Below are 70,037 nucleotides of genomic sequence, written 5' to 3'. Positions count from 1 at the left end.
GTTATCCTAGTATTTCGCAAATTGTGATGATGCAAATATGCTCGCATCGCCCTCTCTGCCATAAGCCCCAATGTCAACAGCAATAAAACAGTAATTAGAATCGCAAACGGCAAACATCACCATGCTATGAAACCCTTTGTAGTTATACTAGTTGGAGCCACCGTTGTTAGGGCATTGCATGGCGAAGTGTTTTCCATCTCCAGCCCCAACACAATTTGGGAAGTTCCAAATTTTGGAAAAGTCATTTGATATTTGTTTCGACATATTTGTATCTGGCAATTGCAAATAGGTAGGAGCAAGGATCTCGTACATTATTCTACATGTTTCGTTCATTATTTCAAAAACGGTAGAATGTCCTATCCGGAAGGAATATGAAAGAGATCGCATACAGTCTCCTGATGCTAGGAATCTCAGAGTCAATGCCAATCGTTGCTCTATTTTATTAATTGAATATTTACTTAACATTTGAAGTTTAATGATTTCTAAAATTCTAATTTTACAGACTGGGATAGAACGTCTCATGTTGGTGTCTTTTTTGAACAATGAAGGGCCTACCATGCACAGCAATTTGTTAAACAAGGTTGGTGACAAACGAGTAATGTTCCTGAAGGTGAAGCCGTCTACCAAACTCTTCTCTGCAAGTAGAATAGTAGTATACAAAGAATATTTCTCTCATTCAGGTTCTTAATTATGAAACCTTGTCCATAATCTACCTATAAATTAGTAATAAGAGGCTTTCAGAATGTTTGTAGTGATGTTTGAACTGGTAATCAATAGTAAACCTACAAACAGGTCGAAGATTATTTGCTAACAACCTCCTACGACGACGTTTTAAAAATAAGTACAACAAACAAGCAGCCTTGTCCTTCCAACGCTACATTTCCAAGGTGTTTTGACGAAGAATTTGTTCCTTTTTTTGATCGTCATTATCGAAATAATAAGAAACTTCTTCATCGGATGAATCACGCATCATGTCATTGTTCACTGATATCTGTTGAAGTTGATGTTGATATTTATTAACAAGTACTCAAATTTACAAACACTACATCTATGAGTAGAAAGTGAAAGTTTGAATTAACGTTAAATACCGACTTACGTAAGTGCAGAGTACTGTAGTGTGAACAGACTACAAAGATTTTAACGTAAATTTTGGTTCGTAAAAAACGAAATGAAATTTACGTAGGAAAAATATAAACGAAGAACGTAATACGTTATACGCAATACGCAGAAAAGAGCTGTCATGTGAACGATACTTAAAGAAGAAGTAGAGAGCTTATGGAAAAGACTTTGTCCCCACTAGTAAGATCCTGCCATTCTTTTTCTTTTAAGTCATAATTTTAGTTTAATTTTGTTTATTATTATTTTTTGTATATATTTTTCTGTTCCAATATGTAAAACCTTTGTTTTTATTTTGTTTATTGTATTCTCTTTCCCAAATGTCAATTGCTTTTGTTTATTTTTGTTTATTTGTACTAACACACCACAAGATCCTTCCCATTTGTTTATTTTAGTTTGTCATTGTTGTGACGAGACCGACATTGCCAAATTTCCTTTTCTTTTCCTTAATACCGTCTGCATCCGAGGAAAACAAATATGTTCCTATTTTGTTTTGTTTAAATTTTATCTTATGGCATGAATATTAAGAGATAACAAAAGGTAATTTTATTTTTTAAAAAAGTGGTTAAGGTGATGGACTGCTAATCCATTGTGCATTGCACGCGTGGGTTCGAATCCCGTCTTCGTCGGGAAACTAAAATTAGAGGTCAATTTCGATGCCAAAGATATTTGTCTTAGAAAAGTGTACGTGCTTGAGAAAACATTGACTGCTGCTCTCAATCCCACATAACACAAGGCAGTCCGTCGGATGTCCGACAGATGTCGGGATCGGATGTTGAGTACATCTTTTTGATATCCTCCGGACAGCCCGATATCCGATTTGGATGTCCTACGGATGTATTTTTTTTTGGTTTTGACCGCCCTAAACAGCGCCGTCAGACATTCTAAGGATATCCGAACGGGCTTTCATTTGGCTATAAATATGACATGTATTGGACATCTATTCATGAAACCCGCAGCACAGTCGAATCTTATTCCACTGTGCCAATCTACAAATATATTATGTATCATTTTCGAACAATACAATCGAATTGTTGTAAAACACTTGAGCTTTTTCGATAACAAATCACATACAGGATTTTTAAAAAGTCAAGATGATGTCGAACTTAGGTTAAACCAGAGGTGTATAAATTGAAATTAAACAATTTATGCTAAATATTTTTTGAATTTTAAACTTCAGCATGATTTATTAAGTTTAAAGTAGTTTTTTATTATTTGAAATTATAATCCTATCATAAGTATACTTGCTTTTCATATTATTAGATGCCGAATAATATTTATTTTCTGTGAGTTAATTTTCAATGGCTTGGTTCCCATAAGCTAAACGGAAAGCTTGTGCAAACAAACTCACGACTTTCATATATTTTATTCATTTTTTGTAATAAATTTTAAAATAAACCATCCGGCAAATAGATCATTACTCCTTTATTTTTTAAATTTTTCATTTTAAATGCTGGACTTCAAATAAAAATACGTTCAAGGGAAAAATTTGAACACGGTTAAGTTTTCCCCCTCTCAAGAAATTTTGACAATTAATAATGAAACTTAGTGATCGGCCCCAAATTAGTTCTAATCGAGTTAACCGCCCCGCACCGATAAAGTGCATTCGGGTTTGAAATGAGGTGCCATTTTTTCAACCGGGGCGGTGCGGGAAAAAATTTGAGGTTAACCCGTTGCCCCGAAGCAATAAAAAAAAATGCCGTTCTTTCGGTTTCAGAGTAAAAATCGGGGCAAGCGGGTAGAACGAGCTATAATCGGGGTTGTTATCGGATAGATCGGGTCAATCGATAATGTTTTTTGCATCGATGAATCGATTGATTGCAATCCAATTGATTGCAAACCCCAATTGAATTCGGGGAGAAGAATTTTCCACCCTGAGCCACGCCTCCTTGGCCCGAAATGAGAAACCCGATTTGCAAAAAAGCGCCCCGATTGGCTCGAGGCCGATCCTTAAATGAAACAATTGAAAATCTTTTTGGCTGTTGGAAGGAGGTCCGTACAATATAATTTTCGCACATCCATTGCACTTCCAAGGTGACTAGCCGACGGACATCCCTGGAACTACCCATTGAGTACATAGATATCTAACGGATGTTCGGCCATGATTCGGACATCCGACGGCTGAAATGAGCTATATGGGATTAAGAAAGCAGCATTTGTTATAAGTAACTCTATGGTGTTTGATCATTTATTAACATTGGTTATGTGGTGTAATGGTAAGCACTTCAGACTGTGACTCGGACAATCTGAGTTCAAATCTTAATAGAATCTTTATTATCGCACCGTGGTAGTTCTTGTTTTACATGCAAAAAACATGGAAACCAACCAGTTCTTACAGGATTGACTTTTAGTAGAAAAAATTTAGATATATTACTTAATACTGGCCAGAGTAAGGTTCGAACTCATGACCTCGAGATTCTGAGACTCATGGGCTTCCTACTGTGCTATCGAGACTTATATATGTAATCAATCGAGTGGTTAAATTAATGGACTGCTAATCCATCATACATTGCACGCGTGGGTTCAAATCCCGTCTTTGTCTGGAAACGAAAACTAGAGGTTAATTTCGATGCTAATGATGTTTGTCTTGGTCAAGTGTACATGCTTGAGAAAACAGTGATTGCTGCATTCAATTAAGAAAGCATCATTTGTTATAAGTGTAACAGAATTCCCCTTCTACAAGCATGGCTTCTTCACTTTATCTCCCCCACATCCCGCTTCACACAGTCTTCATTTGAACGCACCATAATACTACAAGCAGCAACATAACGGAAATATTTTTCATCGACTTCCCAAAAGACACCTGCATCACCAAAAGACATATTCTTACCGCAGCCGACTAACACGGAAGCACCCTAGTCTAGCCGGAAACTTCTAGAACATCTTCTTACCTGTTCCAACGCCTAGAATATTCCTGCACCTGCACCGCACGCGCCAGAACATTCAACCCTTTTTTAGATTAAGATCACAATATATAAATAACCGTAGATATAGAGATATTTTTACTAATTATTCACTTAAACCCTAGTTAAGTGACCTGTGCGAACTGTCACCACAGTTCGGGGGTGGCTTTAACACAGGACTATTAAACACTAATTTATTCCTCAAACTCACGCTTTTTCCCGTAAATCTCACGACTTTAAACTATAATTCTTCCAACCCCTCCGTGACTCATCCTAGCGTATGGGTACCCTTTAACCTCCCTAAAATTCGACTTAAGTGAGTTGACAGAACTGTCAACTCGAGTTGGGGGTACTTTTGCACGGAGCCTTCTTTCCTTATTGTTTCTCTTATTCGGGTCACGGCCGCATCTTTCCATATAAAAGGCCGTGACTTTCCTCTCATAGTTAGTTCTGTTAGTTCTGTTTAGTTCATTAGTTCCGTTAGTTCCTCTTGAGCACCTTGCAGCTCCTGCCGAGCTCTGAGACTCAGTTTAAGGTACCAGTCAGTTCAGTTAAGTTAATTCTGTGAACTGGACCCTTCCCTCATCATTACTCAACTGTTCGAATTTGTATGTCACACCCCTATTTACTTATGTCTGTAAACGAGACTTAGTAGCCAATACACTTTAATTGTGGATCAGCCGTTTCCTTCTTATTTATTTAAACCAACTTTTAATTTAATTATTCCGTAAAGGGAAGAATGAGTAAATCCATGGTCCCTTTACTTCTGGTGCTTATCTGGTGCTTCTGAACTTATCCACAATGTCATTGTATACGGGTGCTAAGCCTAAAATTTTAAGTAATTCAATAAAGAGTACTGTCCGTCACGGATCTGAGCCCTTTTTGCCCACCTCTGATAATCTTGCTTCTGTATCTGTCTCAAATGTAAATCTTGATTTATCTGAACCATCTCCTCACCAAAAGATATTTACTCGTTAAACTGTTAGCCTTAAAACAGCTAAGTTATTACAGCTTGGGTTAAAAAATTCTAAAACTATTAGGAAACCAAAATCTTTTAATTGGCAAGTCGGAATATTGAGACAGCCGATATGTCGACAGCCCCTCAAACGCTATTTTTGTCAGCAGATAGGACATAGAGCAAATGAATGCATCCATAGACAAATACAGAAAAAGCCTAATATTCCTGGTCCATCTGATGGACAGGGACACGCTTAGGTACCAACTACAGCTTTGGGTCAGTTGGTAGGCAAACCTCTTTTTATGGAAAAACCCGGCAGATTTTCACATTACAATTTTTCAAAATAGTTCAGCATCCCGTATTTCCCTTTTTATTGATAAGATTAAATTTGATGCGCTGTTTGATACAGGCGCGGCAAGAAGCCTTTTACCTGAAAAAGTTTATAGATTATTACCGTAGGAAATGCAACTGGCCAGTGCTGAGACCGACACAGATTTATTTGACGTACAGAATAGAAAATTACAGACCCTATGGAAGGTAAAGCTACCTGTCCAATATGGAGAATATATAATTGAAGCGTTGACGCTTCTTTTAAACACGAGATCGTACTATGTGGACGAACTAAGACTATTTTTTTGGCGAGAGACAAAGCATGAAGAGCACCTCTTTATTCAAGCAATAATTTAATGACCTCAGTAAAAAAGGTGACGACGTTCCCATTGACTTGCATGGTCATTAGAGCCAGAATGAGTAGGTCACAATATCAATTGCTTTCTGGCTTTCCGTTTCTGTTTACTCCTAGCAAAGAGCTACCGGAGGGAATTACAGTAGATCAATTTTTAGGCGAGACCAACGATAAAGGGGAATACAATTTGCTTTTTCGTAAAATCCCAAGTAAACTCATTAATTTACCGCGTGGAATTTTATTGGGCAATGTCGAAACAGCTTGTCAGTTAATTGGAAAAATTGACGTAAAAGATGAAAATGACACATTGCCAAATGAAGAACAAGTGGAAATCGACACTTACATTTCTAACGTAGAACTTCAATATAAAATACCTTTAATTAAACTATTAAACGATTTCAAAGACATTTTCGCTACAACAGATTCTCAATTAGGATATACCGGTTTAATTAAGTATAGTATAGACACCCAAGGAAGAGGCCCTATTAGACTTAGACCCTATCGAGCAGCAAGGAAGCATCAGGAAGAGTTAAGACGATGTAACGAAAACTGGCCTAAATATCTAGGCCAAACACCATGTGGTCATAATACAAAAACACGTGTACGGGGTATAAAAACCACGTGCGCAGAGTACCAAATGCGGGGGGTGACACGTGCGCGGTGTGCCACACGCAAGGGATGACACGTGCGCGAGGTGACACGTGCGCGGAATACCATGTGCACGGGGTTAATGACACGTGCTGCAACATGACACCTCCCTAAGAGCGCGAACCCTTCATAAATAAACCTTTGTCTCACCGTCTGACAGTTAAATGTTTTAGTTACTTGTTTAACCTTGCCTAATATTATTATTTCTGCTAATTATCTAGTTTAGGGGTGGCTTTTCTACAGGGCCATTAACAAACCTCAAATTCACTTACTTCCCCATAAATTTCCTATGCAGCTATAATTCACCCTCCCCCGAATTTCTATTTTACTCTCGTTAACTCTAGTTTAAATCCCTTTTAAACGACCTGTCAAGAACTGTCAACTTGACTTGGGGTGGGTTAACACGGCCCACATCTTCCTCTTGATTATGTAAAAGTAGGTCACGGGCCGGCTCGTTCGGCATATAAAGGCCATGATTTTCACCCCGAGCAGTCAGTCTCCTTTCGAGATCCCGACCACTCTTTGAGCCTCCTACCGCCAGCCGTGCCGCCGTACTCATCCTATCGGTATGTTATTTTTATTCTAATAATTATTAGTCTTATTATTCGTCTTGATTGTAGCCCTAAATACACGGCATTCTGATAAAACGCCTGGTTCATTTAACCCTATATTTCGTAGAGTAAGATGACGCAATTGGGCATTACTCTACATCTGGTGGCAGCGGTTATTGAACTTAATCAGAATGTCTACGTATATGGGTGCTAGGAGCAAGATCTATAGTAAATTATCTGAAAATACTGCTCATAGTGAAAGTGAAACACCTCTTTTACAACAACCTATTGTTAACACTGACCACGCTCCCCTTGTGACCCCCGCTACGTCGCAGTGCAAGCGACCCGTTAGTTACAAATCACTTACAATTACCGACATCTCGGAAGAACATTTAGCGTCGTTAAACAAGAGAAAACCATTCCGTTGGCAGCATATTAAAGCTACAGTGTCTAACAGCCCATCCATTCTCGCCAAAACTATCGACTGGATTCGAAGATCACCGTCATCATCTGATTATTCCGACACGGAAAGTGAGTCAGCACTGACATCAAGGGGAAATAAAACTTCTCCTACCAAACCCTTACCTTTATGCATAACTGCCGCACCTGGCGCTGCCGCCGCCTCCTACCATAGTGACGTAAAAGTCTCTCCCAATATAATTTTAGACTCTGCCAAAAGTAATCACGCTCCTCCTTCATCAAATGACCAGACAATCAGAGATCAACACGATCATAGAAGAACTTTTTCACTCGAACATTCACCGATTGGAACCGCCATTAATGGATCAAGAGCGAACCAGGACACCATCGGTCGAGATCTTACACCTAGCTCGTCAAGAATTACGATCTAGCCTACAGAAGCTACAGGAAAAACGCTCATCTCGACCCCTAGAAAAGGATTCTATCAAGTTTCAAGTGGAGCTGATCATCATCTCCCCGTTATTGACCGAAATTTTACCCCGCCCTCAAGGTGTTCTCCGATACAACCTGCTGGAAAAATGGAACTTTCTGCTACAATCGCCGAAATATCATCCACGCCATTTGACACCACGTTCCCGCCAGTTGATCCAAGATCTTATAGGTCCTTTATTCGTTCATGCCGAGATAATTATAAAGGGTCTGATCTCAACACTTTCTTTCTTGGCAGAAGCAACGTCAGTGCATGACATTAATCTTAAATCACCCCCCTTGCAGCAACCCCCCAATTCTCGTCACAAACCATCGCAGGAAAATACACTTCACGGCGCCCTCTTACTTCAGTACATGGAACTAGCAAAAAGTGTCCATCTGATTCACGGAAAAGTTTTTTTAGCCCACTTTTATCAGCTGACGACATTTCTATATCAGTTAGAGACAGTGATTGGACTACGGGAAGAAACTATACAACTAGCCGTACATCTATCAGTGATATTGGAGACGACAAGCTATAAACCGAGGGATATTCGAGTGAAAACCCAACCGACCAACCTTCGTCTGAAAGCTCTAGTGGAGAAGAATTACCAGCACACTTCGATATCGACGTCGATATCAACACCCCGGGCCCGACCAGCGATTGTGAATCAAGCTTCGGAACGCGCAGAAAACGATACCGACAACAATCTTCCCGAGCTACCGGCAAGAAGCTGCCCAACACCATCCATCAACATCCGGTCAACAGCGCCAACATCATTAGCCACACCAATCACGGAAATAATTGCACTCGCCTCCGCCCTACAGCACCTTCAAGCGGCACTTCAGCAAGTAATCAAAACAAACATCAACCAGTAAAAACATCACAAAAAATGAACAATAATCAGCAATCTCATCAAAGCAATAACCTACCGCTGGGCGACCTTCAAGATTACCAAAAAGGCCAACAAGCACTCTCAATACTGCTCCAAATACCGAATTTTTCAGGTGGACTAACCACAACATTCGACAGATGGATAAAATTATTCGACAACGTCGTCGCCATGTAAAATTGGACCGACGATGATAAAATAAATATACTGATAACAAAAATGGCTGGAGCAGCAAATGAAATTTTACAAAATTTATTGGACAGTGATTCACGTGATTACACGGAAATCAAAGCACTCCTGCTTGAACGCTTCCATGGAAACGAAACAATGGACTTTTTTCAGACGAAATTCGAAGGAAACGAAAGACAACCAGGGTAATCTATCTTAGATTATGCTTTCCGTCTAAAAACCCTTTTCGAAAAAGCATATCCCAAAATTGAACACGAAAACTCGAGTGACGCCGTGAGACTACAGATACTCCGCCAAAAGTTTCTACAAGGACTAGACCCGGCCCTTCGAAATAAAATCAGGTACAAGCCATTTACGACCTACGAAACCATGGTAGCTGATACAAACAAATATGCCCTCAGGATGGAGAACGAAAAGGAAGAAATACATAAAAGAGAATTTGTTAATGCAGTCAACGGCCATAGTGGACCATCGGAAATTCAAAAATTACAGGTCCTGATACAAGCACAAAATGAAAAAATATGTGCCCTCACCATGAAAAAAACCGATAATCCTGGTTTTCACCTTCACACCGAAGTACGACAGCTCTCTCATAATGTAGCACGATTGATGGAACAATTCAACAATCGAACAAATAACAGTAATTTTAGGACTGGAAGTCAAGAATACTACGAACAGCCATCCAACAATTTATTCAGGGATGGGCAAGAAAGATAGAGCTATGACAGACCCTTCCAGAAATATGATCGCCCCCCAACCACAGCCACGTGCCATTTTTGCGACATCAAAGGTCACCTCATGAAGGATTGTCGTAAATTTCAGCAGCGCCCAGAGGGAAACAAAACATCCACGATCACGTGCCAATTTGCGGGAACTATGGACACAGCCAAGAAGAATGCAGAAAACGCCAAAGAAAAATATATGAGGAAGAAAAACCACCAATCTGCTACACCTGTCGAGCCATAGGACACCGATCAACAAACTGCCCAACCAAAATCCAGCCAAGGCCAAATCTACCCGGCCAGGGTCAGGAAAACGCCTAAGTACCAACTGTAACGTTGGGTGAGTTGGTAGGAAGCCTAACGAAAATGTTAAAACCCGGCAAATCGCACAAATCACATTATTACAAAAAAAATCCGCTACTCGAGTATCACTCTCCATTGAAAAAATTCAATTTCAAGCCCTGTTTGACACAGGCGCCGCAAGAAGCCTCCTACATGAGAAAATTAACAGATCATTGCCATCAGAAATGCAAATGGTACGTAAAATGCAGTAGTACGGAAACCGATGTGGATCTATTCGACGTGCACAACAAAAAGCTACAAACCCTAGGTAAAATCATACTACCAGTTCAATATGGTACTTACAGTCTGCAGCAAGAATTCATCATTACAAGTGGCATATCCGAAGAATGCATTCTAGGAGTCGACGCCGCATTTCAACACGAGTTCGTACTTTGTGGACGAACTAAAACAATTTTTTTAGCAAGAGACAAGTCTGGAAAAACACCTACTTATAATAGTGTAACAATGTGTTGTATTGACGGTTCACAAGACTAAGACTGCCACGCGATACTAGTGTTGGCGACTATCTAAATTTTTTAACGATATATCGATATTTTTAGATAAATGTTAGATAGTCGATATTTTTAGATATATTGTTGTATCGATACTTTCCAAGTAGTTTTTCCGATACTCAATAGATGGCGTATTGTCAAAAACAATAAATTAAGAATAGATCCTTTCCCATCGCTAGATTTGAACTCTGAACCTTTGTCATGCTTTGCTGTCTTCATCCACAGAGCTATTGAGACGATAAATAAATGTGTCATGCAAAGAACAATTATTTTGTTACCGAATATCGATATAAATTGCACAATACAAATCTGAACTGATCATCGTCTGCTTTTCTTAAGACTAAACAGTATGTTACAAAGCTAGTTTTATCTATATTTTTATCGAATTTTACATCCAATTTTTTGTATTTTTCATGCTAAACGAAAAAATTAAGACGATTTCTAATTGCAAAATAGTCCAAACACAAAGAACACAAAAAATAAATGTTAATACCCCATACGAAATAAAAGATGTGGATGGAGTGAGATTTGAACTTCGATATTCTGAATCCCAAATACTGTATGATACCACAGAGCTATAGTTGCCTGAAATGTTATTTAGTTTATGCTACATTTAAAGTAAACTATATGAACGACAATCGATATAATTTTCCAAATAGAAAATCAAATAGAAAATAGTAAAAGTCAAACCTTCAAATTATCAACGATTACCACTGTAAAATCACCATTTTCCCAGACTAATGTGCAATAAAAATGTTATGTTGGTTATTGGGATCGAACACGGATTCTTGTTGTCATGAGCTTCTTCTCATACCACTATGCCAATCAAGTTGGTAACTGTTATGTAAGTTAAAAAGAATTGACTGTTGTTGGTTAGTATCGATACAAAATGCAGACGAAAATCTAAAATTATCGTCGTCTGCAACACTATATTTGGCTGGATAGTAAATTTGTTTACTATTGATATCAGGGTTGCCACAGCAATGACTAATTCTTTTAAAATTAAATTAATTACTAATTCAAATTACAATAAGAAACATTAGAATTAAAAAAATATAGGTCTGTTATGCAATTGCTTTAGAAAATCCCGTCAAAAATCATTTAAGCAAGCTTTTCCCAACAATATAATCGTTGAAAAACATTCTTCGTTGAGGTTTGAACCCAATACCTCTGCATCGGTAGCCTTGTATTATACCACTGTGCCAATACTCTGAATGTTTTGTACAGCACAACAATGACCTTGTTGTTGTTGGGTAGTATCGATAGAAATTGCAGACGAAAATCTAAAATTATCGTCGTCTGTAACACTATATTTGGCTGGATAGCAAATTTGTTTAATATTGATAGATATCAGGGTTGCCACCGCAATTACTAATTCTTTTTAAATTAAATTAATTACTAATTCAAATTACAATAAGAAACATTATAATTCAAAAAGTATAGGTCTGTTGCGCAACCGATTTCTAAAATCCCATCAAAAAATATTTAAGCAAGCTTTCCCTAACAATAAAAACGCTGAAAAACATACTTTGTTCAGGTTTGAACCCAATACCTCTAAATCGCTAGCCTTGTATTATACCACTGTGCCAATACTCTGTAGACATTTCTCAGCACAATAATGATTTTATTGTTGTTGGGTTGTATCGATACAAATTGCAGACGAAAATCTTAAATTATCGTGGTCTGCAACACTATATTTGGCTAGATAGCAAATTTGTTTAATATTGATATCAGGGTTGCCACCACAATTACTAATTCTTTTAAAATTAAATTAATTACTAATTCAAAGTACAATAAGAAACATTAGAATAAAAAAAATATAGTTCTGTTATGCAACCGATTTAGAAAATCCGTCAAAAATAATTTAGGCTAGCTTTTCCCTACAATAAAACCGCTGAAAAATTTTCTTCGGTTAGGTTTGAACCCACTGCCTTAGTATCACTAGACTTGTATTATACCACTGCACCAATAGTCTATAGAGAAATTTCAGCATAAAAAAGATTAATTGCTGTTGGGTAGTATCGATACAAATTGTAAACAAAAATCTAATCTTTCCGTCGTCTGCTAGCTTTCAAATGCGTTAAAAATGTATTTTCAAGAGCCAATCATCAAGATAAAATATACAGTCGCTTCTGTATTTGAACTCCGAACTTTTTATTCACAGACCAACTCGTTAACCTTAGCGCTACTACATAATACATCATTACAAATTCTCGCCGTGATAAATCACGATTGTTGACGACTTTCGATGCAAATTAGAAAAAACTGCTATTTTTTTGTTTTACTGTTTGACGCTTGTTAGTAGTACCGTGATTACCACAACTCACAATCCCTTCTGCATATAATTTTTAAATATTATGTTAACCGTGTTTTATATATTGATACAATCATGTACGCAGTATATTTTTTGGCCAGTAGATGGGGATAATTAGATACTTTATCGATAATCGTATCGTTATCTAAAAGTGGGCGTAGATAATTTGTATCTAACCAAATTAGATAATCGACAACACTACGCGATCCACGACTACGGGGGACTATATATGGGGGGGAAACACTGACGTCACACGTCCGGTAGTATCGAATACTAACCGGATCACATAACGTGGCCATTGACCACGTGACATCCCCACCTCTAGCTGCGTTCATCCCCGAATGCATTACTAAAAAAACAAACAACACAAAAAAAAGATATAAACCGAAAGAAAAGCGGGAACATTGTTACATGATACAGGTTACATGATACCCCCAAAAAAAAAAACATCATCTTTATGCTAGATGCTCAATCGACGATTCCACGATTCCACGACGATTCCACGATTCCGTAGGCGTTCCCGAAGGTCGGCCCTATTAACCTCTCCTTTTCTCCCGCGGCACCACTGGATGCTGAACACAGCCACACTGGCCATAAGCAACGCTGCTCCCACATCCCATAGCTCGAATGGGTATGTATGATGTTCCGCCGCTTGTTTTTCCCTGTCCGAGTCGTCTACTGAGTCGTCTACCGACCGCAGTTGAGTAGGTGGGAAAAGTTCCCCCATCCGCGGTCCCAGTAGTCCTAGCAGAAGGAGAAGAGCCCCACACTGCCACCTGCGGCATTTGTCCGTATCGTACCGGTGGCATCCGGACTCGTGTCGATCGACGCACCTGATCGTCCATCCTTTCATTTCGAGCTTCTTGCACCTCCTCGTCCAGGGGTATAGTTTCTCTAGTTTCAGCCTCTCGGTCACGGATGTCCTTTCCCCCGGCCTCTATTGTCTGCTCTGCTGCCGTACACAGTCCTAGTTGGTATCCGGGCCACGAAAAATAGTCGCCATATTCCACTAACACTTCTCGGATCTTTTCTCTGTCTGTCGGCATTAATCCTTCTCCAATCCTGCTTTCAAATTCGTGCTCCCGACGCGCTTTCTTCTCTGCCCCTGCTGCACGCCAGTAGCGACGGCTACTGGCGTGTCTCCCTCCTTGATTTCGGTCACTGCCTCGATTATTCCTAACACCGTCTCCTCTTCGATCCATTGTTTGTGGTCCGATAAGTGGGTTATCGCCATCTGTCCGATTGTTCCCACGCCACTAACTAGGACCTTACCCGTCGACACCCTTTTCGTCCTCTGCAATGCTTGGGATGGTTCCACCAGTGCACCTTCGCCAAACCCTTTCAAATCTAGTGGTTGAGTTGCAACCACTTTCCTCGATCGGGGTGGGACCCAGAATCCAATCTGGGCTACTAGTTTCGGTGCTTCTTCCGTCATCTCTTCCACCAGTGCTCCGATGGCAATGTCTCCAATGAAGATCTCCGGTAGCGCCCCAATCTTCATACGCGTTCCAAGTTTTTCCAACATGTCCTTCCCCAGAAGTAAGTCGATGTCGCCGTCCAGAACCAAAGCCTCCCTCTCGACGGTCATCATCCCATCTGATACTGACAGCATTGCGGCTCCTCCCGGTTGAATCTCCTTGCCGTCAACTGATACTAGACGATTTGCGCGCAATGGTGTCACTGTTATCCCTAGTTCTCTCACTAATTTGGGCGAACACACGGACACTCCAGCCCCTGTATCTATCACGGCAGCCACCCGTTTTCCCCAGCACCACACATTCAGTACTACCATCCTCTGGATGTCGATTTTCAGAATTGGCCATGCTAGCACCTCCGGGTCTACATGCTGTGTCCCTACTAGACCAATTACTTGCCTACCCTCTCCAGCGAATCGCACCTGCTGTTGCTGTTGTTGTTGTGGTGCCCCTCCTTCTCGCTGGGAGCTCGGGCAGTCACGACGTATGTGTCCTATCCCTTCACACCCGTAGCATACGACCTGTCCGTCCGGCGTCCGACCCCTCAGGCCTCTCTGACCGTTTCTTCTTGTTGGACCCTCTCTCCCGATGTGTCCCGCCGTCTTACATCTGCTGCAGATAGGTTCCCCATCCGAAGTCCATTTCAGTATCGATCGGTTATCCGACCGATACTGTTGACTCTCCGCTCTTTCTCCTTGCTGTGCGGCTGCCCCTGATGCGTTCCTTGATGCAACGGCTCCCATCAGTCCCTCTAGCAATTTTTCTATTCGATCCATTCTCTCGTGTTTGTTTTCCGACCACGCCCATCGCCCATTCCTCGTGTCTTTCTCGGGAAGTCATTTCCTGATACCGCTTAATTTCTTGAAGGAATTCGTCACATGAGTTGGGTTTCAAACTCCAGAGTTTCTCTAGTAAACTTGGCTTGAGTCCTCTCCATAGGTGCGCCAATTTCGTAGCTTCGGAAATATTCGGGTCTACTCTGCGGCATAAATCCAGGATGTCGTAAAAATATTCGATCGTGGATTCCTCGATCCCTTGTTTGCGTTCTCTCAGTTTCGCTTCATTGAATTGATTCTGATTGACTGGCTTGAATTGCTCCAACAGCTGTGTTTTAACTCCTGGTACAATTGGTGGTCCTGCAACATCCTCCCATTCGGCTGCTAGTTGTCCCGCGGCCTCTTTGTATGAGTACCACTTCTGCGCTGCCCCGGACAGCGACAGCGCCACGTGGTCGCGAAGTTCGTCATCTCCCCATCGATTATATCTCCCGATTCTTTCGTATCGATGCATTCACTGCACGACGTCTTCCCCGTCCTTCCCCCCAAAGGTGGGTGGGGATTGGAATTTTATCTGCGCGGCCATCGCGTGCCTTGCGCCCACTTGCTGTTGAGCTGCTCTGAATCCCCGGATGTAGCTACTGATATTCGATGATTTTCTTCTTAAATCCGTGAAATCCCACTCCGGCTGCTCTTCTCCGTGTTCTCCCGATCTTTCTTCCTCTTCAGCATCCTCCCACCGCTCAGTTTCCTCCTCACTGAGCGTGTGAGATGATACTCCTGCCGACCGGATACCGGTTGCTGCTCCTGTTGGGGTTCGTTAGCCCTGTCCTCTATTTCTCCTCGCTCTTCCGTTCCGCTTTCCCTCAAGGGTCGACTGCGCGTCCTCGCCCGCCCCTGGGATGCACTCCCGATCTCGGATATCCCCCAACTACCCCGTGCCACGAACCGTCCCCGAGCGTCTCGGATTCTCTCCCCGCTCCTTACGTCCTCCTCTCCTATCATCTACTTCCCGCAATCCTCGCAACGCTTGTTTCTTGCCGAACTCCCCGGCTCACGGTTCACTTCTCCGCTTCTTGCCGAAAACTTCAGCTCACGGTTCACTTCTCCGCTTCTTGCCGAAAACTTCGGCTGACGGTTCACTGCCCGATTCTTGCTGAACGCTTCGGCTCAAGGCTCACTGCCCCGATTCTTGCCGAACACTTCGGCTCACGGTCACTTCTCCGCTTCTTGCCGGAAAATTCGGCTCACGGTTCACTGCCCCGATTCTTGCCGAACACTTCGGCTCACGGTCCCTTCTCCGCTTCTTGCCGAACTCTTCGGCTCACGGTTCACTGCCCCGATTCTTGCCGACCACTTCGGCTCACGGTTTCCGCTATCCACGTTCCCTCGATGTACCCGTCTGCACCGTCTTAACCCTTTTTACCGTTTTCCCCCACGTCGTCCCTCCTTCGTTATGCTTCCCCCGATTGACCTACGGTCGGAGCCGTGACCCCGTACCCCAACAATTAAAGGTGCTAGGACCAGTTGGGTCGTCGACTCTCAGGGGTCTCTGACAGCCACCGCCTCCGCTGCACAGAACCGAACAGAAACACAACCACGAAAGAGACTTACCGAAGGTTCTGCATCTCCACAATTTAACAATGTGTTGTATTGACGGTTCACAAGACTAAGACTGCCACGCGATACACGACTACGGGGGACTATATATGGGGGAAACACGGACTTCATACGTCCGGTAGTATTGAATACTAACCGGATCACATAACGTGGTCATTGACCACGTGACAATAGCAGCAATTCGATGACCTCAGCTAAACAGGTGACGACGCTCCCTTTAAGTTGTACGGTCATTAAGGCAAAAATAAGTGGATCCCACTACAATTTACTTCCCGGATTTTAGTTTATCTTTATGCCGGACATAGGACTGCCGGAAAATATTTCAATCGATCCATTTTTAGGAGAAACAAGTAGCACCGGGGAATATCAACTAATAGTGAAAAATACGTCTACTAAGGCAATAACGCTACCAAGAGGCAAATCTCTTGGCACAATAGAAATGTCTTGCCAGATCATTGGAAAAATCACCACTGCAGATACAACAACCGACGACCCGTCTAAGGAACCTCACATCGAAGATGACATTTTTATTACCGATGTCGAAGAAAAATATAAAAAACCATTACAACAGCTTCTCTATCAATTTAGAGACCTTTTTTCCTCATCCGATACTCAGCTGGGAAGTACAGGTGTAATCAAGCATACTATAGACACCCAGGGAAAGGCCCTATCAGACTACGAACCTATCGGATGGCAAGGCGCCAAAAAGAGGAAACGGATAATCAATTACAAAAAATGTTGGATGAAGGCATAGTGGAACTATCTACCTCAGCATGGGCAGCACCAGTCGTCCTTGTCGAAAAAAAAAGACGGGACTCAACGCTTTTGTGTCGATTACAGAAAATTAAATAGCATCACAGCTTAGGACTCCTTTTCTTTACCAAGGATCCATAGTACTCTCGACAAACTACATGGAAAAAGTTTCTTCACTACTCTCGATTTAGCCTCAGGATACTGGCAAATCGAACTAGAAGAAACATCGAAAGAAAAGACAGCATTCATCGTCGAAGACAATTTATACCAGTTCAAATGGATGCCATTCGGACTGTGCAACGCTCCAGCAACGTTTCAGAGGACAATGAATTATAGAGTAAGAGATGTACTAGGGAAAAAAGCACTTGTCTTCTTAGACGATGTCAGTATTTTCTCCGATTCATTCGGAAAACACTTGGAGGACATTCGCGAAGTATTTAGTCTAATAAGGAAAGCAAATCTTAAATTAAAATTTAAAAAGTGTCAATTTGTGAAACAATTTGTTAATTACCTTGGTCACATCATCTCTGCCAACGGTATCTCTCCAGACCCCAGCAAGATCGAAAAAATCGTGAATTATCCAGTGCCAAAATCTGTGAATGATGTGAGATCGTTCCTTGGACTAGCGGGGTACTTTTGGCGATTTATCAAAGGATTCGGAGAAATAGCGCAAACACTCACTAAGAAGACCCATAAAAACGCCATAAAAGAACCTTCTCAATGGACCGCGGAAGATGAAGCGGCATTTACGACCCTACGCACTTGCCTCACTAGTGAACCTATATTAGCCTACCCCGATTTTTCTCAACAATTTTTATTATTCACAGACGCCTGCAACTATGGCATAGGAGCAATTTTATCGCAAATTCAAAACGGACGTGAAGTCGTGATTGCTTACGCTAGCCGCCAATTTAAAAAAGCCGAAATGAATTATGCAAAGACAGAGAAAGAAGCCTTGGCAGTGATTTTTGCCATCAGAACCTTCCGACACTACTTACAAGATGAGCCCTTCTTGGTTATTAGTGACCACAAACCTCTGCAATGGCTTGAAAATTTAAAGGTAAATACCGGACGATTGGGCCGATGGGCAATCGAACTAGCAGCCACGAAATACCAGATAAAATATAAACCTGACAGGGTACATCAAAATGTCGACTGCCTTTCAAGGATAAAAATTGCAAGCATTCAAGACAGTTAAAAGGAAAAAGATATATGCATCAAACAAGCCAGTGACCCGCTGTGCATCTCTGTAAGGAATTACTTAGACAACGGCGAATTAACAGCCGAACATCAAGAAAAATTTCCAATCTGGGTCAAAGAAATTGATTTTTATCAAGTTCTGAACGGTGTCTTATACAGAAGAGAACACCTTATCAAAAGCAATAAACGACAGGATGTCAACTACCAAGTAGTCCTGTCCCTTGACCTACGACCTACGGTACTCAAGCACCTGCACGATGACCCTACAGCTGGACACCTAGCCTACAAAAGGACTTATCTTAAGGTAAAACACCACTATTATTGGCCCTCAATGAGGGAAGACATCAAAGAATATTGCAGGGTCTGCAAGACTTGCCTTGCCAACACCAAAACAACATACAGGACCTTTTTGCACCCCCACGAGCTCGCAAAGGCCCCCTTCGACGTCGTGGGAATGGATTTTATGGGCCCTTTTAACCCCCCGTCTACAAGAAACAATAAATACATCATGGTAATAACGGATTATTTTACAAAGTGGCCAGAGGTCGTCGCACTCCCTGACCAAACGGCATTAACCACGGCAGACGCTTTTCTGGATCTCATCGTTCAAAGACATGGGCTGCCAAAAGCGATAGTCTCAGACCGAGGATCAAATTTCACCTCCAGCGTTTTCCGTCACTTATGCAAGTCCCTCAATATTGACCAGCGACTTACCACGGCATACAACCCAGCCAGCAACGGCCACACGGAGAGATTTAACCGAACATTAACCACCATGCTAAGAAAAGAACTGGAAGATGGATGCCATGAAAACTGGGAAAAAATATTGGGAGAAGTATGCTTTGCATATCGGACCTCCGTTCATTCGTCGACACTTGAGAGCCCATTTTTTATGCTATACAGAAGGGACACAAATCTACCCATTAATAATTTTCTGGAAGCAATGACAGCACCTATGGCTTCACCATCCGACTATGTAGGCTCCCTTTTGGAACGCCTACAAATGAGCTTCCAACGAGCTCGAGAAGAAAATAAAAAAGCAAGAGAACGCTAACGAGAGTAGTACAACAAGAGAGCCGTCATCCAAGACTACAAAGTGGGTGATAAAGTGCTGCTAGACATCAAAGTGCTCCCCCACGGCGAAAGCAAAAAATTCGTTTCAAAATTTTAAGGACCATATCGGATAATTGAAGTCTACGAAAATAAAACCGTGGACATCGCTGACAACTCCCTCGTCCCAAAACGAGTCCATTTCAACCGACTTCGCCCACTTTTCGAAGCAATGATATGGAAAGATGAAACCTGCCCAACCTTTCAGCTAGCTACCAGATCTCCCAGTCCAGAAAGTAACCACCAGCTCGAAAACAAAGGAGAAGAACCTTACGAAATCAACGGCAGCCACAGCGGAGATTGTAACACATACCAAGCAGTCAAATTAACTGAGAAAAATACCACGACCCACCAGCAAACAGAAATATCTCCCAGCAATCGAGCCAATAAATCAACGAAGAAAACAAATCACCCCCAGCATGAACCAAGTAAACCACTGGGCACCCAGCTAATTGACCAACCACCAGTAGCCACAAAAAGAGCAATAAAACAAAGAAAGAGACTAATAGAAGAAATTTAAGACAAGATTTTCGCCTTTCTCTCCCTTTTTTTTGTCTAGTAGTAGACCTACGCAGTATTTAAACATGATGAAAATGAGGAAAATTGGCAGTCATCTCCAAACCACCAAGAAAAATGGCAGAAGGACTCGACGAAAACCTATTCAGCCTTAATTTTTTTTCAAAAGAAGAGCTGCTGAGGTTCGAACACGTTTGGGGGAAAGGATTTTGTGATTTCTCGGAGGAAGAAATCTCGGAAGAATTCTCAAAATTATCCACTACGCCGCCTAAAGACAATCTCGACCGGGAATGGGACGAGCTCTATACATCCAAGGGCGCCCCAGCTGCATTCGAACCAAAACCGAAGACGCCAACGGACGAAGAGATCAATGCCGAAGCGACCTCGGAAAACCCCTACGTTGAAGAAGAGTATTACCGGAAACATCGAAGCCTCTCCATCCGTACTTTCCACAAGCATAAAGCAGAATGCGAAAAACATTTAGAAAGAAAAAAGAAAAAGTTGAGACCATTTGGAGACGAATCACCTTGCCCCGACTCCTACTCTCTGCCAAACTTCAGCACCTACGAAGGCATCAAATGGACAGATTTAACACCTGAACCGGTTACGCAAAAGACGGATGATGACAAACGAGAGAACAAAAGAAACGACAGACGAGTGAGAAACCTCTACGAAAGAAGCCTAAGAAACCTGACCTTATACGGCCACAGGAGTAAACCATTTTCCTTGCTCACCCAGAAACTGTACCGTTTTCTTTTTCCATTGACCTCATGTTTTTTTCCCTGTCCCCCTACAAAAGAAAATATGGAAAGCCCCATTTTCTCTTTTCCCTCTTCAAAATATTAAAAAACCTATCATGGCCAAATTCTTCTCCTAAAGAATAAATACACGCCATCCAACACAGCGGTAGCAAATACGAAATTCATTTATCATAAATATGAACGAAATATCCTACCTATTCCATCCTTCTTTTCTCTCTCCAGAGTTCTCACAAAATTCTCCCTCGCTTTTACTAGGGGCAGTAGTTTCAACTTATACAAAAACTGTAGAAATGACCTAATTCGTATACAAATTTTACCCCTAGAAATGATTCTATACGTCACCATAACTCTGCTACTTTCATCCACGTCGGCATTCCAAACCTTCGTGTGTAATTGCAAAAACCCGATCAAAACCGAGCACCTGCGACTTCAAGACAACGACTGCCCCGCTATCTTGGAACCGGCACAGAAAAATGTGGAGTATACACTTTGGACGAACAGACGGAGCGGCATCAAGTTTCAAGGAACCATCTGTGGAAGATGGACTAAAATCAAACACATCACGACCGATTTTTTCGGCCAAAAAATTATCGTCCCCGAAACTATAGCCCTGGATACCTCTGTCGAAGATTGCAACATCATGGGAAAACTAAAAAAATGCGAAAACAGACAAATGCACTTTGTCGATGGGAAATGGACCCTCAATACAGAGCCACCTACCAGCGGCACCTGGTTCTCTACCGTTTCGCCCAGCGTGATCAACTGTGCTCTAGAAGACATCATGCTGATCCGCCAAGGAGACGACAACATTATAGACACACCTTTAGGCAAAGCTAACGTATCAACGGCTCTCATACACACAACCATCTTACTCTTATATGGGAGCGAGAGAGCGAGTCAGACGCAGTGACTCAAAGTTCCATTCTTGGCCCCCAACAAACAGGACATTTATCAAGCGACAACAGATCAAACAGCCCATTAGACTACATACTAAGAAGTCAAAATAAATTGGCAGCACACGTACAATTCGTACGGGATAAAGTGATCGAACAAGAAAATTATATGATACGTACGATAAGAAACACGCAATGTGAACTGATACAAACTAAACGCACACTCGCCATATCGACAGCACAATACGACGGTTGGCTAGCTGCAAATATACTGCAGCTACCGAAATGTATGACAATAAAAGCAGTAGGCCCTACCGTCTTGCTTGAACAATGTAGGCGAATGAACATCACCTTCACGACCGAAACCACACGATGGGGGCCGCAACCAAAATTCAAAAATTTTACCATAGCCACAAACGGCTGGGAACTAGCTACATATAGAGAGTGCTACTGGAGAGAGAAATACGTGAACTTTCACGGCAAACACCATGTCTATCGGAACGGCACTTGGACGAAAGCCGAAGCTACACTCATTCAACCAGAAAGAGACTAGCCCACGACTTTTCGATACGATGACGATAATACCTACGAGTATGAACCACAAGCAAATCCTGCCTATGATAATTGGGCGGGAAGCCACATGAATATCGTAGCTGATATCGCAGCCGCGATGGCCGAACAAAATATCAACGACAACGGCGGATCGTACCCTATTAAAACGCTTATACTAACACCGAAGGAAAAAGCGGACTTCTCAAATTATGTAACTTGGTGGGAAACAATCAAAATTATACTGGAACTTACAGGTCTCCTTATAATTCTCGCTCTGACCTTCAAGCTTTTGGATTGGTTCGGAATTTTTGAACTATGTTGAACGAATTGCTGCAAACCAACCCATCGCACACTTCAAAACATCCGCAGACCACAACGACGAAGATGCGAAGTCATGAATATCTCCGAACCAGTCGTCCTCAGGCAGTTTTTGCCACCTTTGCAGTCGGACGTCTAAAAAAGATTACGGGACGCAATCTTACGGGAGGGGGAGTCATGTAACGAAATCTGGCCTAAATATCTAGGCCAAACACCACGTTGTCATAATACAACAACACGTGTACGGGGTACAAAAACCACGTGCGCAGAGTACCACGTGCGGGGGTGACACGTGCGCGGTGTGCCACGTGCAAGGGATGACACGTGCGCGAGGTGACAAGAGCGCGGAATACCATGTGCGCGGGGGTAATGACACGTGCTGCAACATGACACCTCCCTAAGAGCGCGAACCCTTCATAAATAAACCTTTGTCTCACCGTCTGACAGTTAAATGTTTTAGTTACTTGTTTAACCTTGCCTAATATTATTATTTCTGCTAATTATCTAGTTTAGGGGTGGCTTTTCTACAGGGCCATTAACAAACCTCAAATTCACTTACTTCCCCATAAATTTCCTATGCAGCTATAATTCACCCTCCCCCGAATTTCTATTTTACTCTCGTTAACTCTAGTTTAAATCCCTTTTAAACGACCTGTCAAGAACTGTCAACTTGACTCGGGGTGGGTTAACACGGCCCACATCTTCCTCTTGATTATGTAAAAGTAGGTCACGGGCCGGCTCGTTCGGTATATAAAGGCCATGATTTTCACCCCGAGCAGTCAGTCTCCTTTCGAGATCCCGACCACTCTTGGAGCCTCCTACGACCAGCCGTGCCGCCGTACTCATCCTATCGGTATGTTATTTTTATTCTAATAATTATTAGTCTTATTATTTGTCTTGATTGTAGCCCTAAATACACGGCATTCTGATAAAACGCCTCGTTCATTTAACCCTATATTTCGTAGAGTAAGATGACGCAATTGAGCATTACTCTACAACGACAAATTAAAGAGATGTTGGATAAAGACATCGCCGAGTTATCTACCTTTCCCCCGGCGGCTCCTGTTGCACTCATAGAAGAGAAAGGCGGAAGTTTACGATTTTGCTAGACTATCGTAAATTAAACAGCGTCACTGTAAAAGATTCATTCTCTTTACCAAGAATAGATACCACTCTTGACCAACTACACGGAAAAAAGTTTTTTACGATTCTTGACCTAGCATCTGGCTACTGGTAGATAGAACTAGAAGATTCAGCTAAAGAAAAAACCGCATTTATCGTAGAAAATAATTAATGCCAATTTAAAATAACGGCTTTTGTTAGGATGGTGAGCGTTGCTGTGGCAACCGGCTCGTCTGCTGGGTAAAAAACGACAGTCTTGAGGTTGCTACAGTTTGAGTGTAACGTGTCTGTCCTTGTGTGCGCGATACAACCAAGTTGATCATAACATGGCGTAGTTGGTAGGGTCATCCGATCTCTATTCAAGTAATTAGTTATTGGGTGTAAAAGAAAAGAAAAAGAAACGAGCTGACATTCCTGAGTTGTAGCCGAGTGATTCAAAATTACACCAGACCTAGGGAAGAAGAACACGCGCATCCGAAAAAATCCACCACATCCGAATGATTCGGCGTAATTACACAACTGAACGAGGGAGAATTACCCCTCCCGAATTAGGTAACATGTCGAATGTGGCTGAAGAACGAAATGTTGTGGGCGCCCCAACAACAAGAGAGGAGGTGCCTCCGGCGCCAGAGACACGTGGTTCAAACGTGGTCACGATGGAGATGGTACAGGCGTTGTTGGCTGAACAAACTGTCAAGCACGTGGTCGAACGAGCGGTTAGCTCACGCTGAGGAACTACGAAAAATGAACACCACGTTGGATGAATTGATATGCCGTGGGAGGGTGAATCATAGCGGCCATTCAGACGAGGAGGACCGTGGCTCTATAAGTAGACGCCGCATCAACGTTTTCAGTCTGAAACAACTCCAAGCGGACACTTCGTTTCGTGACTTCATCAGCTGGCGGTCTAAGTGGGATGATCTTTACACCTTAAAACACCTGAAAGAACATCCGTCGACGGAACAAGTAGCAGTTCTATGGATGGTCCTGTCGACCGGAATGCTCCAGTTGACGGAAATGGTGTTAAAAGTTCGACAAAATGGCACATTGACGCCGGACATCGTTCTAGACAAAATTCAACAATATTTGCGGAAGCAAAGAAGTGTGGGGTTGGATCGCGTCGAGTTCGATGAGTGTAATCAAGTGGCAGGTGAGAGCTTCGATCAATATTACATTCGTTTGCAACGTATTGCTGTGTGTGCGGAACTATGCTCTACTTGTTGGGGCACGAGAATGACAACCTGCATTATGAGTGGAATTTGCGACCAGGAAACGCGAAAGAAATTATTATCGATATCACCTTTCCTAAGCTTGTCAGCGGCGGTGGCACTATGCCGTAGTTAGAAGGCTGCCGGTACAAACGAGTTATGATTTCACCACCCGCAAGTAATGCTCCAGGTCAGTGGACATCCAACGAGTTCCAAATCTTTCTGCGGTGGTAGTCGTGGGCGTCATCGTTCACGAAGTAACTGCCGGTCATCGACATATGGCTCGGAGACTAACGATTGCACTAGTTGCGGCTATGCCGCCCACACCGCGAATCGTCCCTTATGTTCCGCGATTGGCAAAGAGTGCAAAGCTTGCAATATGGTAGGCTATTTTGCCACCGTGTGCCCTTCGAAAAAAGGTATCCCAGATTCAGGCTTCAGAGATCCACCACCGTCGAGTGCACGTTTCAAATATAGCAGTGTCCCGCCGGGCTCCGACTATTATGGTGGAATTGTTGAGACCAGATGGGAATGTGATTGCACCACTTATTGCCATTCCACCCTGTGGCGCGGAAGCAACAATCATGGGCTTCAAACAGCTCCGCCTTCTGGGTGAGGACGTAAAAAATCTCGATCACCGCGGTACTGATTAATTTGTGGCGGCAAACGGACTATCGTTGGAATCGGTTGAAAGCGTCACCGTTATCCTCAGATATGGCAAACAGGTTTCCACCACCCCAGTCATCGTTTGTCCCGAATACGACGGAATGTTGGTATCTTGGTTCACTTGTGTTGACCTTGGAATCCTCCAAAAGATTCTCCAAAAGATCTCCCAAGTACGCAGCAGTTCATCCGATGCAGCTTGCCCGTTTCCCTTCAATCCGATTGATCCTAGTCAGATCTCAGCTATAAATGAAGCAATGTTCTCGGTATTCTCGGATGTATTTGATGAAACGGGCCCACTAAAACAATTTGACGGACCGGCGATGACTATCGAGCTCAAACCCGATGCTATCCCGTTCGCTGTTCATGGGTGCCGGCCTATCAAGCAGCGTGAACCGGCCAAGATTTTGTTGGACGATATGGTGGCCCAGAATATAATTGAACCGGTGATAGAACCCACCGGCTGGGTGCACCCGTTGGTGGTCGCGCTCAAAGAGAACGGAATAGTACGGATTTGTGTAATCTAACCCAACTCAATTGTCATGTCCGGCGCCCATTCCATCCTTTGGTGACCCCAAAAGACGCAGTTTCTAGTGTTCCCCCGTCCGCTCAGTGATTCTCGACATACGACGCTGCAAACGGCTATTGGCAAGTAGCGTTGGACCCCTCAAGCCAGCTTCTGAACAACTTTATCACTCCATGGGGCCCATTCAAATTTTTACGAGGTACAATGGGACTAATATCGACGGGAGATGAATTTTGTCACCGTATGGCGGCGGCCATCGACGGACTCCTCGAGTAACTAATGTCGTAGACGCCTTCTTGCTCTCCTCCGACGACTTCACAACCCACCTAGAGGACACATGGAATTTCTTGCACCGCTGCCGGCAACACAAAAACACTTTACGGTGTTCGAAAGTTCAATTTGCAGTGCCAGAAGTGAAATTCTCTGGATATCTGGTCGGTCGATCTGGCATCGCTGCAGACCTTGACAAAATTGCGGCGTGTTTCCAGCACCAACAAATATCACGGAATTACGTTCCTTTCTTGGACTCGTGACCCATCTGGCAGATTTCTCGGCGGATGTTGCGAAAGCAGCGTCACCACTCCGCCCATTGTTTAAGAGTGGTACACCATTTGTATAGAACACGGACCATGATTCGGCTTTTCAGGCCATCAAACCGCACTTACATAACCACCTATCTTGTCTACTTTCAGCCCTGATGCAAAACAGTGCTGCAGACCGATGCGTCCCGGAAAAATGGCCTCGGATTTGCGTTATTGCAACGCCAGGACGGCCACTGGGGGCTGATTCATTGTGGTTCGCGATTGATCAGCGACACGGAAAGTCGCTATGTCATGGTAGAACTCGACTTAAAAGCGGTAGAATGGGCCATGCATGAATGCCGATTGTACATCCTAGGGCTCCACCAATTTACCCTTATAGTCGACCACCAGCCCCTGGTGGCAATCTCGGACCGCTACACCCTTGACGCAGACGAAAAACCCCGCTTACAACGTATGAAAGAGTGCATTTCACGATTTATTTTCAAAACTGTGTAGCGCAAAGGCTCTGAACACGCCATTCCTGACGCGCTGTTACGTGCCCTGTCGACCCGTCCGGTGAAGATACCGCGGAGGCAGAAGATTCCGCAACTCACAGTCGTCACATCATACAGTGTCAAGCAGTGTCCATATTTTCCGCGGAAGGTTCGGGCCCTAGACATTTGGAAAATCCTATTCTAAAAAAATGCAAATGGCAGCTCAAGCCGACGCCCAGTACCAACGTTTTCTGCAGGCGGTCGAAACTGGATTCGTAGGTCACCCGGATCGAACAGATGAGACCATCCGGTATTACTGGAAAATTTTGAGTGATTTTTGGTTTGACGACGGTCTGGTCTTATTTGGCAACCGAATTGTAATCCCCTCGTCTGAACGGCTGGCTGTCTTTACCGCCCTTCACGCATTACATAAAGGAATCGAGCACACGAAAAGACGGTAGTGGCAAACCTATGCAAACAATAAGAGATCCTGCCCAGCCTTCATAACCAGCCGTTGAGGTTCGATCCGGCCCTGTCGCGCATCTTCCAGGATACCTCGGCAGACCTTTTCAGCCATAAAGGAAACCATCATCTCATCTATGTGGACTGCCTGTCCGGTTTGCCGTCCATCCATGCATGGTACGGCCGTGATGTCACATCGGCTGATGTCATCAAGGCCCTCGTCGGCAATTTTGTGGACACAGGAGCCCGGTCCACCGCCCGGCCGGACGGTGGACCACAATTTTTATCAGTGGAATTTCAAAATTTTCTCTCAAGATGGAGAATCTGCCTTCAACCTTCTACGCCGCATTACTGAAAGGCAAACGGTCACGCTGAAGCCGCCGTGAAGGCAATGGAAAAGCTAATCATCACCACTTCATCATTAGGCCGGATTGAATCTGAACCTTTCATCCGTGGCTTATTGGAGTGGCGAAACACACCCAGCCACGGCTTGTCACCGGCGAAAGTGGTATTTAGCCATCCACCTCCGATCGCTGGTTCCGGCTTATCACCGATCGTATGCTTGGAAGTGGCTGGATGCTTGGGAGTTGTGCGAACGTGTGTCGGAGACCGAGAGGGAGCACCAGTAAGGGAGCACTACGACCAACGATCCCGACTCCTGAAACCTCTGGAGGTTGACTGCCCCGTTCGTATTCAAGACTCATCATCCAAACGATGGGACAAACGTGGAGTAATCGTTGAAATCGGTCCGAACCACGATTACCGCATCCACCTGCCAAGTGGCCTAGTGTACTGGAGAAATCGTCGATTCGTGCGAAAGGACTTCACCATCGATCCCGTACCACCACCAGCAATACGGTCGGAGAACACGACCAGGAAGAAGACACCTGGCCCGGTGAGATTTGCAGAGACGTCCCAAGCAGCCCCGAGGAGAAGCGCAAGAACAAAGAAACCATGCAATCATTTTATCTCGCAATTTTGATCCAAATGTTTACACATCTGATTGTCATGTATGGATATGATTTAATTAATCTTGAGGGGGGTTGTTAGGATGGTGAGCGTTGCTATGGCAACCGGCTCGTCTGCTGGGTAAAGAACGACAGTCTTCCCCGTATGAAAATGCTGTCATGCATACTGTTGCATAGATGGTTTCCCCTAGCATGGGTTTTCTCTGAAACATACTTGCTGTTTCCTGCTCTGCGCTTACTAGTTATCCACTAATATGCGCAGTTAAGGCGTAGGTAGGTATGATATGATGAGTAGGAAACGGACATACACTAGTGAGTTCTATATTTGCATGATCAGCTAGGGTTTTCACTAGCTTTAGTTCGTATATATATATTACCTCCCTTCCCCCTCGTCGCTCAATAAATGAAATACAATAATTTGTTATTAATGCTACCTTTAATTTTATTAAGTGGTAACAATTTCTGGGTCTGACAGCAGATTAACATGGGTTACATAAATAGGGTTACAATTTGGAAAGACAAATTTTTAAAACATTAATTAAGATAACACCCCAAATAAGAACACCCCAGTTTCGAAACAACAAATAGTTAAGAGATCCATCAATCCGATAAAAAAATGATTGAATAACTGAGTCATGGATTGTGATGGGAGCTAGGTTAAAAATTAAAAACCTTAACAGGCAAATTCTATTTGCCTAGATATGGTGAAATCGCGTGAAATCGTGACTTTAGGAATAACTAATTTGCAGAATCTTCGTTGGCTTCATCTATGGTGTTTACGCCAGGTTCCAAATCCGTTGTGTTGATTGCCAGAATGGCCCTACTCTCGGTCGACAATTTTGAGCGTATTGCAACTCTCTCATCCTTTGGTTTGATCACTTGGTTGTGATAAACCTTCCATGCTTGAATCATGAATACTGAAAACGAATAGAAACGTTTTAATTTATCTTGAAACAGCTGGACCAAAAAAAACTTACGAGTTATAGCTAAAACATCTTCCCTGGGAAAATCAGGCTTAACCGGTGTTGGCGGCGTGTTTCCGACTTTCTTTGCCCTAGGGGCCATTCCGGTCAACGTGTGATTACTCATAAACACACGGGTGTAAATGGATTCCATAATTTTGTTGACCATTAGGTGGAGATTTCCGCTCGATAGCCTTCCAATAGTAATGGCAAATTTCAGATCAGATTTCTCGATTCTCAAATTGTGCCCTTGAACTAGTTGTACCTGTAAAAAGGAATATTAGTATGGCATGGCATTTTTGAAAATAATGAGTCGTTTACCATTACGTGCTCCCTTGACGTTGAGTGTCTTGAGACGTTATGAGTGGCAGCAGTATTGTCTTCGTTCACGGAAACTCTCGTCGTTCCATTAACTCCCGAAAGTGCAGCAGTAATTCCTAGATAGAAAGTGGGATAGTTCACATTTCGTTCAAATAAAATGAGGACTTAATGGTTAATTTACTCTCAACCAAATTATCTGGATTTTTGCTCTGTAATTGAAGAATATCAGCTTTAAGGGATTCAATTTCCTCGTCCTTTTCATCCACCTTGTGGTAAAGAAAACCATTTTCACTCTCAAGATCGCTGATTCGGTTTTTCATATCCAACATCTAAAAAAATGGTACAGTCAAGTCATGGGAATCAAAGCTTTTCGGATATAAATATTTACCTGCTGATGACGAGAGGGTGTTGAATGGTTATTTACTAACACGGAACCACAGTTTTCTTCTGCCGTATTTTCCAAAGATGTTAAAATGGTCGATGAACTAAGGGACGCAAGGGTGTTGCTTTCAGAAACACCAGAAGACGGTTTATGATATAAACTATCCTCATCATCATCTATGTTTTGTCTATCGGCGACATTTGAACCATCCGTTGAGTTTTCGTGATCACTTTCATCTAAGACAGTAAATCCACACATTAAAACAACTGTTTAAAAAAATAAACAAGTGGATTTTAACCTGATGACTCCTCGAACAAATCTTTCTGTGTATCGGCATCACTTTCTTCATTAAGCTGAGATGAAGAAGATAAGTAATGAGATGGTTCTGTTGAAACAGATTACTTAAAGACATAATATGACACAGGGAATACGTTTAGTAACCAGTCTTTATAATAAGTAGTCAGTAATATAGTATTAAAGACAAGACAAAGATATATAATTCGGGAGATAATAGTTACCGTACGAGAGATAGTTCAAAAGTGAAGTCAGTAATAAAGAATAAAAAAACTTTATGAACAGACCAGCAGACGATATCAAGATTCCCAATTGGCTTTGGCAACCGTCACCATTAAGTTGTGGAAACCTATAGCTTTAACAGGTTCGACGTCTTCATTGTAATAAGTTAGTCTCTTTTTAGCAACAGGCATATGAGAATTATTCTTTACAGTATCAGCTTTTTTCTTTAAAGATGCTTCTTCAGCCTCTTTCTTTGCCTGCTCTTCATCCTCTTTCTTTTCCTGTTCTTCAGCCTTTTTCTTTGCTTGTTCTTCAGCCTTTTTCTTTGCTTGTTCTTCAGCCTTTTTCTTTGTCTCTTCTTCAGCCTTTTTCTTTGTCTGTTCATTAGCCTTTTTCTTTGCTTGTTCTTCAACCTTTTTCTTTGCCTCTTCTTCAGCCTTTTTCTTTGCCTGTTCATCAGCCCTTTTCTTTTCCTCTTTTTCAATTTTGTTGGATATTTCACCAGAAGCATCCATTTGTGTTCGAAGTTTTTCCATTTCCGACCGGCCAGTCGGTTTTTCTACATTTTGGGAAAAGAAAAGACATTCATAATGAATAAAACAGTAGCTTTCAAAATGTATCAGATCGTTACTTGAAAATTCATGAATTGTGGCCACAAGGACTTGTCTTTTGCCGTTTAAGTTCTCTAGCCTGAAAAAAGAAAACCAGCATGTTTATTCCTAAAAGTATTTTCTTTAATTAAATAGAAGAAGGAATACCTGATTTTAATCTCAGCCTTAGAATCCATTAGACTATGAATTTTGTCGAGAAGAACTAAATTCTCTAATGGTAACTTAGGCAGCGATATCATCCCAGCAGCTCCAACAGTGTAGTCCCCAGTGGACTTAACTTTGAACAAAATGTGGATGCTATCCAAGTAAGAACTCTTCTTAGAAGACATTTTGAATGACCTAATGTATTTTAAAATCAAAATGAAACCAATGGGACAGTTAACATTTTGGTTGCAGATGTAGCTTCTCAACATATACTCGCATATACCTATCGATAAAAGACATATTTGTAACTCATAAAACATATTTACCTGGGTGAACGCCAGGACAATTCACAATTTAGGAGAAAAAGCACTTTTATATTCTGCCTACACGAAAACGTGTTAAAAATGGCTTGCACAGATTCAACTAAAGGTGTTGTAGCGTGCAATCAGCTGATTCCCTTCCCGCGACAAGTGAGACAACTATGATCGATTCCGAAAGCATCCCTAAACACAGACATTTGACAATCGGACAATCGGCTGCTGCCTTTTTGCGATGACACACTAATTCATTTCATCGTCTACGTTAGTTAACTGACTTTGCACAAGTGATAGGTTTGTTTGTTTCGACAGTGATTTAGTGAAAAAATATGGCTCAGCGGAGTGATATGACAACAACGTTTGTAAGCGAAAGCGTCTTACCGGGAGCTCTAAGTGGACAATGAATGCTATTTCACGACAGATAGCTGAACGTCAGGCCAATTTAGACATCGAAAATATGGTTATGTTACAGCAAGACCAATCCAGCGAAAAAATTTGTGGCAGTATAAGTCCGATGGATTTGGAAGTTTCTCCAATATATGTGGTTAGTAAATATAAATTACCTAAAAGACTGATGTATGTTATTCTATTTCCTTATATTGAACAAGGAATCGGATTTCTCACAAGAGCCTAAGAATATGAAGGCTTCTTTTTTCTTTAATGATGAAATGGAACTGCAAGGTACAGGTTCATGAAAAATATTATTCAAATGCGTTAGTTATTTATACTTCTTACAACAAAAGATATCGCCGAAAACCAGGTGTTGTCAACTCCCACTCAATTAATAGGATTTTCCCCTGATGTTGAATCCATTTTGATGGAATCTGAATTCCCAGAGGCAGAGTTTGACGAGGAGTTCAACATTATTTATGAAGATGATAATGAAGATCCAGATGAGGAAGATCTTGAACTATGCGTAAGAAAACTATTCACAGCAGTGGCAAACTACTTATTCCTGGGGCAAACTATACTTAAAAACACGATTTAATTGGTTTTCCTGCTAAAATACTCGCATTCATAAAAACGATTTTAAGAAGTTTTGTTCCACGAATAAGTAGTTTGCCACCTATGTATATAGCTCACTTGTTGTGTTTCCTTTTAATCATAGAATAACGTCTTGAATTGTGTATATCTAGGAAAAAGCGGGAAATGAATTTGATCGCATTCACTTTCAGCTGCATTCTATTTGAAACATGGTTTGTCTCAGTCAGGCCTTGGGGATTTTCTTGACATTTTAAATGTTTCTTCTGGGCTTAATCAAGACGACGAGCTTAGAAGTCCATATTTGTTTATGAAAAGATATGGGCTTTTAAAAGGCGACCTGAAAAGGATTTATCCGTGTTCTACATGCTCCAAGACACTGAAAAACGGTGAGAGTGAATATCCGACAGAAATTCAGCCCTGTGGTCACAATTATTGCAAGGAAACATCAGACAAATGCTACACTCTGTTGCTCCCCGTTGAAGAACAAGTGAGATTTTTTCTCCGTCACCATGGAATTCAAAAAATTCCACAAGAAACTCTTGATCAAGATAGAAAAGGCGACGTCTTTACTGGGGATCGTTACAAGCAGTACGTGAAAGACGGTCTCATCAACGAGCGAACAGTAACCATGCAAATTAACACAGATGGCGCTCAAAAATTGAAATCGAGTAAATATTCCTTCTGGCCCTTTATGGGTACTGTAAACGAAACGGGTTATAAAACCCGACGATCAAATGTCATTTTAATGGCTTTTTGGTTTGGTAACAAGAAACCCCCAAGAAACGTATTTGTGGATCCTTGCGTCGATGTATTAAATCAACTTTGCTCGACTGGGGTTGAGTGTGATAATAAAAAATACATAATACGGCCAGTCATTGTGACTGTGGACACGATTGCCCGACCAATTCTTCGAAACACAATGCAATTTAATGGTGCATATGGGTGTGATTTTTGCTTGCATCCCGGTATTTCTTTAAAAAAGTATGGGTTCAATAATTTATTTTACAGTCGTTTCCATTTATTATTTTAAGGAAAATCAGTTAAAATTGGAAAAGGAAACACTCTTGTTTATTGTGAACAATCGGACGATTCCCAACCGAAGTATCCCTTGCGTTCTACTTTGCAATATCGGAATGATCTTGAAGTATTAGGCCCTTTTTTAAATCTTTTATTTCACACTTATTTCCCCATGTTTTGTATGAAACGTTACTAAAGAATATCTTTTGTAGGAAGCCATGAAAAGCGGCAAAACATTTCATGGGATAAAAGGGCCTACGTCACTTGCTGACATTGAAGGTTTCGATTTCATTGGAGCCTTCATCTCGGAGTACATGCATTTTATTTGTTTGAGTGTAATCCGCTATTTGATTCTCTTGTGGATATCCTCAACATACAGCAAAGAACCGTGGCACATCAGTAAGAATAAATTAACTATTTTCAACAAGCGCTTATCGCAAACGAAACCCCCGTATGACATCACAAGAACTCCGAGGACTTTAGAAACGATTAAGTATTGGAAAGCCTCGGAATTTCGAGCATTTGCTATCTATTATTTCCCCCTTCTGGAGGGCATTTTGCCCGAGCCATATTTTTCCCATTTCGCCAATTTATCATACGCTCTTTCAGTTCTGTTACAAGAGTCCGTCCCTACTAATTGTGTCAAAGATGTAGGTGTTCTTCTCGAAGACTTTGTTAAGAAAGTCGAATTATATTATGGGGAAAAGCACGTAAAATTTAATATCCATCTGTTGACGCATCTTTCAAAAAGTGTTTTAGACTGGGGCTGCTTGTGGGCCACATCTGCTTTTATACCGGAGTGGTTTAATGGTCAGTTGCAGGGGCTATCAAAAGGAACTCAGTCGGTTATTGAACAAATGGCGACTTCTTTTTTAATGAAAAATTCCATTCGCAATCAGGCCATACACTTGTTAAAAAGTCAGACAGTCCCTCTTCCTACTTCGAAATTTATTAATAGAATGATTTGCTTGCCAAACCTATACGAAATCCAAAACTATAAACGTTTGAATGTTGAAGGGGATATTAGCCTTAGTCTGCTGGGTAAAAAAATAATGAGAAATCTTTCAATTGACGAGCAAAGTTATGTCGAAACTGCTTTACTTCACGAGGAAAACAACATTGGTTCAGGGGAAATTTACAGAATGGTCGAAATGATAGAGAATACAGCTTGCGCTATTTATCCCAGAATTTGTTTTCGAAGTGGGAGCAATTTGACCTTCACTACATCCGCCTATGTGCGGTCAAAGAAGCGCATAAACCATTGCGCTCTCTTGAAAGATGGTCGTTTTTTTTTCGTAGAAAATTTTGTTTTTATTGAAGGAGCGAAACCAAATTTCCAGGTGTTTATTTTTGGCCGACCCATGGGCCAGGAATTTAAAAGCACTTATTCTCACGTCTTACCGGGCAAAGAATTCGAAAGTTTACCTGGTCAGACCACAAGATTGACAGGGTTGGGTGACTTGGAAGCAATACTGCCATATCAAATAATAAGAAAATGTGTAGTAGCAGCATATAATTCCTTGCTTTCTTCCTTTATTGTTGCGGCCCTAACAAATACCTTGGAAACTGATTAACAAAATGGCAAAATAAATTTTTTGAACTTGCAATATGTGTTCGTTTTTGGGGTTAATATATCGTTCATTATAGGGAATCTTTTCTTATCTTTTTTTGGGATAATCATTTCAAGGATAACAATAACCTGGTGCTCTTATCGACCTAAACATATTCGCATCGACGACTGTCCAGCGATAGGTAATTGCGATAACGATTTGTCATTCCGACTGCTGGCTGTATTTTTCTAATCGCTTCGACAATCGTCGATCAGTGTCGGGATTGGGAGCTCGGGTTTTAGCACGAACAGGTAACAACTTTTCCTTGTTTTGAAATCGACAGAAGAAAATTGCCGAGCATCGTTACGCGTGTCTTATATGGACATTGATGCAAAGGGGCGATTCCCACCTCCGAATTGAGATTGGCCAAGGTCTACAGGATACTAACAAGGAGGAGACAATTAAAGGGCACCCCAGCTCCGCCCAGCTCTGTCTGCGGCGTGGCCAATGCGATAGTGCGCAAGAAAAACGGCAGATAGTATGTGGGAAGCATATTGGTCATCAGGATTAGGAGGGATTGGAGATGATGAAAAACAAAAGAAGAGGCGACCAAGATTGCTGATACAAACCTATGGGAGAGAGGAGCGATAAGGGGCCAAGTATCGGTCATTTTCCGCTCGTCATGAAAATCCGGTTCATCTCTACAGGATAAACGTGTACACACAAATTCTCTTCAATAAACCAGCAGCAGCGGCAGTAGCGCTAGTCGTTATTATCATCATCATATTCCTACACACACGTAGTGTATACACCGTATAGTATATCCGCATATAGAGAGAGAGATGAGGATTTCCGATGGATGGCAAAAAGGAAATGAAAGGAAATAAATTATAGGACGCGTGAAGATAGAAAGTATATATATTAACGCTGTCATAACGAGTCTGTAATAAACTTGCTAATTTAAGCCAGGAACATGTATGTTTTTAACTTATTTCATCAGTGTGTATGATAATGCGTACAAAGCATATAAACAACAACAGGCTGTACATTCGTATTTTACGTATATGCCCGTGTTAACTAGTAATAAGCTAGTTCTTGTTGGCATAAAACCCCTTATATTTCAGTAAGCATAGCGCTTATCAGTTTTCAGCACGTAACCAGTATAAATTCTCCAGCTAGTACAAAACTAAGTATTTACAGATATACCGCAAACCTGTTTTTTGCAAGTATGCGTATTCCTAATGAGTGCGCTAGCTAGATCCCCCTTCACCCGCCTAATTTTTCGTAAGGTTCAGGTTGCTACAGTCTGAGTGTAACGTGGCTGTCCTTGTGTGCACAATACAACCAAATTGATCATAACAGCTTTTGGAATGTGTAACGCTCCGGCAACATTTCAAAGAACAATGAATTACGTTCTAAGAGACGTCTTAGGAAAGAAAGCATTAGTTTATTTGGATGATGTCATAATTTTCTCCGACTTCCGACTTCGGATTTAACTCGAGTTCGCGGCCACTCAAGAAGCAGAAAGATTGTTGCAAGCTATTTTGGCCGAACGAGCATCAAAAGAAGCGGCAAAAAAGCAGCAAAAAGAGCAGTCACCTGCTCAATCTAAAGAGGAATTAGTCGATACGAATCAAGAGCAAAATCAAGTTTTGCATCCCACCTCTTAAAAAATACGGTCCTAGGAGCCAAGTCCTAGATCCCTCGTGGTCCATTGGGCTAGCTTCTTGTTGGGCTCATTAAAAAAAAAAATTCTCAAGATGTCGACAACCAACAACATTTCATCACCCAAAGCAGAAAGCCACATCGCACGTCCACAAAGTCAAGTTCGAGACGTGCAAACTGAATACACCGACCAATACCCACCATTGGACGACCCGAGGGCGCTTAAACAAGCAAGAACCATCGAAAAAACTTGTGCGACCAAACTTGCAAACAAGATCTACAAACACGTGCAAGATAAAGGAAGTCGCACCGAACTCAAGTACATGAAGAAACCGCGCTGGAGATGGAAAAACAAAAACAAAAAGAGCTGTTCGAAGCTGCCCATGAAAAACATCGATTGCTGAGGCAAGAACAAAAAGAAAGGCGCGAAAACGATAAAAAATTACACCAAGTGATTCACGAACAGGAAAAAAAATTTTCAGCATTTCCTCAAACCTATCTACGTCCAATCCTTTCAGCCTCCGCAATTCGATACAACCAGGAGGCCCGGAACAGTTTACGGTGAAGATTTATTTACGACCAATCAGATGACAACACGTCCACCCGAAGATGAACGAGTCCATTTCAAACAATGGACAGCCCACAACGACAACTTAAGGTCGTCAACAGCACATTCCGTCGATTTAAATCGCAACACAAGATCAGTTTTTCGTCTCCCGAAATTAGACTTAAAACCCTACGACGGCGATCCGAAAAAATGGCTCGACCTCATTGCAATTTTTAGAGATTTGGTTCATCCTGACAGCAGCTTGTCAGCAACAGAAAAAATGGCGTTACTCAAGCGATCTCTATCAGAAGAAATCCGAAATGGACTGGGTGACTCACTCAGCAGCTCGGCTTTGTACAGTGAAGCTTTGACCGAGCTCGAAAGTACTTATGGATATCCTCAAATTCTATCAAGAGCATACATCCAATATCTGATCGAGTTGCCGAAAGTGAACAACAACGACTACAAGACACTGATCAAGTTTTCGCAAACCCTCAACGGAGCAGTATCTTCTTTAAAAAACGAAGGTTACGAGCACGAGCTGAAAGCATTGGGCTTGCTCGAGCTCATTTTGGCCAAGCTTCCAGTGGAATTATAAAGCAGGTGGGGGAGGAAGATAGTCAAGAGTCATCCTGTCTGTCTAACCCTTCAAGACTTCTCAAATTGGATTCACGTAATAGTCAAAGGAGAAATGATGGTCAAACATTGTTTAGTGTCAACAGCATCATCGTCCCCGCCCAACAAAAGCATCCTAAAGCCGGGCCGGCAGCAAACGGACCAAAAGACAAAGCATTCTCCTACAATCAACATAATCGGAAAAAAAGCATCCGCTGTGGTCTCAACAGCAGTCAAACATCACGATGTAAACAAAACCTTGACGTGTCTCCAGTGCAGAGGGGACCACCGACTTTCATCGTGTACAAGCTTCACATCTTTGTCTTTAGAAGAAAGGATAAAGATCATCAAGGACTACAACTGCTGTTTACGCTGCCTAACCAAAGGTCACTGGACAAAAGACTGTTTCAACAAAACTAAGTGCAACATTCAAGAATGTACTGCCCATCACCACCCACTTCTTTACGGTGCCCCAAACCTGAGTGTGTCATTTAAAAATGAGGGAAAGGCACTCAAGGAACGTAAATCCGAGGCATCGGAAAATAAAAACACAACCAAAAAGGGCGTAGGAACGCACACCGTTGAAGGAGATTCAACCACGACCCTGCTACTAACAGTTCCAGTCATCATTGAAGCTAATGGAGTGCATGTCAAAACAGTAGGCATCTTGGATCAGGGAAGCCAAGCATCATTGATTCTCGACAAAATATAAAAAAAACTCAAACTCGACCGTCCTACACAGTCATCACCTTTAACGACCTTTCACGGAAACGATCCAAAGATTTAAGTAAAATGTGTATCTTTCAACATTCTCACCGCTGATTCCAGTCGCTCCTTTGAAGTAAAGTCTGCGTATACAGTCCCGCGTCTACAAATTCACAACACTAGCCTTAATTGGTCGGTAGTCAAACATCGATGGGCGCATCTCCGTGACATCGAACCAATCAACGCAGATAGAAGTGAAATAGGCGTTCTTTAAGGACGTAATGTGCTCCGCGTTCACGACGTACTCGATTCCCGTTATCCAGCCGACGGAGTTGACGCCCCAGATGCAATCAAAACTCATTTCGGATGGTGTGTAACTGAACCAGTGGCAACCGCCGCTTTGCATCCAACTCTTCACATCAACATGCTCGCTATCAGCCATCAACTCACGGATCACTTTCTTCACGACCTCGTCAATCAATTCTGGCTCACGGAAAGTTTCGGTGTTCGTCCGTCAACAACTTTGCCTTTATCAACAGACGACAGAGCAGCATTGAAAATTCTCGAGCAGACAACGCGTCATACTGGAGAAAGGTACGAAGTCGGGTTAATGTTGAGCAACCCACAAATCAACTTTCCGAATAATCGTGAAGTCGCCGCCTGACATTTCAACTCGCTGCAGAAACGTTTTGTCCGTGATTCAGCTTTCGTTGAAAGATATTCCCGTGTAATAAATGAATACATCTCCCTTGGACACGTAAAATTAGTGGACGTTAACAACTGCAACTGCAAAGGCGCCACATGGTACCTTCCGCATCATGGCGTGACAAACCCAAACAAACCGGATAAAGTTCGCGTCGTGTTCAATCCATCCGCTCGTCACAAAGGAACATCGCTAAACGAACAACTGTACAAAGGCCCCGATCTTCTAACGATTCTCATTTGTGTCCTTCTTCGCTTCCGGCAATTTCCCGTCCCAATCTCCGGCGACATCGAGAAGATGTACCATCAAGTTCTTGTTCCAAAAGAGCAACAATCTTTCTTCCGCTTTTTTTGGAGCGACGCAGGAGAACCGAAAGAATATCAAATGACAGTTGATGTCTTTGGTGCCGTATCGTCTCCAACCAGCTGCATCTACGCCCTGCAAAAAACAGCAAAAGACTACGGCAGCCGCTTTCCCAACGTAGCCGACGCTGTATTCAAGAACATGTACGTGGATAATTATTTGGACTCAACAGAGACAGAAGGAGGAGCCATCGCAAGATTACGCGACGTGTCAGCATTGTTAAAGTGTGGTGGTTTTTTACATGGTCCAATGGCTCTCATCCTCTTGATCTGTTTTGGCCACCGTCGCTCTCTCCGATCTCTCGCGATCACTCGATCTGGATGCTGACAAACTCCCAATCAAACGGACTCTTGGACTACTCTGGAATTGTCAAAACGATTCATTCAACTTTAAATCTTCGATCAAAATCCAAGCCAAAACTAAACGTGAGGTGCTCCAATAAGTAGCCTCCGTCTTCGATCCGCTCGGATTTCTCTCTCCAGTTGTAATGACAGCTAAAATATTGCTTCAAGAAATTTGGCGATCCGGTGCTGATTGGGACGATCCACTGCCTCCTACTTTGTTAGACATTTGGACGGCATGGGCCAAAGACCTTTCATTAATTTCTTCCATCACGATTCCGCGCTGCTTCCGGTTACAAGAAAAACCCCTCTATTTTGAGCTTCACGTTTTTTCTAACGCATCTGAGCTCGCTTTCAGTGCGTGTGTCTACCTGCGAGCCAAATACGCAAACGGAAGCTTCGGTCTCAATCTTCTTCTCGCAAAAGCAAGAGTCTCCCCGTTACGCCAGTTGTCTATTCCACGTTTGGAGCTACAAGGTGCAGTTCTTGGCGTCCGATTATGTGACTCAGCCATCAAGGAGATTGGACCCATTGCATCGCAAGTAATCTATTGGTGTGATTCTCAAACGGTACTACAATGGATCCACTCAAAGTCATGCAAATATCATGCGTTCGTCGCTCACCGGATTACCGAAATTCTTGATAGCAGTGCCGCTTCCCAGTGGCACCACGTCCCAGGCGAAATGAATCCAGCCGACGATTGTTCCCGTGGTATTCCCGCTACTCGTCTTATAACTCAACACAGATGTTTCCGCGGCCCAGACTTCCTTGCCTTACCACGATCTTCATGGCCTTCAACTGGTGTTATCGTTGAGCCATCATCAGACAATCCTGAGGTGTCACCGGTCAAATGGGTCGGCCACATTCAGGTCATCAACGACCACCCCGTCTTCAACCTAATCCCAAACTCATCAAATCTGCACAAGTTGAAGCGGATCGTCGCATGGCTACTCCGGCTCGTCAACAATCGCCAAATCTATCCTAATAATCAACAATGCGCTCCTTATGTCAAAGCTCCTGAACTCCGTGATTTTCTTCGCTATATAATCCGCGTCGATCAACGCCATTTCTTCGACAACGATATCTTATGTTTGATCAAAGGACGGCCGGTCTCAACAGCGTCTTCACTATCCAATCTCACACCATTCTTGGATGCCCAAAGAGTTATCCGGGTTGGTGGAAGGCTCCAGCACGCGTCTCTTCCGGAAGACACCAAACATCCAATTGTGTTGTCCTCCGACAGCCAACTTTCAATAATGGTCTGTTAGAAATTCCAGAACCCGAACCTGATGGTTCAGAGACCGACAATTAAAAGAGAATCTTAACGGAGAAATAATGACAAAGATCGGCGTAACAAAAGAACAGAGACCGAAGAAGTTTAATGTGAGACAAGGAACAAATGAGCAGCTTTCATAAACAACGTCCGGTGCAAAATATGAAAATAGAATAGTAACAGAAGTTATCACTAGATGGCGCTACTTGGAACTAGCATGGAGACATCTGGTACAAAAAGCTATCATAAGATGGCACCACCAGGAACCGGTTATGTGTCAGCTAGTTCAGACACCCACCGCTAGATGGCACCATGGAACTGGTTAGACAATATATAGTTCCTGTAACCATCGTTAGATGGCGCCACTTGGGTATCTGGCACAGAATTCCAGCGCTAGATGGCGCCACTAACATCTAGTTAAAGGAATTTAGGTTAGAAATCCAGCGCTTGATGGTGCCACTACGATCCTCTTGGATGAGCATCTAGTATCAAAGCTGACCACTAGATGGCGCCGCTTGGAAACAGTGCCATCTAGTACGAAACCACTAAACTAGAATTATCGGAAAACCTGTCATGAGATGGCGCCACCAGTAATTATTAACAAACAACCGAGATCAGCAACTATGATTAACTGGTTACTTCATCACCATGGTAACAAGGTTAACCAGTTAATCCGTTTCTATAGCAACCGAGTTCGTTCACCACACAAGGTCACGCGCGGAAAGAAGAATAGAAGTTCGAGACGACATCTACGCCAGCGCCAAAATTATTGTTACAAGTGTAACGAAGGCCTACAAATACATTTAATTATGACACCCACATTCTTATAATATTATGTTTACTCTCCCTTGACATATAATTATGTCTACATTTTACTCTCTTGCATTTTACTCTTCTTTTGCATATTACTCGATTATTGTAATCCGCATAGTAACCATTAGTCATAGACATCTTAACGTTGACCTAATTGAACACCTGCTGTCTGACTCACACGTGCGACGCATTATCACGCCACTAAACAAACTTCCGTGATTGGTCACACGTGCGACGCATTATCACGCCATTAAATAAACATCCGTTTGATTGGTCGCACGCGCGACGCCAATCAAGCCATTAAACAAACACCTTCTGATTGGCTGCACGCGCGACATAGCGACACGTCAACAGCATCACGCCACTTTGACGAGATGCGAGGTTTCATGGTGAACTCAAAATCTAAGAAAGACCAGACAGCTAGCAGCTCGCTAAATGTTCAGTTGCCTTCAACAACACTAGTTCGACATCTAACTTGCCTTAGTGTTTTCTCTACAAGTGTTTCTCTGACTACCTGTTTCCGTAAGTGCCTATCTGAATTGTATTTCCATTCGTGTCTATTTCGTGTCTGAATTCGCCGTATCGCTCGCGCTACTACGGTAAGATCAATTTACGTTGTCTCCACTTACACTTTGTTTCCCTTTAGTTCTCGTATTCTTATGCGTGTAGTCTCCCTTATATTTTATGGCCTAGTCTAGTAATACACTGTCATCATTGTGGGTAAACGCCTCCGAGTTCCGTGGTAATCTATTTGTCTTAATCCGTAAAGTCATTCACCCGAGAGGGAGGATGCTTTACATAATGGTGGCAGCGCTTTTTGGAACTCAACCACAATGAATGATGATGTTGTTACTGGCGGGCATAAACTTGTACATTCCCCTGTAAACAAGCACTTTCAGCCCGAAATAACTGTTACCTTACCCGATCAGGAAACCGTAGCTCGATCCCTTGATTTTGATAACTTGACTACCGAAACTCAGTTTGCACCAGATACACTTCAGAGTGGTAGGACTTTGGAGACCACTGCCGAAGCAATTAGTAGATCCGCTTCCCCAGTTTTAAATCCCAAAGTACACCCAAAGAACTCTCAGTTACGAAAACTACGGTCGAACGCTGCGTACAAAGCCGTAGCGGGGCTTGATACAACTCCCTCCCGAAAAACTCGAGCAAGCGCTACGTCCGAGGTTGCGTCAGGAAAACGATCACCTTCCTTTTTAGCTAGATTTGCTGAACGTATATCACCCTCTAAGTCTCCTCCGAAAGTAGCGACCAAAACTAGTTCTTTAGCAAGCACAGTTCTCGGTTTCTTCCATACGAAGAACACACCGAATGGAAAATCACTTGAACCTGAGCCTGAGCCATCTATTCAACAAAGTCAAGAACAATCACGACAAGATATTCCAAACCAAGGCGAGCAAGCTTCCGTCCCTAATACTTGCGATCAAGAGCCTGAAGGAGAGAGAAGCGGATTTCCAGTCGAACGATCCGAAGGTGCAGACCCAGATAATTCGTCTGATACAGGACATCCGACTGACGAAGCTATATCAAGACGACCAGAACCCATCGACGGTGTGGAAGGAACCATCGATCCTACTGAAGTACTTGACGTCGATCCTAGAGGTGAGACTCAGTGCACAATCGAAGAAGACGACAGTAACGGAACAACAGACGTCCGAACTGAAAGCGATTTTCACGTCGTATGCGAGACAGTTCTTGACCTTCCTGCTGGGACAGTTTCACAGCATAACCGACTTGCAGAAAGGCAGGGCTATCTTGGAATTAACCCTGAATTGTGGGACCACATACAGACACAGAGAGGATCAATATCGCCATCTCTCGCAAGAAGTGGAAGACCTTTCCATTCACTTGCAGACGGTATCTCTGGCCTATCAACAAATATTTCTGGCGGACATTCGCAACCTTACGCTATACATACGGGAGCTGCAACTACTGACTCCACTGGAACCACTGACGACCGAGATCAACTTACTGCTGAGGAAGCTTGACAATTTCCCAGGAGCCAGCAGACCGAACAACGTACAGCTAGCAGAGGAGATCAAACGAACGCTCTCCCAAACCAAAACCGAATTGAAACAACTGCTATCACTGGGTATCACGGGACAGATACCACAGCAATCCGTGGCACCACAGCAAGTACCGCCGCTGTCGAGAACCCCGCAACCACCGATACCAGTGCGACACACCGTCCACCGCCCTATTCGTCAACCACACACCCAGCCTACAAATCGACACAACCTTTCCCCGGAACAACGGTCCAGGCGGACAGCAGACGTTGTTGCGAATCTCGATCGCCTACGAGCAGCGTTCCAGCACAGTCTCAGACTTCGCAACAGGGAAATTTAGGATTTCGATTACCGGTTCAAAACAACAACATGGCCTACAATACTTCCCCCACCAGAGCAGCAACAGTCAGAGATTTGGACGATTTTCAAAATAACCAGCATACTTTCTCCCGGTTACAATTACTTCCTTCTTTCACCGGAAGCCCGATTACTCGTTTTGACTCTTGGTTAGAATCATTTGAAAGTATAGTAGATGGGTCGGGATGGTCAGAAGAAAAAACTATTCAGATGTTACGTGCTAAATTAACGGACAGAGCTTTTTCCGTCATTCAGGCAATTTTAAAGGAACATCCGCATGATTATGAGTCAATTAAAGAAGCATTGCTTGACCATTTTCATGGCGATGAAAATGTTGATTTATATCTTCAAAAGTTTAACAAAGCCAAACGTAAGCCAGGTGAAAAAGTTGTCGATTACGCGCTACGTATACAGGAAATTTTTAAACGCGCGTATCCCGTAGGTCATTCCGAAAAATCGTTTGCAGTTATTCTCATGCAAAAATTTATTGAGGGATTAGACTCCAAGTTGCAGACAAAAGTCAAATATAAGGAATTTAAAGATTTTAACGAACTGGTTGCAGCAACACGGGTGTATGCCCTCAGACTAGAAGCGTTGGAAACCGATCGCGAAAAACAGGAGTTTATTCGATCCGTAGACGGGTCACAAGGCACCAGCAATGCAGAGTTAAAAGAAATTAAGCAGATGATAATAGACCAAAAGGAAGCTGTGAATAAGGCAGTTGCCAATATTCGCCACGGGGATAAACCGGTCGTGGAAAAGAAAACAGAAAGCGAAGAAATTAAAGACGTACTTAATGAGCTGATCCAAACCGTGAAAAAACTTCAACTAAATAAAAATGACGTCTCTTATCCGGCAAACGCAGCATACCGGAAGCAAGTTTCTTTTCAAACGCCTACTGTTAACCAGTATAGTAATGGTAGACCGTTTCCGCCGCGCTTCCCTAACAATAGTGGCAATCGACAATTCTCAAACACACAGAATAGGCCTACAAACGCTACACCACCGTTTCCGAGATCATCTGACGACACCAACAATAGGCCTACACAGCCGTCGATAATTTGCAATTTTTGTGGCTATCGTGGTCATATTCAGGCAGATTGTCGCCGTTATCAACGTCAAGGACTAGAACAAGCTCAGCCTCCTATATGTTATTCTTGCCGGGACATCGGCCATAAATCTAATAATTGCCCTAAGTTCAGAAGCACCAATAGGCCTAACATACCAGGTTCCCCGCAAAACCAGGGAAACCAGTAGGGATCAACTGTAGCTTCGGGTCAGTTGATGAAGAGCCTCATTTTAAATCCCGACAAGTCGCGAAATTAACAACCATTACGAATGAATCAACTCCAAGAATTCCATTAAAAATTTTCCAGGTCCCGTTACAAGCATTATTTGATACAGGCGCGTCTAAAAGTATTATTCATGAGAGAGTATTTAAAAGTTGCCCCCTAGAGGTCAGGTGATCTGCAGTCAGCTTGATTTCGATTTATATGATGTAGGGGAGAAAAGTTACATACGTTGGGAAAAGTGACTTTGCCCGTTGGATACGGAGAGTCAATTTTACAACAAGAATTTATTATTACAAATGGGATTTCTGAAGATTGTATCCTTGGATGGGACGCAATTCAGAAACACGCATTTAAGCTTGATGGAGAAACGAAGAGCATTTATCTAGCTAGAGATGGGCAAGGCTCATCTTCTGTTTTTAGGGTACCGGAAATGGCAGTTACGACGGTCAAAAAGACGACGCTATCTCGTCAGACGTCGCTCGTAATTGTAGGCCAGCTAAAGGGTTCATTTCCGTATGTTTCCCCTAACACCGCATTTATATTTACACCAGTAGAAAATTTGCCGGCAGGAGTTTATATTGAAGAATTTATCGGAAAAGTATCGGGAGATGGAACGTATAATATTGTAGTTGAAAACCATTCGTTAAATCAAGTCAAAATCCCAAGAAACACCAAATTAGGCGTAATTGAAATTATTCATCATGTCATCGGAAAAATAGCTTTAGATCAACGAGAAGCTAAGCCTAACGAAATAACTGAGCCTATTGAAATTTCAGAAGTCGACACTGAATTTCAAGCACCGCTCTCTAAATTACTAAATGACTTCCACGACTTGTTTGCTTCAAAAGATTCCGAACTAGGGAATACTAACCTTATTAAACACACAATTGATACCCAAGGACGAGGCCCCATTCGACAACGCCCATATAGAGTAACAAATAACCAAAGGAAATTATTAGAAGACAAAGTGCAAGAAATGCTTCAAGCAAACGTAATTCGATATTCGCAGTCCCCATGGGCTTCACCCGTGGTATTAGTAGAGAAAAAGAATGGAGAAATAAGATTTTGCGTCGATTATAGGAAATTAAACGGTATTACAAAGAAAGATTCTTTTCCCATGCCAAGAATTGACGAAACTTTAGATAAATTATATGGAAAAAAATTCTTCACAACTCTCGATTTAGCTTCCGGCTATTGGCAAATTCAAGTTCATGATCCAGATATTGAAAAAACCGCTTTTGTTGTAGAAAATAATCTTTACGAATTTAAAAGAATGGCATTCGGTTTGTGTAATGCACCAGCCACTTTTCAACGATTAATGAATTATGTACTAAGAGACGTCTTAGGAAGTAAAGCATTAGTATATTTGGATGATGTCATAATTTTTTCAGACACTTTCGAAAATCACTTACGGGATATCAGAGAAATTTTTACCCTATTAAAAGAAGCAAATTTAAAATTGAAACTTAACAAATGTCAGTTTATTAAACGTTCAGTAAATTATTTAGGTCATGTCATTTCAACGGACGGTATTAAACCCGATCCTGCTAAAATTGATAAGATAGGGAATTACAAAACGCCAACTTCTGTTGACGAAGTGAGATCATTTCTTGGGCTTGCTGGATATTATAGGAGATTTATTAAAAATTTCGGTTCAATAGCTAAGCCGTTAACTCGATTAACGCATAAAGATCTAAGTAGAAAACCTTTTGCCTGGGGAACGGAGGAACAGGTTGCCTTTGAGAAATTACGCACTTCTCTGGTAACTCCCCCAGTCCTCGCTTATCCAAATTTTAACGAAAAATTTTTGCTTTTTACTGACGCATGCGATTATGGAATAGGAGCCGTGCTGTCTCAAATGCAGCATGGGCAAGAACATCCAATAGCCTACTCTAGTAGACAATTGACCAAGGCCGAAATGAAATACAGTACAACTGAAAAAGAAGCATTAGCCGTAATTGATGCAATTAAACATTTCCGACATTATCTCTTGGATAAACCCTTTGAAATTATTAGTGACCATCGTCCTTTGCAATGGCTGAAAAATCAGAAAGATAATAACGGTAGGTTAGGTAGATGGGCTATACTATTAGCTGCTACAAATTATGAATTAAAGTATAGGCCTGGACGTATTCATCAAAATGCTGATTGTTTATCACGATTGAAAGTAGCTAGTATTCAGCCGGTACCAAATAATATTAAGTTAATTTGTGAAAAACAGCTAGAAGACGACCTTTGTGTAGCCATTAGAAATTATTTAGAGAAAGGAGAGCTCAATGAGGAAAATAGCCAAGCTAAACCTGAATGGGCTAAAGAAATTGAGTATTTTGAAATTATAGAAGGTACACTTTATCGCAACGAAGTGCCTTCCAAAAATAGTAAGCGCAACGAAATTAATTGTCAAGTAGTGTTACCCTTATCGCTTCGCCATCTAGTGCTAAAAGAATTACATGACGCACCGATGGGTGGACATTTAGCTTTTTATAAAACGTATTTGAAGGTCAAAAATCATTATTATTGGCCTACAATGAGAAAAGATATTTTAGAGTATTGTCAAGCTTGTGAAACTTGTACAGCTAACACTTCTTCCACATATAGAGAACTTTTGCACCCCCATGAAATTGCTAAAGCCCCTTTCCAAGTAATTGGCATGGACTTTTTAGGCCCTATTACTCCCGCTTCGCCTAATGGAAATAGTTATATTTTAGTTATTACTGATTATTTTAGTCGCTGGGTGGAAGCAGTTGCTCTAAAAGACCAAACTGCCCAAACCACGGCAGAATGTGTATATAAAACAATAATTGTAAGACATGGTATGCCTAAAGCCATTATTTCCGATCGTGGAACGAATTTCACCTCGAAATTGTTCCGTTATTTTTGTAAGAAATTAAAAATTGACCAAAGATTGACAACGGCCTACAATCCCGCTAGTAATGGCGAGACAGAAAGGTTTAATCGGACACTAACCGCGATGTTAAGAAAAGAATTGAAAGACGGAGAACATTCAAATTGGGAAAATATGTTAGACGATGTTTTATTCGCTTATCGTAGTTCAGTTCACTCTTCGACACTTGAAACCCCTTATTATTTAGTTCACGGTAGAGACCCTAATCTTCCCATTAATGAATTTTTAGACGCTGTCCCTCAAACTTTTAAATCTGTATCCGACTATGTAGGAAATTTAGCTGATCGATTACGCTATAGCTTTCAGCGAGTCCGTGAAGAAAGCGAGAAAGCACGGAATCGTCAGCGTGAACAATATAATAAACGCGCGAAAGAAAGAAAATATGTCGTAGGAGATAGAGTTTTATTAGATATTCGTGTAGTTAAAGAAGGTGACAGTAGGAAATTCACTTCGAAATATAAAGGTCCTTATAGAGTTGTAAAAGTACATACCAATAATACAGTAGATATAGCCGATAATTCCTATGTATGCCAGCGTACCCACGTCAATCGTTTGAAACCTTTGTACGAAACAATGCTTTGGAAGACTGAAGATTGCCCATCCATTGAAAACTCATTGGATTTTGAAAATCGATTCCGCAAATCGATTGCGACTCAGACTACCGATATCTTCGAAAATGAAATCGGACCCGACAGTGACAATCCAGACGATACCTTTGACAGTGACGCCCTCCCATTTGACACTAATTTTCCGACTCAAGAAATTGATCAGCGAAAGTTAAGCCAAGAGAACGTCGCCGTTTCATCTCATCAAAATACAGAAAATCAGTTGCCATCCGCTGAAATATGCGCCGATGCTACAAGTCAGCGTCATTCCCCTCCAATTTCCGATGACAACTCCACACGCGACACTAACGAGTCCGAAAATCCACCAACAGAGTCCAAGGACGATTTGTCAGTAGAAAAGCCGGAACACAAAAATACTACCGGACGACGCCCGCAAAGAAATCGAAGAAAACCAATTCGCTTTACTGATGGAATGGTCGAATGACTTTATTGGACGGAAGCGGACGAGACATCCTCGTAATCACCATCCCCGGGGCAAGAGCTGGGATGCCAGCATCAACACCTGCCGTATCACCGTACGAACTTCAACACCAACCAGACATCGACCGGGATTCACCAGCGCCCAGTACCGATTCTCGGGAGTTCCTGCATTGGCGACACAGAAGATTCGACCTGCTGATCCGACGATGGCGCCGAGCAGCACTACAAGAAGACGGGTCGCCGCAAGCCACCACCCGTCGGACTCCTCAATGACGTCGCCGTCGTGATTTTCTTTTTTTTTTGTTGTACCCTTTGTAGTTATTAAGTAGAAATACATTGGTTGTTTTATGGTATCTCATGAAAAAAAAATAATAATCATAATAAAAGAAAAAAAGAAAAAAAAAAACATAAGAAGGGAGAGAGAGAAGTAAGTCTCTCCCTTAATAGTAGAGAAAAATAAAAATAAAATAAAACAAAGGAAAGGTATAAAAAAAAGAAACAGAAGAACTCTGACAAAACAAAAACCAACAAACAAAGAAAAAGGAGAACAATAGTTTCTTGAAAAAAAAAAGGAAACAAAAACAAGAAAAAAAAAACAAACAAACAAACAAACACAAAAAACAAACTTACATGAGTTCTCTCAAAAAAAAAAGAAAAAAAAAAAAGGAAAAATAGAGGAAAAGAAAATTACCTCTTTAGACGATTGAACTTCTTACATACTTTCCATACGTTGGGATACCATAAAGCAATGTCGTGTCCAACAAGTATAAAATAATTTGTTATTTCTTTTTGCCTCTGTGTTCTTTGAAATATTTGCATTTAAGTTGTTCCCTCTCTGAGTAGGCCCATAAATTGCAAAACTTCCCATATTTCACTCTTTTACGATAGAAGTAACAGACAGTTAGCGGAAAAGTTAAAAGATATAGTAGATTTTATTAGAAGTCCATCTGTTACACTTATTCAGTAGCAATACAACATTGGAAATAGTAAACAGTAAAGTAAAGAAAAAAATAATAAGTAAAATTTTGACAGTAATGTATGCCATTTCAATTTAACAACTCCCATTTCTCTAAGAAATTCGTAGACGAACGAAACAGTTGAAATTTTTCTAAGTCCCACTATATATCACTTTCCTTTTATGATTTTCTATAGCTTTGCTATCCCTGAAAAGACTTTTTTTCCATATACACTACACATATAACAGCGCCACCGCTAGCGCATTCCATTCTTACACACCCCAACATACGCTAAGTTTTTCACTTTCCCTTTCGTTTCCCTACTGCAGCTTCCCCGCCGCAGCAATATTGAAAATATTCTAAGTTTTTTTTTTTGCCGAAGGCTACTTTCTCTACTCCCCCTATTCCATTTTTATTCCCCTCTGCTTCTTCCCCCCATTTGTACTTTTCCCCTGCATTGGACTTAGAAAAAAAACGAGATATGCGCGTGACCTTCCACGGCAGAAAAATTTTCCGCCGTAAAAACTTTGAAACGTTTCTTTCTCGTCAGCATTTCCACATGATTCAATATTTTTCAATTCTTTCTTTTTGATAATTAAGCTCAGTTTCCCCTCTTTCCAACGATATAAATTTATTCAAAAAATATTGTGTCCTTCTACCATAAAAAACTGTTATATTACGACACCCCCTATTTTGCTATTATTTTGCCGTGGCGTAGCCGATGAAAGCCGACGGGAAATCGTTGACCTTTCAAAAGCCGTCAGAATTTTTTCTTGCTGTTTTCTCTCTTTTACTTTGACGTTTACTTCCATTATTTCTTTTTCATATTTGATTATCTTAGTTAGTAAACCCACATGATGACTTAGACTAAGTTGGCCAGTATACTTTTCATTTTATTTTTGTTATGTCATTTACCATATATTTTTACATGTAGAAATGTCCTCGTTACCATTCCTACTGCTGCTATGCTTTTACGGGTTACACCCGCAGGCATTTGAGACCACTGTGTGCGATTGTTCGGAACCGAAGAATATGGGAATTATTCAATTTTCCGATTCAAACTGCAAACCGGAAACAAACAATACCGATACCGTGCAAGTGAAATACACCGTTTACAGTGATGAACGTGCCGCGGTGAAATTTCCCGGTTTTATTTGCGCACAGTGGATAAACATTCGCCGTATTACGAAGACCTTTTTCGGCCAATTAGTGATCGTGCCGGACAAAATTTCTATTGATACGACGCCAACCGAGTGCTACGACATGATAAACAATAAAAGGTGTGGTGAACATCCTATGACTTTATCGGACAACAAATATGTTTTTGGACGTGATCCGGAAATTGTCGGATACTGGTTACAAACAATCGATTCGGAAATTCTGAATTGTGTGCTCGAACAAGTTCAGCTCTATCAACAAATGGAAGATGAAGATTTTTCGACACCTATCGGCAAAGCTTCCGCAAAATCTGGTAACTTATCCCACAATCACCTGACACTTGTCTGGGACAAAACGTACACGCAAAAATCTCAACATACAATGCGAATTGTTGAATCTGGAACCGGCTCACTAACGAAGAAATTGGGAGATGAAAAATATTTTCGTCTTTTGGATGATCGCCGCCAACTGGATTTCCATTTAACTCCTCAGCCACCTTGCGTTCCAACTCAACAACACTGCTCCAACCGTACTACAGTCTTTAACATCGTCGGCCAATCAAAATTGTCCCTAGTAACGGCGGCCATCATGGAAAAATTTCCGCCAATCGCCGTAGAGACTCCCGCGCCATCTAGCGCTGAAGATGTAGACAAAGCGGCAAATAAACAATATATTCAAGACCGTGTTACCGATCGTGAAAATGAATTAGTGCGTATGATTCAAAGGTTAGAATGTGATGCCCGGAAAGCAAAACATGAAAGAGCAATTGCAGCCGCTCAGTATAACGGTTGGCTTGCTGCTTCACATTTAAAATTACCACAGTGCACGAAATTACAAGCTTTCGGACAAACTGCTGTTGTGGTTAAGTGTAACTCAGTGAACGTCACATTTGAAACTGTAATTACGTCATGCGGACCACAGCCAAAATTCAACATTTATACCATTAATCTCGATGGCTGGGAATAAGTTAAATATTCCCCATGCTATTGGACCAACGGATTCGTTAACTTCAACGATAAGCCTTACGCTTTTCGCAACAACACCTGGAAAAGAGTTGACGCTAACATGGTATTGCCGGAACAAACGCTGGCACATTCCTTCCGTTACGACGACGTAAAATTCTTCGATTATGAACATCGTACTAACCCTGCTTACAACGACAATCTACTTAACCACATGAATGTCATGGCTGATATAGTAGCCGCCATGAATGAACATCCACCGACCGAATTTTCGTTAAATCACCAGCCCAGCGCATCAAGTGTGTTAGTGACAGCCGCTGGAGTAATACATTATACCAGCTGGTGGGAGACCATTAAAATGTGGTTCTTCATCAGCATATTCTGTATTCTCGGCCTAGTCATCTTACGTATCTGCTGCTGGTTGGGTATCTTTAGATTCATAAGAAAATTTTGCGGCTATCCAATAGAAGAGGCTCGTTCAACAACCACCAACCGCACCGCCGTGCATCCAGTTTGATTACGGGACGTAATCTCGCACCACCGGGAGCGATGTAACGAAGGCCTACAAATACATTTAATTATGACACCCACATTCTTATAATATTATGTTTACTCTCCCTTGACATATAATTATGTCTACATTTTACTCTCTTGCATTTTACTCTTCTTTTGCATATTACTCGATTATTGTAATCCGCATAGTAACCATTAGTCATAGACATCTTAACGTTGACCTAATTGAACACCTGCTGTCTGACTCACACGTGCGACGCATTATCACGCCACTAAACAAACTTCCGTGATTGGTCACACGTGCGACGCATTATCACGCCATTAAATAAACATCCGTTTGATTGGTCGCACGCGCGACGCCAATCAAGCCATTAAACAAACACCTTCTGATTGGCTGCACGCGCGACATAGCGACACGTCAACAGCATCACGCCACTTTGACGAGATGCGAGGTTTCATGGTGAACTCAAAATCTAAGAAAGACCAGACAGCTAGCAGCTCGCTAAATGTTCAGTTGCCTTCAACAACACTAGTTCGACATCTAACTTGCCTTAGTGTTTTCTCTACAAGCGTTTCTCTGACTACCTGTTTCCGTAAGTGCCTATCTGAATTGTATTTCCATTCGTGTCTATTTCGTGTCTGAATTCGCCGTATCGCTCGCGCTACTACGGTAAGATCAATTTACGTTGTCTCCACTTACACTTTGTTTCCCTTTAGTTCTCGTATTCTTATGCGTGTAGTCTCCCTTATATTTTATGGCCTAGTCTAGTAATACACTGTCATCATTGTGGGTAAACGCCTCCGAGTTCCGTGGTAATCTATTTGTCTTAATCCGTAAAGTCATTCACCCGAGAGGGAGGATGCTTTACACAAGTAATTATTTCTTTGTCAACGGGTTTTTTTTTTTTTAAATGGTATAAAAGGGGCTTAAATAGGCTTAATTAATACACACAATTTTTCCACCGATTTCCCGCTTTGGTCTCTTCATTCCGGTAGTATCGCTTAAAACTTACCATTGTTTTGTATTGCTGTTTGCTGCTGTTTGTGCTGTGTACCGCTGGCTGCTTGAGACGTCCCGTTTGCCGCTACTGCTGCCACTCCATCGTTGCGCCATCCTTTCCGCCATCCGCACCATCCAGACGTTCAACATCCGGAAGTTTTTGCTGCCAGCTGCAATTGAAGGTACCAAGACACCAGTAATTTAAATACTTACATTCTATACTTGTCTTGTGTCTTTTAGTTGTTGCTGTTGTGTCGCGGCAATAACCACCATTCGTGTTCCGTCCTTTACGGCAACTCCTTCTCTTATACGCTGACACCCTACAAGGTGTTAGGCCAGAAATACAAACAAAAAACATACGCTGGCACTCTGGTGCTAGGCCTAAAAAAAAACAGACAAAATATACGCTGACACTCCGGTGTTAGGCCTTCAAAAATAATATAAAATACACAGAAAATACTTATTTGAGTCGGCAGTCTCCGACATTAAATCTCACAAGATTTAATAATCACCGACATGCACAAAATCCTTATCCATGCAACAACAGAGCCTACGCTTCACGCACTTCGGGAAAAATATCACGTCCTCCATCCTCGGGCCTCCATCAATCGGGTAATCCGCAATTGCTTCACTTGCAAGCTCCGTCGCAGTCAACCAGCGCCACCCCTTATGGGACCACTTCCAGCTAGCTGTCTCAAAACACATCTTCCCCCTTTTACTAATGTCGGCATCTACTTTTTTGGCCCGTTACCAGTAGCCATCTTGAGAAGATCTGTCAAACGCTACGGCGTCATGTTTACATGCCTGGACTGTCGAGCTGTACATCTCGAAGTTGCAGATTCCCTGGATATGGACTCCTTCATAAACGCTTTCTCACGTTTCGCTGATCGTCGCGGTCTCCCTCAACTTTGCTACAGCGACAACGGCACAAATCTGGTCGCCGGTGAGCAGGAGATCAATCGCATCCTTCCCCGCTGGAATGAAGCTGACTTGGTGCGTAAGATAGAGAAATTGAAAAATCTACCTATTGAATGGAGATTCAGTCCGCCCGTAGCTCCTTATTTTGGTGGCTCGTGAGAGCGACTGATCAAATCTGCTAAAACCACGCTTCGAGGGATTTTGAACAATCGGTCCGTTACCGAAGACGTCCTCGTCCCGGCAATTGTTGGAGCTGAAGCCCTCATAAATTCCCGTCCGTTGACCCACGTCAGCGTCGATCCCAATGACTTTGAGGCCATCACACCGAATCGTTTTCTACTGTTGCGTGCTCATCCGGGATGCCATCTAGATTCTTCTCCTGGCTCAACCACATCCAGCAGAAGGCGTTACGAATAAGCTCAGGAGTTAATCACACATTTTTGGAACAGGTGGCTCCGAGAGTATGTCCCCAACCTCATCGAAAGAAGAAAATGGCTTCGTTCACGGCGAAACCTCGCTGTCAACGACTTAGTTCTCGTCGTTACACCGAATTCCCCTCGCGGATCATGGCCCATCGGTCACGTCTTTAATGTCTATCAAGGTCTCGACGGAGTCGTCTGATCCGCCGACGTCAAAGTCTTTCGAGTCGTACCCAACCCATCCAAAAGTGGAAGCCGGTCTTCAGACGTCAAATGTACCACTCATCTCTACACCCGTCCGGTCCACAAACTTTGCCTTTTAGAAGAGGACGAGCAAGATGTTTCCGAGGACGAAAACAGGGCCGGCAATGTGCGAGACGTCTAAAAACAACGTTTGGCAACGCATCACGGACAAAGAAGTATCCCTTCCTCCCATCTTTTCATTGTCTTCTTTCCCAACCCTTTTTTATATATTCAGAGTTACGCTCAAACAACGCTACCGTCGAGACGTGTGTCTCTTATCTTAGCAACCAACTGTTCACTGGTCGGCTGGCACCCGACCCCATTCAGTCTAAATATCTCAAAAGTGTGGCAAAACTAGGAATACAAGCTTTAATCGTGTTCCAATTAAACTCCCGTGTTTAGCACCCTCTTTGTATCAGCTAGGTTAGATTATTCGATGCAGCGACGGCATGGAGGTCTAATACATAGAGGAATGCGAATAGAGTCTGTAAATATTTGTAGCTCCTCAGTTCTCGCTTACATGTTCTTTCCAACGTTAAAAAATATATATGTGTTTAAAATGTAGAAACAAAACTAAATAAAACTAAAGTAATAAAATAAGGCAAAAAAAGGGAAGATCTCATGATTATGAAAACCCAAGCCACGCTATTTTTTTTAGGCACACCAACACGTGGCCTAATCTAGGGGTTAGGCCTGGATATAAATAATAATAATCCGTATATGGTTAGGTCTCAGCTTCCCAAGCCTTTAGTGAGAGCCCACACAAACCAATGAATTATTATTATTTATGTGATTAGATATGTAGTTTTACTTTAGGATTTCTTGGCCTTCATCAATACAACTTGGGTTGCGAGAGCAATTGCCATGAACTCTCTAACCCAGCCATCTCTAACAGCCTGCTGTGACTCAGAAGAAATTCCCTTGTATGCACCAAGGGCCTCCAAGTGGTTTTGATTACTTTTGGTTTTGAACAAATAGATGAATACGTCTGGGGGAGAAATTTTGGGAACTATTGGGCAACAATCTAATCCGTGTTTCCGTATGAATTTGGGAATTGAATAGGGACACTCTCTATTTAACAATTTTAACTAACTAATGAGTTTTCGCATCACTTACGAGTCCGTTTGCATAGTCGGAAAACGACATACTTTTACACTAACACAAAAAACAAAATGATGAATAAAATGAAACGAAACACTAACTTTTTCAGCGAAACTTTTACATTTATTCATTTGTCGCACAATAACAAAATAGTCATAGCAGAGAGAATCGGCCGTCGAATGCTGCGTTGCGCGATCAAATCAAATGTGAAAAAAGATGTCGAACAGCCCTATATATCTTAAACATTCATACTCTCAATAAGTAAAAGATAAATAATAAATAAAAGAAATATCAACACAGCACCGACTAGGTAGTAGGTAGGGCGACTAAAGTAGTTTTTATTCTTACTGTAGGGGGCGCGCTAGTGGGCAGTTCATAGAGGGAGCTGGCAGCCCTTGACGATAGCCTTTGAGATTAAGATTAGGAAACTTTTGATTGTTTTGACAGCAATTTCTTAGTTTTCCACAATTTTTTCAAATTCTCATTTATTTCCACATTTTTAACATTTCCCTAAGATTTCCATAGAGAGGTCTGAATTTCCATGAAATGGGGAAATTTCCAAGTCGGTGGCAACACTGCACAGAACTCATTCACAAAATATAATTATCGCAATTCCCTAAAATTTAAGACATTCTTTTTACTATCAACATAAAACGTAGAAATCTTCATGCCGAATAGAAGCCAAATGAAAGCAGACGTTGACAGCTCCAGCGGTGCAAAGTTAATTTTTATTTTTCATTCTCGTCCCTAATTAATATTTTCCCCGACGAAATACATAAAACTATTTCCAAAATTAAATAAACATAGTTAAAAAAAACTAAAAAAATTGAATCCTTAAGAAAAAGCATGCATAAAAGTAAAATATTGAAATTTAATAAAAAAAAATGTCCTATTTTTCTTCCAAAAACATCATGCATACATCTAGTGGTCATTTTAACATCCACATTTTACACAACTTCACTATATGTACAAACTCCACTATTCTTCCCTTCATCATTCATAACATGTTTTTCCCCCAACCAAGTTTTTACTCATATTAATTAAATCACGCGTAGTTAAGTGATAAAAAAAATACTAACATATTTCTTCATTTTTCCATTCAAACTACACATCCACGACACCTAGCGGTCGCGGTACACTTTTTCTCTTTCACTTACTGTCATTTTTCCACACTCCTTCGAGAAATCAAAACAAAACAAAAACACGACATAAACAAAGATGTATATACATACAAAAAAGAAAAAAAACGAAGAAAAAAAACAAAACAAAAAAAACATTAACAAAACAAAAACCAAAAAAGCAAACAAACAAAAGAAAAAGAATCATTTAAATTTCCTGAAACTATAAATTACTTTCCATTCCTACATTGTATCCTTCATTCTAACACATTTTTCATATCTTCCACCAAATCCGTCTTCCTAGAAATTTCTGATCACGGATAGATTTTCATCGAACAAAAACAACCATTTTGTCTGCAGCATCAAACTTATTCGACTTTATCTTCAGAAAATGTTGCTGTACTTCATGCTAACAAAAATATTACACACCACTGCATTGGCATTCGAGACTATAATCTGCAACTGCGATAATCCATCACAAAAAAAACATTTATAAACGAATGACGAAAATTGCCCGTCATTGCTGAAACTAACGAAAAAAGAAGTCGATTACATGCTATGGACAAACAGAAAAGCTTGAATGAAATTCCAAGCGTCAATCTGCGAGAGATGGATGAAAATCAACCACATCAAGACAGATTTCTTCAGTCAACAAACAATATTTCCAGAAACAGTTGCGGTGGAAACATCATTAACTGAATGCACAATTATGGCTAAAACAAAAAGATGCAACGACGTTCAAATGAACTTAACTGATGACTGCTGGTTGGCTGGAGCTGGTTCTCAACCGTCTCCCCTTATGTAATTAATTGCATGATGGAAGGAACTTGACTCATTCGACAAGGAGCCGATGACATCATCGAAACTCCTCTTGGAAAAGCAAATGTTTCGGACGGGATTCATACACACAATCATCTCACGATTATCTGGGATATCACAGTAGCTACTGCATTCGACAACACTCCCAGACTTGTCAGCAGCGGAGAAAGCGCTCTCATCAAAACATTGACTCCAGGAACAATTTGCCTCGAGGACGAAAAACAGCAGTTCGCATTTCATATTACACCAAAAGGCAGATGCCTCACAACTGCCTGTCGCCATAAAAACGAATCGTTTATGGTTATTGGGAATGAACACCTGTTCATCTCAATCCCCCCACCTCGACGAAGCCAGCGAAGAATCTGACTACGAAACTCCTCAACGAGAAACGACAACTTTATCAGGCAGTAAACTTTATCAGGACAAGTAAAAATAACACAGTAACTGCCCTGGAACAAATAGGGGAGAACGGGGTCATCTTGGACACGGTTCAATTAGGACAAATGTCAAAAGTACTAAAATTAATGAAGGTTTTTTTTCTTTTTATTTATGATAATCTTTACACACTTTATTGTCATGATGTTTTTTTTTGCGACATCGCATGTATATTGTGGGTGTAGTAAAAAGACAAAAAAAAATGGATGTGCTACCTGCTGTTATCCTCCACATTTACTTTTGTATTTTGTTAGTTGAAAAAACAAAATATTTATAAAATAGTTAGAGAAATAACTAGATCTCTCATTCTTTTAGTTTATTCTGTAAAAATTTAAAATTATTATCATTGCATCTTATAATTATGAATAAAATACTAAAGGGCATCAGGTTGGGCCAATTTGGACAAGGCATCTGGGGCTGATATCGGACAGCTTAACTATCGAAGTGGGAGAGGCCAAAGGAGGAGCCAAATATTCAGGCTGTATCAAACTGTTGTAATTAAGATCATGTTGATTATAACCATTTGGTTAGCATTATAACCAAATTTTATGGTAAATTTTTTAAACTTTCGTTCCGTTTTGCTCTTGCTAGTGATTTATACTTTTTTCAGAATATATAAAAAAATATATTTTTTTTAATATTCAGATATCTTGGTTGTATGTTACTTATTTCATATTACATTTTTTGACAATGAGCTATGATCATCACATTTTTAAACATGCCTTATGGGACGATGGACAGAGCGTCCGCTTCTGGTAATACACGGATATTTTCGGGTTTCATTCATTTGATCAGATCCATCATCGTCTTCATCTCTTTATCGTTTTTTTTTTTTTTTTCCTCTTTAGACCTACTTCATTTTCTTTATTTTTCTTTTGGATTGTTGGAAGTAGACAACAGTCTTATTTTTGTTGGTTTCATTTTCGTTCCCCTCTCTTGTCTTCTTTTAAATTCTTCTTCAATCGCGTTTTTTTCCGGTGTGTCCGTAACAATTCTAGTACGACCAATTCTACTTTGTGGTCGTTGTGATCGACGAACCGATGTTTGGTTGTTTTCAACTCTCGAAAATGGGCGGATGGTAACGAACAAACAACTGCTGGTGCGTCTGAAGATAATCGTATTAAACAAATACCGAAAATTTTAAATGATGCTATTTGTATTAAGAACTCGATTGTTTCAAAGTGCCATACCAGGAAAATTTTGCTGATAATCCGAATTGATATTGGCCACTTTTTAAAGAGGAACAGGTTGTTGGTTGTCCATAATAGAAGTGACATTTTCGGTATCAGCAGCATCATATCTATTGGCAGACTGCTGATCGTCCATCTAGTTGCTCGGTAGCCCAGCGTTAGTCGCTTCCCGAAATCAAATATAATCGGTAATTCTCATCAAGATAAGACAAAATAACTGAAGAAAAATATTACCTTGGGAATTCGAATCTATATTGATGATTTACGAATGCAATCCATTATGAGAATGTTGATCATCCACCAGCAACTTGCCTGCTAGATCGATGGTAGGAGCTACAAAAAATGGAAAAAAAAATCAACAATTCTTATAAAGATAAGGCCAGAGAACTACAAATAAATACAACCTGGTCTGTCGGTTACGATGGATGGTGCATATTTTGAAACTTGAATTACGTTCCTATTAAAAGGCCATATGCTAGTCGAACAAAAGCCAGGAATAATGTTTTCTGATGTTATTTTCGAAACATAAGGCCCCTTGCAGAGACTTGCAACTTCTTTTATACTAATTCTTTTACCAGGATTCATCTGAATCCAATCATTATGGGCGTTTCTTAGTGCTCTCTTACAGGGACCAAAGACAGACACATCGCACGGTTGCAGTGCGTGAGAACAATGGGGGGAGTCAGGAGGTGAATTCCGTTGTTTTTGGCATAATCGATTACACAATAATCAATATGGCTGGCATGATTATCCATTAACAAAAGCGCTGGTCGATCTTTTGTTGCGTTTACGTGGGATTGGAAGTGAGGAATAGATTTAAAAAATTTTCTGCCGTCATCCATCCTGACTCATCAACCAGTCCCAAGCAACCAATTGGTTGTGCTTCGCATAAACGTTTCTTAGGTGGTCAGAAAATAAAGAAACTACGGGCTGGTTGAAACCTGCTGCACGAGCCTGACTTGTTGCTTCAGGTTTTCTGATAGATGGTCTCGCGTTCCGTTTAAGAAATGCTATTAGCCAATCTGCTGATGCGATATTGTTGAGTTTCCAATTTACGGGAATTTTTATTCTATTTTTTATTGCGTGGGTGTGAGCCAATTTACGAGTCTCTATGGTCGTTAGCCCGTGATTGAGAAAACAGCAACTCTTCAAATAATCACTCAATTCTGTTTCTTGTGCTGCAGAGAAAATCTGGCTATGATGCTCTGCTTTCTTGATGGACTTCGAACGAACTAGACTTTCCAGAGTATGTTTAGATTTATAGTAGGCTACAGTTGATTTCTACAACCCAAATTCAGTTGCAGCAGAGCGTATAGTTGCAAGCCCTTTAAGAACTTTAGCAATAGCAGCTCTTATGTCTTTTTCTTGTGGTTTGGGATCTAATCGTTTCCTTACATATGATCTATTCATCTAATTCAAAGAAATCTATTAAATGATTGTTGCAGACATGAAACACACAACGTCTATTTTTTCTTACTTTATTTTGTTGGTGAAAACCAGCACGACCAATCAATATCCAAGAGAAGGATTACTAGAAAAAGAAAGAAACAAATTTTGGTTCATTTATAGTAAAAACACATGGTGGACTATGGTTGAGTGTGAAGTCATAGCTTCGATGCTTATGACTGATGAAATGACTGTTCACCAAACAACATCTCTTACAATATGTTTAAAAATAAAAGATTACATGAAATATTTTACCTCGAGAAAGATTGTCCTATAATAAGCTGATCACGCAAGCTTCAAACTAACAGTTTGAACGATGCTGATCCAAAATGATGCCTTTGTCTGTTGATGTAGTAGATTCACACTTAAAAAATTCAGCAGTTAAGGAGTTGAGAAATTGGCCAGTGTTTTCATCAAAGAGCCAAAATATCAATTGACCTTAAAATATTAGACGAATGAGGATTTAATATTGAACTAATTTCACATGTGGTAGGCCTACCAGAAACAAAAATGGAATTCTTTTTCCTTATTTCAGTAACAATGTAACCTTTTTGCCCTTCATCACATACATCTTAAATGTTAGAATTTTGAAAATAAATTACCTGAGATATTATCTAAAGTGATGAATGGAATTTCTCCAATGTATAATGAGCTATCAAAGAGTATTCGACCACCATTAGCCATTTCTTCTCAAAGAAGCATGACTGTCGTCTGCTTGTTGTATCAATCGATTGTATTTCGATAATTGATCCCTTGTTGGGAACCCCCCTTTTAAAAAAAACAAACAAACGAAATGTCCAATTCAACCCCCATTTCATCAAAGCCGATATAAATACCTTATTTTAATGCAAAATTAAAAATGGATGTGTATAAATGAACATAGCATGAATGTAGCAATCAAACATATGTATAAATTTTTTTTTTCATGGCACTGTATTACTGAAACTGGCATTGTCCAATTTCATACAATGCCTGTCCAGTTTTACCCCACCATTTTCAACTTCTGTTCAGAAAATGACTTCACAAGAACAGTTTCATCTTTTTTATTTGTGAAAGAAAAAAAAAGAAAATTCAAGGAAGTCGAAATGAAATTGCTACACCACACACATCAAAAATTAGAATTGAATTATACTCAACATTAAAAAAAACGAAAAATAAATATATTGTCCATGATGACCCTGTTCTCTCCTACTCAACACTCAAGTCGGTTTGGCCGTACACGTACAGTTTGTACGCGACAAACTGACTGAACAAAAAATGATATTCTGAGAATCGTGAGGAACACTCAATGCGAATTAGTTTGGACTAAAAGAGCTCTTGCAATCTCAGCTGCTAAATACGACGGATGGCTAGCAGTCAGCATCCTACAATTTCCCGAATGCATGAATCTTCAAGCACAAAGAGAAACTGTATTGTTGAAGCAATGCAGAGCCATTAGAATAACATTCGCTACTGAAACGACAAGCTGTGGACCTCAACCTCGATTCAAAAACTTCATCATCGCCACAAACGGCTGGGAACTTGCCCGTACAGCCCATGCTACTGGAGAGTCTATTACGTCAATTTTAATGGAAGACATCATTTCTATAGTAACGGTACTTGGGAGAAAGCCGAAGCAACCCTTTTACAACCAGAACGGGATTTGCCTACGTCCTTCCGCTACGACGATGATAATGCACACGACTATGAAGCCCAGGCTAATGATGGCATTACAACAAGCCACATGAACATCATAGCAGATCTCGCAGCAGCAATGGCTGAACAAAGCATGAAAACAGGCATCAATTCATCAACAGCGATTAGAAATATCATTGTTGCAGCAGAAGGAAAAAACAGGAATAACCAGCTATATGAGCTGGTGGGAAACATTCAAGATCATCATGTTCTTCATTGGTCTAGCAATCATCTGCACCATCGCCTTCAAAATCCTCCGATGGCTTGGCGTATTCAAGACGACATGGAGCTGTTGCTGCACACTTAAAAATCTCAACAAAACCACCCATAGAAGAAACCGACGTCGAGAAGTGATGGACATTTCAGAACCAATCGACATGAAACAATATCTACCTCCTCTACTGCAAACTTATGTTTGACTAGACCGATTACAGGACGTAATTTTACGAGCCCGGGAGTCATGTAACAGAATTCCCATTCCCCAGTGGAGTTTTTTGGTGTGGATCTGGTGTGGTGTAAAACACTTATTTCAAACCCTTCATTTATGGTTCAAATTGGGTGTGCTTCACGCAACCGAGGAATTTCAAATGAAAAGCCTCATTTAACGTAATTCTGAATTTGCGATGTGAAAGCTGCATTTGATACTCTTCGGATCCTCGTGTTACGAAACTATTTTGCCTCATTTTTACTTAGAGTAAAGGTAATTTTTGTAAACCAGATTCAAGAGCATTCCTAACGGGTGCAGGACACTCCTTAATGATATTTTCCCCTCTAGTTGATGGCATTTTTCGGAGGGTGTCTGACACCCATATGAACTTTAGGTAGAACTAGATTTAAGCACCATAAAAATTCATCTAGTTGGTGTTGGGGATTTATTCGGGGAATATTGGTTTCATAATAGTGTCACACACTTACATTTTTTTGTGGTTTCTGCGCCTTTTTAAGTGTGTGTGACACCGGTTTGAAGCCATGGGTAGGCTAGTTAACGAAACAGCATATTGGTTTACTTTTTCTGTGATAAGGACATAGAAATATTCATCAAAGTGGTTGACATATAGCTTTTAAAATTACATCTATATGCATTTCATATTGGTTTGCCAACCTCATATTTTTTATTTCAATTTGTTACCACAGTTTGTAAGGAACATATTGGTTTGACACTGCAATGAAACGCGTCTACATCTTGTTTCATAAATATAGTTTTCCATCCAATGTTTACTGCGTTTCAAACCTGTTTCACACACCGGAATAAAAATTCAACTTGTCTGTTTTTCGCCGCAAGGCGCGTAAATTCAAATATACTTTATACTATGTATACACAGAAAACTGAGGGTAAATTAATAAATATGAGACAGAAAGCAAGATTCATTGTTAAAAAATGAGTCACACACAAATTATATACTGGACAAGTCATGGCGTTGCATTCCTTACAAGTATTTAGAACTTACTTCTTGTCGGGCTGATACAAGTTGTCACGCGCTCACTTTACAATATTGTAAAACACAAGTGGAAATGCAGACGACGACATATTGTGGTAGCCATGGATACCAGCAGTAAGAATGCTTTTGCGGTCGCTTATCAATCGTCTTTTATTATTTAACTTTCCATACCTTTAGAATTCTCAACGCTGCAAAAGAGCAGACGAACTTGGAAAAAGACATATCGCGTGGTGATCGCATTTAGTGGTGAATAACGCCGATGGTAAAACTAAGCTTATTAATTTAATATTTCCAGACTAATGTTTAATTATTCCTCGTGCATGTCAGTTGGGAATTCCTGTTGGCGAGTTTGTGTGAATTTGTTGAAAAACAAACAAAAAAGGCAAAATATCAGTCATGGAGCCAATAACAGCTGAAGGCGACGAGGAATCTTTATCAAACAGCAATGCGGGTAGTTCTGGTGCCTTCCAGGTATAATAACTTTATAAATAAAGAACTTTTTGCGAAAATAATGGTACTTTATTAGGTTGAAAGAATACACATGCACTGGAAGGGCATACACAATTTGGAGAAGACGGGGGAGAAAGTGTTAATAATGTTACATCTATCAAGTATTACCTCGTAAAAACGGTTGAAAGAGATGAAAACTTCAAAGACATCACTTACTACACTTGTGTTCCAACAACCTGGGTTTCGGAATGCATGCAATTCATGGTATACCCACCAGTTGGGACACATTTTGCCAACGGTAAAAATCAAGAACCAAATCAGTGGAGAAGCAATGTTTTTCAAAGGTTTCGTTACCCAAGGAATTCTTGGTTTGAGTACGATATCGACACACGCCAGAGAATTCCGCAACACATGCCGTGATGAACAGACAGATGACAGACCTGCCACATCAGCAACAGTAACACCGATGCAATACAACGATGGGATCACATTGAAACAGTATATAGATAGACTTGAAGCATTAGTTAACTGTTTTAGTCTTTAATTTGTTTTGTCGTTGGTATACTAAGAAGATTCCAATGTTAGGTTTTTACATTGTGACAATTTTTATTTAACATTTCATGGTTATTAGACCTTCTGGACTGCATCAGTAAATAAATTACTTGTTTTGTGCCCTAATGTCATGCTTTTTCATTCAGCAGTACAATAGAAATAAAATACGTGGCAGTAAAAAGTACTTGTCTGTTTACTGAAAATGTCTAGCTTGTTTGCACTCGTGAAAGAGACGGACCAAGATTGTAACTGTGAAAACTGGTATGTTTGAAGGGTTCAAAACCAGTGCGATGCACCAAACAAATACAATAGGGTAACACAAGTGTGATCTACCAACAAATAGCATGAGATTAAAACTGGAGAAAATCACCAGCACATGTAAAGGGTTTGATACGGGTTTATGCACCCATTATACAAAAATTTCAGCTGTAGAAGTGCACCAGTTACATATTAGTGTATTACTCCGGTTAATATAGTAGGGATAATCAGAGAAGTACACTGGGACAAATTTGAGCTTTATACGGGTATATTTAACTAGAACAATACCGGTGCAAAATAACTATAAAATTTGCGGGTAAAGCTTTATAACTTACACCGGTGTTAAACCCGCCCTATCACGCGAACAAGAGGTGTAACACCAGTGTGTTTCACCAGTGTCACATTTCACACGGGTGAAGCACACTGGTTCAACACGGGATCCAACCCGACAAAACTCCGCTAGGGTTCTTTAAGCATGGCTTCTTCACTGTATCTCCCCCACATCCCTCGTCACACAGCCTTCACTTGAACCCACCATAAAACTGCAAGCAGCAACAGAACGGACATATTTCTCATCGATTTCCCAAAAGACACCTGCACCACCCGAAGACATATTATTACAGCAGCCGACTAACATGTGTAATAGACCACAGCAACTCCTCCCAGCAACAGCAACCCCACCCAGCAAGAAGGTCGTCACGAATACAACCTTCCCTGAGGCTAACTTTTAATGTAAAAGTTATTGTAAACCCCTCCCTTCTTAACCTTCAATCTTCGGTATATAAATGCATGGTTGTAACATCCTGTTCAGAGTTGTCTATTGGCAAATACACAGCCTACAAACCTTTACATTTGGAGGTCCCAACGAGACCAACAACAAGACTCTGGAAGAAAAGTTTAAAATGTGTGCTTCATTTGCCAGCTGCAAGTGTTCTTACGCTTCTATCAACAAGTCTTCAAGCAACTGACATCGAAACACCATCGAGGTAAGCGAATGCCATTTGATCCACCTGTACAAAAGACTGATCTCAACGAGAACACACTACTACCTTTATACCCCGTACTACAAGAATCTGATTTAACCGAACAAGACCCAAACCTAAGTCACAATCGAGAACAATTTTTGGACCATTGGAAGACTTTAATAGACTTAGAATTTAAGCAAGACGTAGAAAGAAGTAGATCATACCAGAGAATCTCAACAACTGAAAATATCCAACAGTTAAAAACACAGAAACAAGAAGCAAGTCAGGCGACGCAAAATTCGCTGCATTTTTACACTTACTACCTTCTAGAACAAACTTTAAAAGTAACAGATGGTGTAACGGCAGAAACCATTGCAAATGCTACTAACACACTCAACGACGATATTGTCGCACAAGGTGGGAACACCAGAACACTCGATAGTTTACTCCAACAGTTACACATGTTGCATGGAAAAGAAAAAGAATTTTTGTTCGGTACCATCAGTGTATTGCAGAAAGAGTAAGTAATTGCATTAATTCAAGATAAAAAGCAGATATCTACCCTAAATTTGAACTTTCAAACGTGCAAAAACAATTGGAGAGGAACAAAAAGAAGGCAAAAAGTTCCAAATACACTTTAAGCAGTTCATTAGAGCAATTTCAAGAAAACAACAAGGTTCTGAAGAACCCCCTTGAAAAAGCAAATTCCCGAATCACCGACCTAGAACCTAAAAGCCTTGAAACCACCTGAGCAACCGAGAACCAAATGCAGAACCTTCTCAAAAGAAAAGAGGAAAACAACGCAGCTGTCGAGACCTAAAGGCAAGAAATAATCAACAAACATGAAGGTGAGAAGACCAGGCTGATCTAGAAATTCAACACTGCAGAAAACCTGTTAAAACAAGTCTCAGACACAGAAGAACAGCTCCAGAAAGAGATAAAAGTTTTGGCAGACAGACTCGACAAGCCTACAACAGAAAAATCAATTTAAAGACAAACGTGCTAGATTTTACTTCGAAGAACAAGAACCTTGAAAAAGAACTTCAAGAACTACAAAATCGGGTACGGGAACAAGAAAATCAAATAACCTTTCTAGAAAACCGAGTGAAAGAATACAAAAATCTTCAAGTTCAATTCATTGAGACTGAAGAGAGTGAAGACTCCAACGACGCAAGGTTAGACGAGGACGAACCCGGAGAAATAACCAAACTAGTGGGTGATAAGATAGTAGGTGAACTAACGAGCTGACCTTGCCGACAGACAGTCGAGACAAGTCACTCCACTACGAGCAGGAAATAGAACAAACCAACGATTTCGAACAATCAATAGAAAACTTTAAAACGCAAATAGAACAATTAAACAAGACAATCATCTATTTGGAGCAAGAAAATCAACAACTAAAAAGAAAGTCGACATGGGCGTAACACATGATGACGAGGACGCTTCGAAAAGCACAACGCAGAAGACGTTCGCGAACACCTCCCAGAAAAAATCTCAAAGATGACGATATTCCAACAACTGAGCAGGACGACGAAGACGAGAAGAAAGTGGACAGGTACTTCACTCAACCAATAGTGAAGGTCCTAGGAGAGCTATTCTCCAGAGAAGACAAAAAGGCAATCCCAATCTTCAAAGGAAAAAGTACTGACAAACTAATATCAGATTGGCTTCGAGGTGCCGAACACGTAGTACGAAAGAACGAATGGGATGACCACCAAAAATACGTTTCTTCTCTGATCGATTGAAAGGCGAAGCCTTTGAATGGCATGAAAACTACGCTGAGGAGGAAGGCGATGATCTAAATTACCAGGATTGGAAAGAAGCCCTAATAACAAGATTTCAAGACACATACGACTTAGCTACGCTGGAGAAAAAACTTTCAAAACTAACTAAAAAACCGGAAGAAAACTGCAGAGCTTTCGTATCAAGGTTAAACAATCTTTACGATACCATCGCTGATAAAGAAGAAAGGGCTGATCACAACCAAACTATTATTGAAGGCCAATTACTAAACAAAGTGAAAAAGATTAGGGACCACAGAAAAAGCAAAATCCTACTGCAAGGATTACTACCGAAGTATAAAGCAGAACTTTATCTACGAATGCCAGAAAACAAAGAAGACTTCGACGCATTATGTAAACAACTTTTTATTTCTGAAAAAAATTCTACACACAAAAGAAGCTACAGACGACAAGGTTATGTCAGCTGTCATAGCAGGGATAATGCATCACGAAAAACAACAAGATGATAAAATCCAATTACTTGAGCAAAAATTAACAGAAGCTCTGTCCGAATTTAAATGTACTAAT

At 41.3% G+C, this 70,037-nt stretch overlaps 2 protein-coding genes and 2 pseudogenes across 2 annotated transcripts; 3 read left to right on the top strand and 1 right to left on the bottom strand.

Annotated features, from left to right (window-relative positions):
- Positions 1-29,172: 29,172 nt before the first annotated feature.
- Positions 29,173-31,780, bottom strand: LOC123467734 (stress response protein NST1-like). The gene is made up of 9 exons (XM_045167534.1): positions 31,599-31,780; positions 31,472-31,530; positions 30,990-31,399; positions 30,623-30,677; positions 30,331-30,560; positions 30,124-30,271; positions 29,943-30,058; positions 29,623-29,886; positions 29,173-29,553 (listed from the first exon to the last, which is right to left on the bottom strand). Exons 1-9 carry the CDS (start codon positions 31,778-31,780, stop codon positions 29,398-29,400), a joined length of 1,620 nt encoding a protein of 539 aa, XP_045023469.1. The 3' UTR covers positions 29,173-29,397.
- Positions 31,781-32,241: 461 nt separating this feature from the next.
- LOC123467736 lies at positions 32,242-38,273 on the top strand (annotated as a pseudogene).
- A 2,275-nt stretch (positions 38,274-40,548) lies between these two features.
- LOC123467735 lies at positions 40,549-41,670 on the top strand. The gene has a single exon (XM_045167535.1). It carries the CDS (start codon positions 40,549-40,551, stop codon positions 41,668-41,670), a length of 1,122 nt encoding a protein of 373 aa, XP_045023470.1.
- A 10,699-nt stretch (positions 41,671-52,369) lies between these two features.
- On the top strand, positions 52,370-53,761 carry LOC123467733 (annotated as a pseudogene).
- The last annotated feature ends 16,276 nt before the right edge of the window (positions 53,762-70,037 follow it).

This window comes from Daphnia magna, unplaced genomic scaffold (genome assembly GCF_020631705.1).
Source record: "Daphnia magna isolate NIES unplaced genomic scaffold, ASM2063170v1.1 Dm_contigs218, whole genome shotgun sequence".
In the NCBI taxonomy this organism is placed as follows: Eukaryota; Metazoa; Arthropoda; class Branchiopoda; order Diplostraca; family Daphniidae; genus Daphnia; species Daphnia magna.
The sequence above is the reverse complement of the archived record's forward strand: the minus strand, read 5'-3'. Positions and strand labels throughout refer to the sequence as shown.

What these genes read in the sequence shown, in the direction of transcription:
- LOC123467734 (XM_045167534.1), bottom strand. Translation starts at nt 31,780, where the DNA reads ATGTCTTCTAAGAAGAGTTCTTACTTGGATAGCATCCACATTTTGTTC. An exon ending in CGTCAAGGGAGCACGTAATG is followed by an intron (nt 29,887 to 29,942) that starts GTAAACGACTCA and finishes TCCTTTTTACAG; the next exon opens with GTACAACTAGTTCAAGGGCA. An exon ending in TAACTCGTAAGTTTTTTTTG is followed by an intron (nt 29,554 to 29,622) that starts GTCCAGCTGTTT and finishes CAAGCATGGAAG; the next exon opens with GTTTATCACAACCAAGTGAT.
- LOC123467735 (XM_045167535.1), top strand. Translation starts at nt 40,549, where the DNA reads ATGACAGCTAAAATATTGCTTCAAGAAATTTGGCGATCCGGTGCTGAT.